This window comes from Meles meles, chromosome 1 (assembly GCF_922984935.1).
Source record: "Meles meles chromosome 1, mMelMel3.1 paternal haplotype, whole genome shotgun sequence".
Classification (NCBI taxonomy): domain Eukaryota; kingdom Metazoa; phylum Chordata; class Mammalia; order Carnivora; family Mustelidae; genus Meles; species Meles meles.
Window position 1 is genome coordinate 142,515,799 of NC_060066.1, and position 72,089 is coordinate 142,587,887.

A 72,089-nucleotide genomic window follows, 5' to 3' on the forward strand; every position below is an offset into this window, starting at 1 on the left:
CACTGATAATGTTTTCTGGTCTTAAAAAGTGATGAAACCAAACATAAGTTAGAAAAGTATCCAAGAGGAACAAAGGAAAATGTGGAAAACATCTGTGGTCTCAAATGATATGTTTTCATTTGATTTCATTGAAAATGTTTGCAGATCTACAATATTTGAAATGTATGGCTCTCTCTTGGATAATTTAACTTTCAATATAGGCAAGTTCCTCAGTAAAACACTATAGGGGTATCAGTGGGTGACAAGTTAACACAAACTGACTGTTTTTGAGAACACACTTTCAGCATTTTCATTATTTGACACTATTGGGTCTCGTCTACGTTTTTTTGGCACTGTAAGGTCTCTTGCATGTTTTTTCCTCTCTTTCTGCATATTTGGCCTCTGCCTCTGCATTCAGTGTGCAGATCAGTCCTTTCACAGAGCCCTGGACCCCAACTGGCAACCCCCAGTTCTGAGCTGAAAAAATGTTATCGTATATCCCAATGTTTGGCTCTCCATTGTGAGGCTTCAGCCATACCCTGCGTGTTTGGCAGAGGGACCAGCGACCAGGATAGGCTTTCTAACCACCCTCAGACATGTGGTTAGAAAGCTACGGAGGTTGGCTGCCCTCATGAACACTTTAAATTGGTCTTTTAAGAGCCCATCCTAGATGTACCACTCTGTGTGCTTTCCGCATTCTACTTTTCTAAGCACTGTTTAGGTAAATGGAGGTTCTTCCGCTGGCAAAGAAATTCTGACCCCATCCTTTGCCCTGTTGCCTGAGTACACCGGCACAGGCAAGAGAGGCTCAGAGCACAGATTATCAGCTTTCGGGAAATCCAAGGGGGGCCAAGATGACAGCCTCTGACACAGGCAGGCATGGCAGAAGGGCATTAATTATCCATAACTACAAGCATTTCCATGCGCACACTTTCCACCTGCTGGGTCTAACTCTGCGACAGTCTGACTTTACCCACTGTGGGAATCTTTAAACGGTACCATCCTTATGAACATTCCTTGAGCATCTGCAATGTGAGAACATTATGGGAGGTTCTGGGAATCAAAAAGAGAAAAGACAGGTCTCCCAACCCTCTAGAGACTCAGAGTCTAGGTGAGAGAGAATTGAACAAAAAAGCCGAGATACAAGGGGCTCTGTGTTTCTGCCAGGCAAATGATGGAAATAAGACTGACCACAAGACTTTAGGGAAGGGAAGTACTTCAGTCCAGAGTGTGGCTTTGCACAAATCTGAGTGTCTTGGAAAAGGCCACTAAGTTCTTGTGGACTAGGACTTTGGTACAAAGCAATGGACTCTGATGGAGTTAGATATCCATAAGCTAGAAATAATAAGTTTTTAAATGAGAGATTGCCAGCAAATTAAAGTTGTACCCATTTTGCATGGAAGTAAGAAACCAGAATATAGAGGTGGTCAGCCCTGTCTCAGGGTGTGTTAGGGATTGCTGCTAGGGAGCCATGTAGATGATGCTGCTGAGGCCCTTGTTTGCACAGGAAAGCCTTCATAGATAAGAAAATACACTGAAGCTGCAGGCTCCTGCTTTGAACAGAGCCGATGTGAGATGTGCAAAGAATGTTACAAGCCCCCTACTTTGACACAGATAAGAGAAACAGAGAGAAGATAGAGCCCTGGGTCGGAAGGCTGAAGGGCTCAGGAAAAGGCTATGCTCACACATTTCAACCAGCAAAGGCTTCTAGCAACCAGGATAGGGCAGAGTCCGGGAAAGGAAGCATGCCAGGAGGAACTGCAGGGGGAAGGATACATACTGGCATAGGAAAAGACAAGCATCTGGAGATCCTGCCAACCTTCTAGAAGAAGCATTTTTGCCCAGAGACCTCATAGCCACACCGAGGATGAACTTTCCAAAGCACCTTCTATTTCTCCGGCCATTTCCACCCTGGCTGCCACCTAATAAACTCATAAGCCCGCAGCGTCTGGTTGACCCATGGGTTCTTAATACAATTTGAGTGCATTGAAACTGCATTTCTAATTCCTCAGATATTGACCCAGGATTGACACCACTCCTTCAGATTGTATAAAAGGATTCAGTGTCCCCAGAATCACACACATTTCCAGGTGAACCCAAGGGCCTGGGGCATGTTGGTTATTTGTGTCGGTTAGGGAGAGATGATGCATTCTGAGAGACATAGATTTGAAAGCATCAAGTTTGTCTCATTCTAGCCCAAAGCATGATAGTGGGAACATTAGTAAATTTTTAACTGGTCACTAAAAGTGCCTTTCATATCACAATTTGCACCTATAGCTGAACAAAAAGAAAAGGCAGGCATAGGAATTATAAAAGTAAGCAGTCATTCATTTTGAATACAAAACGGGAATGCACATTTTTCTGGGTGTTTCAAGGAATTTTGTTAAAAAGCATATTTTTGCTGATAGATTGCTATTAAGGACACCTCAGCCTGTCAGCCCTAACAATATTGTGAAGAAGGAAAATGGAGTTCAAAAATGTAGAACTTCCAATGTGTTTTCAATTGAAGATCATGGCACTTTCGTCCCGAAATTTGGGGAAGATAACTTTTAATTACGGTAATAAGAACCACATGGGCAATGATTGATGTGAACCTGATGTATCCTATTCCTTTATGAATCTTTTTAATTAGAGGCAAAAATATTTTATCTGCCAGGAAGGAGATGAGATGGGCCTGATGCTCTGTTGCACTTGGGGGCTGGAGAACTTCATTGCTCACCATGCGTCCCTGTTAACCTGGGGCCAGAAGGTGATGGACCCAAAGCTGGGAACACTTGTTTCCAGCTGGGAATGGCTTTGCTTATATCTCTTGTTGCAAATCATCTGCATGAGCAACCTTTTTTTTTTTTCCTTCTTTCTGTTGGATTGGTTTTTGCTGGCATTGTTAAACTAGGGAGTTAGGGAGAGAATTTAAATTGTTGCCACACCAGTGGTGGGAGTTCACATCTGCCATGGAAGGAAGGAGGAAGAACTGAAATGGCAGATGTCAGGGAAGCTGGAAAGGGAGCCCAGAGTATGCTAGAATCATGGCGGAAAGTGTACTTAGGTCACAGAAATAAAAATAATGAGGTCAGCAGAACTGGGATCGCTGGCTAACGACAGAATTGACAAAACAACAACAACAAAAAAGGAGGAGGTGGAAAGAATAAAAATATACAAAGTAAGTAAGCAACAGTTATGAAGGATGATAAAATACTCCCCTTGAATGGTAAAGGTTGATAGAAGTCGGCTCTTTGGGCTCTGTGATAAGAATCATAGAGTCATTCAACAAATTTTATTGAGGTCTTACTATGCAGCATACTGTGCCGGGCTGGGGATGTTATTATTGGAAAGATGACCTGGAAGAGTCACAATGTCAAGAATGATACAGGCACATCTGTGGATATAGAGATACAATATAGGAATTGTTGACTTGCCAGGTAGTGAAGAAGTCAGGGTAGATCTTGACAGAGTAAGTAGCCCATGAGCTTACTGCTGAAGAAGAGCAATTTTCTGGATGTATATAGAAAAAAAAAAAGTTATTTTGGTAGAAAGACTAGCTGCTCAAAGCTATGGAGCTATGAAACAGCATTTTCTGTTCAGAAAACCATATGTAGTTTGTTGTGGGTCTGGATTGGGTGAATGGTGCATAGGGAGGCTTGAGAGGCAGGAAGCCAAATCAAAAAGGGACTTTATTGTGTATGTGATGGGAATCCAGCAAGGGAGCTTAAGTAAGGAGTTGCTGGAGTGTGGGTTAAGAGCATGAGCTGTGGAGTCAGAAAGACTCTGCATGATAGATTCAGTCTTCACGGGGAGCCCAGATTGTGGCTGCATGGATGACACGGGCCTGTGTCTGAATCATCATAACTCCACTCACCACTCACTCCAAGCCTCCAAGTTTTTGTCCATAAGGAGGGAATCATACCTTCCAAGAGTTTCAGTGAGGAGACAATGGAAGTGTCTGGCACGTAGTAGGTGCTCAATAAATGTTACTTTTATTTGCTTGTGTAACTCCTGGTTCAACCGAAATTGACTATTGAGACTTTAAAAATCCATGTTCTTTTTCTCATAAGGCAGGGTGCTAGCCCCATCTAGCAAGAGTTTTAAAGGAAACGTAGAAATTCAATTCCATATTTTCTAATGAACTTAACTGGTTCCCAAACAGCTAAATCTTTTATAGCCCACTTAGTACATGTACTACAGTCAAAATAGGTTAGTACAATAAATACTTTAAAGGAAAATGAAGGCTTTGGGAGAGGAGGGAATTGTTAGGAGCTGCACTAAGAGAAGGGTCTTTATAAAAGACTTCAGATGATGGGGGGCCGAGGTGGCACAGTCGGTTGAGCACCAACCTGTGATTTCAGCTTAGGTCATGATCTCCTGGGTCGTGGATCCAGCCCTGTGTGGGGCTCCACTCTCAGCAGGGAGTCCGCTTACAGTTTCTCTCCCTCTGCCCCTCCCCCAACTTGCATACCCTCTCTCACTCTCTCTCTCTCTCAAATAAATACATAGATCTTAAAAAAAAAAAAAAAAGACTTCAGGTGATGACAACCTCTATTCAAATAGGCAAGCACCTACTTCTCCCCTTTCAAATCTTGAAATCTGAAACATCTAGAAAAGCTTTTCCTTATACAGGAGATGTATGTGGTAGAAGGTGAAGGTGAGTAAAAGATGCAGGGCACAGTGGGTTTGCCGAGACTGCAGGAAAGTCCAGGCCGACCAGAGGAATGCTGAGAAGGGAGTGGAAATGCTCCTGGGCTGTGTGGAAGACTTCCAGGGTACAGGGACCAGCCTCCTACCTGGGGCCCCTTGGTGAGTGGAGGGAAGAGTCAGAGCGAGGGGCTGGAGGATGGTTCTGTGTACACTGTTTCCTGATACTCTTTTCTCCTGTCCTTCCATCGCCTAGTGCTGTTATGTGTTCCTTGGTTTATGATCCACTTCATGTTCTTGGACTTTGATCAGATGGGACACAGAGCTAAAACAGATAAATTTTGGCTTTTTTGGTTCAAAAAATTAAAGAGCTTTTAAGGCAATCCTCCTGAAAATGATCCGCCTTTGGGTCTTTTTGTATTTGGCATGCTGTTCTGTGCATGTGTCCGGGAGAGGACCCACCAAGGGTGTGTTCCAGTCTCTTCAAATACATTATCGCCCACCACAAATGTCAAAATTTCTTGGCTCTCTTCATGTATATAATGACCTGTAGGAGTCAAACTGTGGAGCTCTGCAAGAGAAAGGAAATACAGCAAGAAAAAACCAGCACAGCCCGTTCCATAGGGAAAAGGACCTATTATTAAATAATCTTTTCCCAGATAACACATGATTGATTTCTTCTTAGTCCACTCTTGTCTTTAGTGGGATTTGTTGTTGACACACCTCCAAGAGCTGGCAAGTCTCCTTTCTCCCTCCCTCCCTTCCTCCCTCCCTTCCTTCCTTCAACAAACAGGTATTGGTTTGCTTAAATTAAGAAGCAAACAGTGAGGGTCCAGTGCCGGGTGCCACCTCCCAGGGGTGTCAGCAATGCCATTTGCAGGAGGTGCTTATATAAAACATACAAAAGTATAAAGTCAGTAACACTCATGATAGCAACTACAGGCTCACTCGTGTTTTAGGGGGCTTGGTGTACTCTCATACTACTCCCTTAACAACATCCTTCCCATACCCGTCTTGTGCTTCTTTCTGTCCACACATCCAACAAGCATCACTTGCTGGTTCTTGGGGTGAGGGAGGGGTGTTAACCTGGCCATTAGAGTAGTAAAGATTCTGCAGTCAAAACGTGAATTTAACCCAGCATTTCATGTTAAATTGCATAAGCTTCAGTTCTGTAGCGTCAGTGATAGGAATCGCTGATTAGATATCCTGATAATATTCTGATTCTTCATGCTTAAGTAAGAAAGGCTGGTGGAAGAGAAGCTTGGGGGTTTCTGAGGGGTTTTTGACACCTGAACCACCCCTTGTCAGGTGCCATCTATTCATTCTAGGTTAGACCAGCCCTAGCTTGCTACCCAGGATAGCTGAGCCAGTGACAGGCACACTTATCAGCTGCTTTCCTCTTCATCTCGCTCCTTTACTTCTGCATTTCCTCCACAGACTTTCTACCCTGCCCGGATCTTCATCAGATACTGAACAGTTTCTTATTTGCCTGAGATTTAAGCTTTAACTCTAGACCATTTAGGTTCTTTTGACTTGTAGCCAGCATAGAACCGCTCCAAGACTAACTTCATCTCTTAAAGATTACTGACTTGATGGAAATTTGGAAGCCTAAAGGGAACCATGGAAAATGTTTTGACTTGTATTTTTCCAACTATTTTAGTTCTGCCAACTGAAGATCAGTGGGAAGGAAGATAAAAGCAAATCTCTGGTTAATTTAATCTCATCCAACCCATCAATCCCGGGATCTTGTTAATTAATAAGCCATGTTATTCAACAAACTTATTGAGCACTTTCTATAGGTTAAGTAATACGCTGGGAGTTAAGGCTACAAAAATTGATAAGATATTGTCCCTGGTAGATCAATAGATCTTGGTTGAGAATTTTAAATCCGTACTTCTAACAACCAGGGGATTCTGACAGAGGTGCTCTGAGAACCAAATTTTAAGAAACTCTCATTAGCAAATGATTCAAATTTCTAAAACGTAGATTTATTTTCAAAATAGATGAAAGAAGAGAATGTTAAACGTCCTTTAATTCTGATGTCTAGTCCTGCCTACAAAGGGATCTTGAGCCCAGTTCGCGAAGGTTTTGGTAAACAAAGACCATATGTTGACAACATCTCATTATTACTAATGACCCCAAATGAATCATCTGCTAGTGAGAATTGCCCAGCTTAGCTCTCCTGGAATCAGAGATTTCTTCCTGTGTATGTTACCCATAAATATCCTATTGGTTTTGAAAATTTTTTAAAATGGTGATCTGTTGGGGACAGAGAGAGGGGGGATACTCTCATTTGCCTTAAGTACTTCAAAATTGGTGAAGGCAACAGATTTGAGCAGTTTATAGAACTCTTCGCTCATGAGAAGAAGCAGCTTTCTCTATTCAGTCTTGGAATTGGTCTCTAATGTTCTTTCCTCTTGCCTGTAATTAGAGTGTTGATTGAAGTCCTAACAAAGTACTTAAAACGGTACAGGACACTCTGGACTTGCTGAGGGAAAAATAGAAAACATTGCTCTTCGAAATGAGTGTCTCTTGGGCTGAACATGGAGAACCCCAGGATAGTACTGTGAAAGTGTCCTCAGCCAAACACAGTCTACAGTTTCAGGTCTTGGAATAGCTATAGGTCAGGGGATCAGTCCAGCCCCATAACCTGCTCAGATACAAATACAATGGTAGTGGTGTATTCATGGGATATTGTAAAGTATTACTGTAGAACTCTATAATCACATAAGTATGTATGATTAAACAAGAGAGCTTTGACATTTGAGAACCCAACAGTTAAGATTATAGCTTTTTATGAGTGGAAGACCCAAAGGTTGAGGCATCTGATGTCCAGGGCTGATACTCAGCTGGTACCCACTGGTTTATCTCTATCTCTTCATGGCTGACATCTTTTATGATTGTCAGGTGCCCATTTTGATTGCTTGATGGGCCTTGAACCTTTCCGGGCTTTACAAATTTTTGGTATCATTCCTGTGATTTGTGATTTTCTGAAGATATATTCTTGAGTCCCACTTATTCTGAGTGAATGGGCCCAGCTGGATCACACTCATCAGGTCTGAAGGAGTTACTTACATTTTTCAACTAGACTTCACAAAACAAAATGCTTTATTGATGTCCACAAAAATAACGTTTTCAACATTTTGAGATATATTTATTAGGAATGTGAAAAATCTACTAAATTGTAGTTCAAATCAGGCAAATACAAGCTGTTTACATATTTTGAAACCTGAGCACACCATTATTTTCATCATATTTCCCACCAGACTTTGGTTTAGAAAGAGACTCTGTTGACCCTCCCTTTATTGAATAACTGTAATTTCAACAACTAGCTTGGCTAGCACTGGAGATACCATGAAAAAGATAGACATGGTCCCTGGTACCAAAACTTACATGTTTCTCTCACCCCCACACAATGTCACATGACTACCACTGCTGGTACCTGACTTCTTTCGGGACTCATGTTTGCCAAACTCCTCATGATTGTTCTCACCCTCTCCAAAACACTTTAATCTATTCATGTGCTTCTCCAAATTTATCAAGCAATTACTATATTATAGGCATCATGTAAAACACTTTATATGTATCATTTAATCTACCCAGTAACAGTGCGAAACAGGTACTGTCACCAAACCGATTTTGCAGATTAGTGAATTTAGTTCCACAGAACTTAGGGAACTTCTTCAAGGTTGCAAGATCAATAATGATAAAGGTTTGTTTCAAATTCAGGCAGTCTTACTCTACAACTGGTAAAGATGTAATTATTACCAAAACTGAGTCAATGTTGAATAAGTAAATTTTCAATTTTAAGGAACTGAACTTAGTGTATACTATGCAGTTTCTCTTGTTTGACTGCAGGGAACCAGGGCTACAGTGGCTGACTTTTCAGGTAGGTAGGCCTGACTCTCCTGGTTAAAGGGATCTTAGAGCCCGCAGAGGAGAGCAAAGAAAAAGTTCCTCAGTATCCCTAACTGAGGGTCATTCCACTTGAGGCAAATGATAGAGCTCTCTTCTCTGGAGAGACAGAACCAATACAATATATATTTGAATATATATATATATATATATATATATATAGAGAGAGAGAGAGAGAGAGAGAGATTATAGGAATTGGTTTACACAATTATAGAGGTTGAGAAATCCTATCATCTACCATCTGCAAGCTGGAGACTGGGAAAACCCTGTGATGTTCAATTTCAAAGGCTTGACAATCCGGGGCCAATGGTGTAAGTCCTGCCCTGAGTCAGAAAACCCAAGAGGAGGTTGATGTTGGAGGACAGGATAAGATGGGTGTCTCAGCTTAAGCAGAGAGAACAATTTGCCCTTCCTCTACCTTTTTGTTTTTATTTATTCATTCATTCAGGCCCTGAAAGGATTGGATGATGCCTACCCAGATTGGTGAGTGTGATCCTCTTTATTTAATCTACTGATTGAAATGCTAATCTCTTCCAGAGACAACCTCACAGACACACCCAGAAATAATGATATACTAGGTATCTGGGCATCTCTTCACCCAGTCAAGTTAATAGATAAAATTAACCATCACAGGATGCTTGTCACTTCCTGATCCAACCTGTTTCACTCACAGAATTGGCTTTGTGGACTGTTTTTATTCCTGAGGCACTGAAATACTCCTTTTGGTAACTTTCACCAGCTGGGGCTACTCCTCTCTCCTAGAGTGATCCAGAATAAGTCTACTCTATTTTGTTTGGCCTTCTTTCATGTTTCTAGCTCTGAATTTTCTCTTTCATAGTCAATTTTTCAAAGATGTTGAGGATGCCTATGGCAAAATTTGTCCCACAGATATGATTTACTTTGCTTGCACAATATTGGCCTTCACAGAAGTGCTTTTCCTTTTAATTAAAGTATAGCTAATACTTAAAGTTGGGAAGTTGAGGGGCACTTGGGTGGCTCAGTCAGTTGAGTGTCCGCTCTTAATTTCGGCTCAGGTCATGATCTCAGTGTGCTGGGATCAAGCCCCTCGCTGGGCTCTGTGCTCAGCATGGAATCTGCTTGTCCCTCTGCTCCTACCACCCCCATCTCTAAAATAAATAACTAAAAATATAAAATAAAACAAAAGTTGGGAAGTTGAATACCCATCTTCTCTTGATGATACTCTCTAAAGTCCTTTTCCCATGTTCCTACGTAAGAACAGTCCTCCAAGTGGATCCAGTATTGCTCCATTACATGGGGAGTGTCCTCTGCTCTGGGCCCTCTCCATGATTCATCATCCTGATTTCAGTTTTATTTGCTTGAGACAAAAAATATTTTGGGGGCCCATTTCTCTCTCAAAGGATGGATGGAAAAAAAATTACTGAGAAGTCTGCATTTTCAGAAAAGTAGAAGCAGGAATAATTCTGTAAGGAGGTGAAATTATTCTTTTTACTTGGCTTGCTTTGATCACATTTATTATTTGCTTGCCTCTTAGAAGGCCTCTGAGTTCACGACCTGGGCTTTAATTTCTTTTTTTTTTTTTTTACCTTCTTATAACATGTTTGCCAAACCTCTTACCATTGTTCTCACCCTCTTGAAAAATACTTTAGTCTGTTCCTGGACTTCTGCAGAGGTGTTTCAGCTAGCTCAGAAGGCATGTGTCTTTGCCCTAAAATGCTAGTTTGTGACTTAAAACTTCAGCTTGTATTTCCCTTCCTTCCCCAACCAGAATCTTTGGTCCACTTCCTACCTATTAAATGTCAAGGCAAAGAAAGTGGCATACATCCAGGTACATTTTCTTTGAGGTTTATATAAAAGTGATATGGAGACAAATCTTTGAGATGTGACCTGGTGAGGCCAGGTCAGGGTCAGGTCTTAAAAGACAAAATGCAGAATCTCCCTGTTGGCTTTCTCAACCAAAGTGTCAGGATGTCATGAACCAAATTGGAATCTCAATTGAGCGTCTTCAGGCATTGTATTTTTAGAAAAAAAAAAAAAAAGTGGTCTTTAATAACTATAACTGGGCAAGAGCTCATCTTTATAGCCCATTATATTGATAGAAAGAGCAACTAATGACCCCTCATTAAAATCTAAAGCCTCCAATTATTTTATTATTGTTATTTAATATCTATTGAGTTCTAGCTTTAATTTTACCCAGTTGGTCCTAAGGAAGTAAATGTCTTAGTTGGTGTGGAATTTAATTTAGGCTTCTTTTTGGACTAATATCAAGAATATCTTTCCAACTTTAGTAGTTCCTTACCCCTCCCAACACACACATACATGTACCCAAATGCACACACACACAAAGGTACACACACCTACCACACACACACACAAATTTTTACCTTTCCTTGCTACACTTTATTTTCTCTATTATTTCTGGAACAGAAAGAATGGAGGGAACTTGTTGGAGGAAGCAAAAGGAAACATGACCTTATTCTAATCAGCTATTGAAATAGGATTCTTTTAGCTCCTTTTATACTTACTACAGATTAAAAAAAAATTTTGAACTGTAACTATAAGATTTTGTTCCAAAATAAATCAAATTTTATCCCCTTGTTCCCTAAACTTTAACTCCAGTTGGTTGGTGACTGAATAACATGTTTCTGGGAGAAGAAACTAAGACGGAGTTTTCAGGCTTTCCAACTGAACAACTGACCCGAGTGCCCATAGCTCACTATCACTTTCTGGTGAATAAGAAAGGTCTGTCTCAGTCTGTGACTTTAGTTTCAGAAGCAGCAGCTAAATTTCTATCTCTGTAAGTTAAAATACTTCCATGGCTATTTATGACATAATAATAGTGGGCCTCTGCAGCAAGGCATCCCTGAAACCTTGAATTGTGTGCCCACTTTGGCATAGAACATTCAGACTCCCCAGGTCATTCATTCCATTTTTTACACAAATTTGTGGCGTGTGTACTCTGTGTACTAGGCATTTGCTAGATAGAAAGAATGAAAACCATGCTACCTTTCCTCATAAAGCTTCAGGACCAGTATCTCTGGGATGCTTATATTAGAGATTATGTTCAAAATATTTAGCAACAGTAGAGGCCATGCCTCTACCAACATATGATCATACCAACTGTTGGTATGATCAGACACCAACAATACTGGTACATATAGGCTGAATTACCAGCCCTCATCCTGCTTTCCAAGTGGGGAACTGTGGAAAACAAAACAAAACAATACATAAAAAACCTCTAATTGTTTTCTTGAAAAGATACCCAAAATCTTGCAATAATAAAGAAAAATGCAACTTATACTATGTGCAGTGTTTTTCTCTCCTTTCCTCCTCTACACAGCTACTATGGGCTATCTTCTCTTCCTGACAAATACTGGTCATCTGTCTAGAAGGGCCATCCTAAGCTATCACCAGTAGATTTTACAGAATTCCTTTGGAATATTACACTTACTGTCCAATTAAGCAAATAAGCTGAAAATCTGTCAATAGATTTTTTTTTCAATACCAAAGGCAATATTACAATTGGAAGAAACACTCCCCCAGCACAGATACATGGAATCTTCTAAGTATTTGTTTATTCTTTGCTCACTCCCTCCCTCCCCTCCACTATATTTTCTCTCCTCTCCTCATAAAAATGTGGATCAAGATACTGAGAAGGAATTCTAGGAGAACACTCAAGTGTGGGAGATGGAAAATTGTAGTTCTCCCCTTCATTGTCGATGATCCCTTTGAAAATTATCAATAAGCTGATAATGGGTAAAATACAGTTAAATGTGAGGAGAAGGTCCTCAGTATCTTCTTTAGATCCGCATCTCTAGAATAGTGTTCTCCTTTTTTGAAATGTTATTTTCTATAAGTGACAATGAATAGAAGTAGCCTGGAATTACTACAACACAAGATATTATTTAAAAAGTTATTTTAATAAAGTAGCCAATAATTAATTATTATAGCAGGAACACATAAAACTTCCAAAAGCACCTTAATTGTTGAAATGACTCATACAACTTAAAAATAATATTGTACCATATTTAAGATCTTAACAGGCTAGAATAACAAGAAGAAACACACAATGAGCCAAAGTGCGAAGTGTTTTAAGGGTTACTAAATACTGCGTTTTTCACAACGCTTTTTTTAAAACAACTTTAGTGAGACAAATTTTACATATCATATAATTCACCTATTTCAAGTGTTAAATTAACACTGTGTTCAGTTAACCCCAAGTTGTATAATTGTCTCCCTAAATCAGCTTTAGGATGTCTTCATCACCCCAGTGAGATCTGTCATGCGCATTTACTATTAATCCCCAATTCCCAACCCACACCCCAAGCAACCGTAATGTACTTTCTATCCCTGTCCATTTGTCTTTCCTGGACATTTGCTATAAATGGAATCATGTAGTATGTGGCTTCCAGTGTTGGCTTCTTTCACTTAGCATAATCCTTTTGAGGTTTGTCCCTGTCAGAGCATGTTTCTGTTATTGTTCTTTTTTATGACCAAGTGGTAGTCCAAGGTACAAATGTTCGCCATTTTTTTGTGTATCCATCCATCAGCTGATGAAGATTTAGATTGTTTCCAGTTTTTGAAAATTTTGAGGAATGTTGCTGTTAAGATTTTGAGTAACACCAAAGTCTGGATGGATGTATATTTTCATTTCTCTTAGATACTTAAGGGGATACCAGGGCCCTATGACACCGTGAGTTACAGTGGGGGTGAGGAAGAACAAAATCTTTGAATTAAGGCAAATCTCTGTTTTAACTGTGACTCTTGCATGACACTGTATCTCTGTGAGTCTTACATTTTTTTTTCATCTGTATGAAAGAAATCCAGTATCTATCACATTGGGTTATCATGAGATGAAAAAGATAAAATAGAAATTAAATTCCCAGTCTAGATCCAGGCACATGGAAGTTATTCAGTATTTGGTAATGACTATTAATGAAACATTACAAATTAGAATTTAAAGTGGTAATTCTCTTAAAATTATCAAAGCACAAAGTTACCGTGTTCCAGACCAGGTTAAAACATTTTCTCCTGTTGGACATGGCAGAAACTGAACTTGTTTAAGCCTTTGGTTTCCCAATCTGTATAATTTATCTTTCAGGGTTTCTAGAAGTATTTGGTGAGATCATATGGGTGAAAGAAATTAACAGAAATCTGGTCCACTCTAGATGCTTAGTAAATGGTAGCCATGGAAATTATTTGGAAGTTTTCTTCTACATATTTCTGTTTTTGCAACTTGATTCTTCAAATGTATAAGGCTTTCCAGAAACCCAGGCAGAAATATGGCCATTTATATAGCCCCAAAAACTGAATTTCAGAACAAAAAAGAACATCATAATTAAAATGACAGCTAATACTTATTGAGCGTTCATTCATTCATATGTGAAACACTAAAGTGAGAGTTTTATGTAGCCATTACGTGGAATATTCCCAATAACACCATTAGTAGGAACCTATATTGGTAGATTCCTTTTTATAGGTAAAGAAACTTTGATTTGTTGAGATGGAATAAATGAGGCGAAACCAGGACCGTGCTGTCTGCCTCCAAGACCGTAATCTTGTCCATTCAGCTCTAATGCCCTGTGCTCTACCATAAGGAATGAGCTCAACCCACCTGACTCCCAGCCTGCTTGGACTCTGTGGAGTATAATTTCTAAAATCAGATTAAATCTGACTCTTGCCCCTCTTCCTTACCTATCTTATTCACTTTAATAGAGTTGGTAAGAAATTTGACCTCAGTTAGTTTTCTGGGGGTCCTTCTGTATTGTTCTTGAATTGTTTATGAATCCTGGAGCTATGCCATCGAAGAATTTAAGAAATTGTGGAAGAATATTTGATCCTCTTGTTTTCAGTCCACCACAGTCACTGCTGAGACTCACAATGTTCATGCCAGTCCTTAATCTTTGCTAGTCTGTACTAGCAAACCCATTGTTCATGACACCCACCTTTTTCTCACACTCTGCCCCTGGAGATTTCTGCATGACTCCCAAGGCCTCTCTACTTAACCTTCCGGTCCCATCTTCAATCTTCAGATCTTGAGCGTATCGGGATCTCTGTGATTGAGTTACTCCTCTTCTCAAACAGACTCTCAGAGAGTGGAAATTTGCAAAGCACAGACCTCCCCTGAGGAAAGGGGGGCTAAAGCCACCAAAATCTAAAGCTTTCGTCGCCCTCTTTGAAAAAGCATTGGAAAAAAAAAATCCCAATAATTCACAGTAAACCCATAAGGCACAATTCATTTTCAGTGCGGTTATTCTGCCACATTAACTTTTCAATAACTCGTTGTGCTACAGGTATGTTGGGTATTCAAAAAAGAAGATGAGAGAGTGACACTGCTGATAACTCACAAACCCTGAAGGGGCCCCAGCTGTCACGAAATCTTTGATTCCTGATATACAAAACAAGGACACTGTCCCAGGAAGATTTTGTCTGAAGCATAGCCAGGCCCTGGAGTTCCTGTTGGAATAGTCACTGGCACAGACACAAGTGTAAATAGTGCTGTTTAAAAAAAAAACAAAAACAAAAAAAAAACCCTCTCTCCCCTTCTTTTCCCATTTTCCTATCCCTAGGTGTATCTCTTTAGTTTTTTCCAATTATATTCAGCAACACAATTAAAAAGTGGCAAAATAGGTGCCAAAGTTGCTCATTACATAAGAGTACAGAACAGCCATGTAGAGTGGTGAAAAACTCACTTGTCCCACTTAGGGGATAATGGAAAGTCCTGCACCTCCGTCCCACATTCCCCTTTACAGGGCATCGTCACCCACCCCTGTGTTTTCAGGAGATGACAGCAAGGTCACTGGGCTCAGTGTGGAAGACTAGTGTGTTGCCCTCACTAAGGGACTGAGTAAATGGCAGGTGGCAAGCAGTACATTGTCCTGAGGAAGGAACTCCATGGTTTCAAGCCAACCCTCTCAACCTTTTTTGAGACCATATCTGATCCTGATAACTTGCATTGCTCTTTAAATTGTAAATGGGATTGGGCCAATCCTACAGAGAGATCTGCTCAGTGTCGTTTTCATCCCATATGTGTCTCTTTATCTGAAAGAGTTTTAAAATAGGTGTTCTAACAGCATTTTAGGAAGTGTAGGGCTATACAGGTGATATCTTTCCTGAAAGGTTATCTCCCCTCAACATAAGAAAGTTGGTTAACATTGGAGGAGGAGCATTTAATAGATTTGTTTAGTTCTCATGAAAGGTCAGGAAATACTGCCTTCCTTCCTTGGTCTTCTTTCGCCTTCCTTTTCTCTTCCTTTTCCCCCTTCTTTTTTCAAATCCCCCCTTTTTTTTTAAATTAAAAAATGTTGTAATTAAATACTATATACAGAAGGATATTTGTAATATTTGGGTAATGTTTAAAAACTAAAAATAAAACAAAAGTCCATGTAATCTACCACATAACTGAGTGAATAGAACACATTTTGGAAGTTCCTGTGTACTCCTGTTTCCCTAGAGTTAATCACTGTCCTACATTTTATGCTCTGTGTTTCCCTATTCCTCTTCATGGCTTTGTCACACATGTTATTTAAATCCAATGATTCATTCTACGTGTTAACATTTGCTTTTCTCACTTAACAAGTTTCTTTCTTTCTTTTTTTTTAGTGTTCAATGATTCATTAGTAGAGTATAACACCCAGCACTCAATCCAACATGCACCCTCCTTAGTACCCATCACCCAGCTACACCTCAACCCTCCACATCCTTCCCTTCAGTAACCCTCAATTTGTTTCCCAGAGTCCACAGTCTCTCATTGTTTGTCTCCCTCTCCGATTTCTTTCTCTTCAGTTTTCCCTCCCTTCCCCTATGGTCCTCCATGCTATTCCTTATGTTTCACATATGAGTGAAACCATATGATAATTGCCTTTCTCTGCTTGACTTACTTCACTTGGCATAGTCTCCTCCAGTTCTATCCAAGTCAATGCAAATGATAGGTATTCATCTTTTTGATGTCTGAGTAATATTCCATTGTATTTGTGAACCACATCTTAATCCATTCATATGTTGAAGGACATCTTGGATCGTTCCACAGTTTGGCTATTGTGGACATAGCTGCTGTGAACATTGGGGTGCATGAAGCCTATCCCATGTTTATATCTACATAAATAGATGGTTATAGATACCAATATAAAAACATAACACTAGGGGCGTCTGAGTGGCTCAGTGGGTTAAAGCCTCTGCCTTCAGCTCGAGTCATGATCCCAGGGTCCTGGGATCGAGACCCACATCAGGCTCTCTGCTCTTCCTCCTCTCTCTCTCTGCCTGCCTCTCTGCCTACTTGTGATCTCTATCTGTCAAATAAATAAATAAATAATCTTAAAAACAAGAAGTAGCACTAGATGCATAGTTTATATTTCAGAATATATAGTATTCCACTGGGTAAGTATATTATAATTTTTTAATCCATTTGTCAAGAGGTATTATGAGTTTGTCTAATGTTCTTTTGTGTGTTGTATTTTCTATTGCAAACAAATGACTATGATTATTTTGGTACATGTATCCTAATTTATATTTGCAAAAGTTTAGAGTGCAGCAGTTTTTAAACCTTCTGGTCTCAAGACTCCTTTTCACTCTTGAAAATTGTTGAGGACTCCTGAAAGCTTCTGTTTATGTACTGGAGGCACATACACCTTGATATCAAAGCTACAGAGCTTTACAAAGCTACAGTAATCAAAAGAGTTTGGTATTGTCCTACCAAAACAGACACATAGATCAGTGCAATAAATAGAGAGCCCAGAAGTAAACCTACCCATATATGGATAATTAACTATGACAAAGGAAGCAAGAATATACAGTTGGTAAAGGACAGTCCTTTTAATAAATGGTGCTGGAAAAACTGGACAGCTATATTCAAAAGAATGAAACTGAACATTTTGTTACCTTAAAAAGTCACTCAAGATTAATTAAAGACTTGAATGCAAGACCAAAAACCATAATACTTGTAGAAGTAAATATAGGTGATAAGCTCCTTGACATTGGTCTTAGCAATATCTTTTTGAATCTGACTCCAAAAACAATGGCAACAAAAGCAAAAATAAATGGGACTCCACCAAACTAAAAGGCATCTGCCCAGCTAAGGAAACCATCAACAAAATAAGAAGACAACCTGTCAAATGGGAGAATATGTTTGCAAATCATATATCTGAGAAGAGGTTAGTGTCTAAAATATAGGAAGAACTCATATACCTCAAGAACAACAATAACAAAACAATCCAATTTTTAAAAATGGGTAGAGGATCTGAACACAATTTTTTCAAAGAAGTCATACAGAATGGTCAATGGGCTCATGAAAATAAGTTCAATATCACTAGTCATCAGAGAAATGGAAATCAAAACTGCAATGAGATATGATCTCACACTTGTCAGAATGGGTATGATCAAAAAGACAAAAATTTAACAAGTATTGGCAAAGATGTGGAGAGAAGGGAACCTTCATGTACTGTTGGTGGGAATATAAATTGGTGCAACCACTGTAGAAAACAGTATGGAGGATCCTCAAAAAATTAAAAATAGAAATATTGTATGGCCTAGTAATTCCACTACTGGGTATTTAGTCAAAGAAAATGAAAACACTAATTGGAAAAGATATGTATGTGCATCTTTTTGAAGTTCACTGTATCATTATTTACGTAGCCAAGGTATGGAAACAAATGATTGTCAGTGGATTGATGGATAGAGAAGATGTGGCATAAGTATGCAATGGAATACTACTTAGCTATAATAAAGAATGAAATCTTGCGATTTGCAACAGCATGAATGGGTCCTGAGGGTATTTTGCTAAGAGAAATAAGTCAGACAGAGAAAGACTAGTGTATGATTTCACTTGTATCTGGAATCTAAAAAATGAATAAACAAAACAGAACTCAAAGATACAGGGAACGGATTGGTGGTTGCCAGAAGCAAGGAGGTTAGGGGCTGGGCAAAATTGGTGAAAAAGATCAAAAGGTACAAAATTCCCGTAAAAAATAAGTCCTGTGGATGTGATATACAACATGAGAACTATGACTGATACTATTGTATTGCAAATTTAGAAGTTGCTAATCAAGTAAATCTTAAAAGCTCTCATTACAAGAAGAAAAATATAACTTTGTATGGTGACAGATGGTAAATAAATGTAGTGTGTTGATCATTTTGCAATGTATACAAATATCAAATCATTATGCTATATGCCTGAAACTAATATAATGTTGTATCTCAATTATACTTCAATAAAAAATCAAATAAAAATAACAATAACCCCCATTATAGGTTCATGCCAATAACACTTTAAAAAAATGACTATTTTTAAAAGGTGAAAATAAGTTAATGAAAAAATTACACTATTTTTAATTTCTGGCAATTGTTTAATGTCTCTTTTAAAGCAAAACAACCAAATTCACATATCTGTCTTCATTCAGTCTGTTGGGTTTGTAGTTTTGATTGAAGGATTTGAAAAACATTTGGTCTCACACAAATATGCAGTTGGAAATGAGGGGACCTTGCAAAAATGCTGAAAATTCTCTTAGATCACACTTTGAGAACCACTGCCCAGGAGTTGAATTGCTTTCCAAAATTATCTCAAATTATTTTTAAAAGTGGTTGTAACAATTTATACTCCTACCAGCAGCATATACAAGTTATTGTTTATGCCCTTGAAGACATTTAATACTGTCAGGCTTTTATATCATTTAAAATCTGTTTGATAGCAAATGATATCATATAATGGCTTTAATTTTCATTTATGTGATAACTAATGAATTGAACATCTTAGGGCTATGCATGTTTCTTCTTATAATGATAGTCAAATCTTTTGACTATTTTAATATAGTGTTATTTATCCTTTTATTGATTTGTTCTTTTTACATTCTGGATATCATTCCTTTGACCTCTAAATATTACAAATCCTTTCTCCCGTTTTGTGGCTTGCCTTTTTATTCTCTTTATGCTAACTTTTGATTAAAGTTTATAAATTTTAATGAAGGGAATTTTATCAACATTTAATTTTATAATCTGCCCTTTTGAGGATCTAGTTTAAAGAAGCCTTTCCTATCCCCAAATCATAAAAATGTTCTCCTAAAGCTTTTTGCTTTCCACATTTAAGCTGTTAGACCACCAAGAATTATGTATGTTGTGAGGTTGGATTGTTGCATATCTCTAACCATTAGTCCCATACTAATTTACTGAATTGCCCATGCTTTCCCAATGGACTTAATCACCAATTTTTTAGACACCAAATTTCATATATAGTAGGGTCTCTATCTTGGCTCTATTGAATCCACTGGCCAATTCGTCTATTTCTGACCAATACTATAGTATCTTTATCAATATAGTTCTACTTACTCTTTATATGTGGAAGTGCTGAGCGCTCCAAATTCTTTAGGAATGTCGGGCTGTTGTTGTCCTCTTAATTTCCATAAAAACTTCAGAATTACCATATTCACTATTATACTTAGTAAAAAATGCCTTGGAAATTTAGTTGGCATTACACTGAACCTATAGATAAAATTGGGGATTGACATTTTCATAAAATTGAGACTTCCTATCCTAGAATATAGTATACCTCTAAATTTTTCTTTGTCTTCATTAATATCCTTTGAATAAATATCAGTTGTTTCCCATAAAGTTCTTGTCTGACTTCTGTTAGATTTATTCCTGGATCCCTTACATTTTGTACTGTTATTATAAGTAATAGCCTTTTAATTTTTTATATTTTTAATTATTACTGGTATAGAGAAATGTAATTAACTTTTTTATGTGACAGTAGTAAGCCTTCTTATTAATCCTAATAATTTGTCAGTAGTTTTCTGGGAATATTCTTTGTAGATCTTTGTAGACAGCTATGCTCTCACACTTTTCTTTCTTCTTTCTGATTCTTATGTCATTTTTTTTCTTATTGTACTGATAAAGACTTCAGATATAACGATGAGTAGAAGTGTTGATGGCTGGCATCTTGTCAGGTATCTGATTTTAAAGAAAACATTTTAAAGTTTTACCATTAAGTATCATAATTGTAATAAGATTTTTTTTTTGCAGATACCCTTTATGAGATTAAGAAAAGACCTTTCATTTTTATACTAAGAACTTTTATTTTAAATTTTAATAATAAAATTTGACTATTATCAAATGCTTTTGCATCTTCAGAATATTTGTTTTTCTTCCCTTGAATCTGCTAGATATGAGGTATGCATCAATGGAATTTCTAATGTTGAGCCACACTTGTATTTCTGTAATAAACTTATGATAGATTTGATATATTTTCTTTGTTATACATGATGGGATTCTGTTTGTTAGTTTTGCTTGGGAATTTTTACATCTATGCTCATGTGACAGATGAGAGAGGATAGTGATTTGCTTCTGACACAGTTCTTGTATGGTGTTGGTTTTCAGTTTACACTAAAAAAATCTCATAAAATGACTTGGAGTATGTTCATTCCTCTGCTATTCTCTGTCAGATTTTATGTACAGAAATAACATGTTATTTGAATGTTCAATATAACTACTTTATAAAACCACTTAGGCTTTACATTTTCTTGGTAGGAAATTTTTAATCTGTTTTAATTTCTTAAATAGTTAAAGAATTATATATGTTTTCCCTTTTGTTTTTCTTTTCCTTGACTCAAATTTGGTTGTATTTTCCTAGGAGCATATCCCTCTCATAAATATTATCAAATTTATTGACAGAAAGTGGTTCACATTAATCTTTTATTCTTTTAAATCTATAGCTTTGGTTGTAATTGTCCCCTTAACTTTCAAATATTAAAACATTTTACAATTGTCTGATCAATCTTGTCTTAATTTTATGAATTTTATTAATCTTTGAACAACAAATCTTAGATTTTATTGAATCTCTCTACATTTGTTTTCTATTTCATTATTTTCTGCTTTTATCTATTCTTTCCTTTATTGCATTTTCTTAGGGTTTTTTCTGTGATTTTTTTCTAACTCAAAAACTTAGATATATAGCATATTAATTTTGAAACTTTGTTTTTCTTAACCCACTGATTCACCCAGGTGCCCTGAAACATTCTGTTTTTCTAATTGCTAGCATTTTTAAGGCTATAATTTTTCCTCTAATGACCACATTAGCTGCATTTCTCAAGGTTTTTTTTTTTTAGATTTTTTTTTAATTTTTATTTTATTTAACAGACAGAGATCACAAGTAGGCAGAGAGGCAGGCAGAGAGAGAGAGGAGGAAGCAGGCTCCCTGCTGAGCAGAGAGCCTGATGCGGGGCTCGATCCCAGGATCCTGGGATCATGACCTGAGCCGAAGGCAGAGGCTTTAACCCACTGAGCCACCCAGGCGCCCCTCAAGTTTTGATATCTATTACATTTAGTATTTTTATTATTTTTCTGTATTAAGTATTTCCTAATTTCTATTATGATTTATCCCTTGACTGATTATTTATTTAGAAGTATTTTTAATTTTGTTGAGCCTGGCTTTATGGTCTAGTGGATGGTCAATTTTCAAATTCAATTGTTAGATGTTGTTTTATACAAGTATTTTAGCTTGCTATATATGGTTTTCAAATTTATATTCTCATTCATTTTTGTTTGCTCAGTCTAGCAATCATTGAAATACTTATGTTAAAATATCCCCCAGTGAAAGCATTTTATTATTTTCTTTGTGTAGTTCTTTCCATTTTTGATTTATATACTCTTAGGCTGTGTTAATAGTAATAAACACACTTAGAACTTAATATCTTCCAAGTATATTAAATCTTTTAAAAGTACATAATAATCCTTTTAATATCTAGTGATGCTCTTGGTGTTGAAGTCTATTTTGATATTACTGCAATATGCTAATTATTTTTTGTATTTTTTTATCCTTGTTTCTTTTTTAAAAGATTTTATTTATTTGACAGAGAAACACAGCAAGAAGGAGCACAAGCAAGGGGAGTAGGAGAGGGAGATATAGGCTTTCTATGGAGCAGTGAGCTCAATGCAGGTCTCAATCCCAGGACCCTGAGATCATGAACTAAGCCAAAGGCAGACACTTAACATCTGAGCCACCCAGGTGCCCCATCCTTGTATTTTAAGTATTTTTTAGTCTTATTTATATTTAGATATTTTTCTTGAAAATAGCATATATGTGGATTTTTTTAAAAATCCTCCATCCAATATTTGTCTTTTATTCCCAATATTTGTCTTCTAACTGGAATCTTTCATTCATTTCAATATGGCTACCAGTTTATTCAAATTACTTTCTCTATTTTGTACTGTTTTGTCCAGTTTTATGTTTAATAGAATTTTATGTGGGGAAATGCCTTGAAACTTAGTTTCATGGGGCTTACCTCTAGAGAGGATATTTAATACCAGTTTGGAACATCCAAATCAGAATATCTTTTGACATAATTTTTTGATCTGAATTTTTTTCTTTTCTTTTTTTTTTTTTTTTTTGGTAAAATAGGTAGTATACATATATGGACTGAGTGAGGGCCGGCTTATGAATTAACAAGATAAAATTTTCCCTCTACCCAGATCTTAGTTTCTCTGTTGCTTCCCCTGTAAGACAAGTTTTCTTCTCCATTACCCAATTTCCTATGAGTGAAGACATTTGTGTTCTTGGCTTTATGTGATGTTGGCCTATCAGAATCCCCAAGTTAGATGGTCTCTATGGATTTGTCTCCTGTCTCAGATTCATCAAGGCTGAATTTCAGATTCCCAAAGAATAATAGTTGCTCCTCCCAGGTTATGGGTTCTATTTTGGGTTTCAAAGCTCTTACTACTCTGGATTCCCTTAGCTTTGGTCCCTGAGGATTTCCTCTACCTTCTTGCCTACTCAGTTAAACATTTAAAAAACTTAGCTCATGGATGCCTGGGTGGTCCAGTCCTTAAGCATCTGCTTTCGGCTTGGGTCATGATTCCACGGTCCTAGAATTGAGTGCAGCACCGGGCTCCTTGCTCAGTGGAGAGCCTGCTCTCCCCCTCCCTCTACCTCCTGCTTGTGCTCTCTATCTCAAATAAATAAATAAAAATCTTAAAAAAAAAAAACTTAGCTTATGTTTATATACGATTTTTTAGGTGGATAATTGTTTAAGATACCTAATCATTCATATTCTGAGGAAGTTCTTTCTCATTCTTAAGCATTTATATTATTTTTGAATATTGAAAAGATACAAAGTTCACCAAATCATAAATTTTTAGTGACATGACAGAACTACCCAAGGGGGTAGTATATGTGTGTGTCTTGGGGGGAGGGGTCCATAGATTTTGAGATTAAGAAGACTCTGTTGTACATTTATTAGCTTGCATATATACAGTGTTAGAAGTGAGGAACACGAGTCAACCTGAAAAATGAAGGTAGAAGCCAGATATTCACCCATGTAGTCATCCAGGCAGGAGATAGGCATTCTGCCTTTGCTGTAGGTCAGAAACGAGGCTGTGTCCCAAGGGTGCAGTTGGGGACAAAACACATTGGATTCTTGTCCTCACAGAGCTTACTGCCTGTAGGAAAAGTGGTCTGCAGGTGCATACAACAAGCTGAAGTGGTCTGAATGGAGAAAAACTGAAGTATGAGCAGGAGCTGGTGAGAGCAAATAGGAAAGCCAAAGACTACAGGAGGGGTGGCTGTTCAGGCAAAAGAAGGTTGAGAAAATAATCTAGGAAATATAAATCTTGCAGTGACATTCAATGTATAGACCTACATTCTTCAGGGGCAAATAAGACCTCTTAACGAGAGCATGATGTCTAGCTAAGGATGAGCATTTAGGGAAATGCCTTTACCAGGTCTGCAGAATTTTAAAATATTGGTAATGGGATTTTTGCATCTATTGTGTATCCAAATTACAGTCGATGAAGTATTGTGAAATAATAATAAAGGAGCTACAGCTAAAATCCCAGGTGTCATTTTTGTTTTAGGAGACAAGAAGTCTTGCATTGACCTTGAATCTTATGTAGGTGTTACACATCTCTGATCCTTGGTCACTTTTTGGATGTCAGAGATGTCCTTTTTTTCACATTTTATGCTGCCAGAACTGTAATCCAATAACAATTTTCCCGGTAAGTGCTTCTCACGTGCCACTAGGGAGCAATTGCTTTGCCGCACTGCACTTAGGAAGAGTTTAAACTAAAAAGACACAAATTTCACTTCCTTATCTACTGTGGTTGTGAATATGCTAAGAAAATAATATTTTAAATTATTGAATTTATACTCCTATGAGACATCAACATAATTGCACAAAGGGCACCTTTAATTTTTTAATGTACTTATTTATTAATAAAGAAGAACTTTCTATTCATACACCAAAAGATCGGTCCAGTGGAACAAAACAATAATGCAATGAAACCTCTAGTTCATTAAATTGGAATGCTGGGATTGAATTACTAATTTATGTTGTTTTTAATTTCATGTTATAAATTATACTATTTTAGAAATATGGGAGGAAACTGTTCCCTTGGAGTCTGCTTACCTCCAACTCCGGCTAGGAAAGTTTTATTTGTCCCCAGGGAAATGGGGAGTAGGGGGATTCACCGAAAAAAATGTGGTTTCACAGGAGTGTACCATGAAACATTCATAGACACAGCCCCGCAGTACAGGAGGCTTAATAAACATAGCCAATCACTGAAAAATAACATGACATTCTAAGGCTTTTGAAAGGCATTTTCAAAAGGAAAAAGGTTGATTTTGGCTTCAGAGGTGTCACAGATATGTTGGCACTGAGATCGAGCACATTCCGAGATGAAGATATGTCAATGGTTGATATGGGATCAGCACTTGGAAAGAAGATAAGAGAAGGAAGTAGAACTGGGGTAGAGGGAGAGGTTGGACTGTCATGCAGTCTCCCCGAAGACCTCAGCCAAGGCCCCCGGGAGCTCTGAATGAGGTGGACGGTCAGAGTTGGGTGAGGAAACCATCCTTTTGCCTCTGGGTATACTAGGCCTTGGATGCAGACTGACCGTGGGAGTGGGCATGACCTGGGGCAAGGTGGATCTCTGTATCAAGGCAGTTTCAGAGGAGGGCTGCTGAGGGCAGTCTGCTGGCAGGGCTGGCAGCACTCCCAGCATCGGAGAAATAAGTCCTTCGATCCTGGATTCCCTTAGCTTTGGTCCCTGAGGATTTCCTCTACCTTCTTGCCTACTCAGTTAAACATTTAAAAAACTTTAAATTCTTTAAAAGAATTTAAATAAAATCAGACAAATGTTTGTCCAAAAAGTCATGAAGGACAAATATCTGACTGGGGAGATTTTAGTTCATTAAACATTTTCTTCATTCATACAGCAACCATGCCTTTAGTACGTATTATGTGTAAACATTTTACCACGTGTTATGGAAGCAAATCAGTCGTAGGAGGAAGAGGATACTCTGAGCATCCAGCACAGGTCAAGCATTTTATAGAGATTTTTCATCCAATCCTTGCAAAAGCCATATGAGACCAGTATCGATTCCAATGATGAAACTGAGATTTTTATGAATGATATAAATTTGTTCAAGTCCACGTAGGAAGAAGACGGTGAGGCAGGGCAGCAGCCTGTTCTGCCCAAGCCCTAAGATCATGCCTTTCCTCCGTAGAGCACCATGCTGTCATGAGGGCGGAGGGCCAGCCAGGCCGCAGGCAAGTTAAGCTGCGCCATGTTCCATGCAGAGGTGACATGAGGAGAGACCCAGAGGAAGAAATGACTAATTCTACCTGGAAGACTGACGATTGGAGTGATGTGGCCAACTGAGTTGGGATCCCTCCCAGGTTGGAATAACAGAGACAGAAAAGTGACAAGTCAAAGAAGAACCGTGACAGTTAGAGACATAAGTTCAGTTAGAGATGTAATAGTGAGAGATGTAATGAATCCACACAGGATTCATTGTAATCTCTCGGAGACTAAACCACATCATGCTTGAAACTCCCCCTCTGTACTGAGTACAAGGCCCAAGACTACTAGGCATGATCTGATCCTTGCTTCCCTGTAGGCCCCAGTTCTTGACTTTCTTCAGCTTAACATCGACATCCAGCCAGGCTGAAGTACTCAGTAACCAGTTCACTCAGCCCTTGCTCTCTGTGTCTCTTCACTGGGTCTCTGTCAGGGTGCGTCTCGATTTCTATTTCTCTCTCACACTCTCTTATCCTCTCTCTGTGTTTATGTGTTTGTCCTCTGTCACTTGGACACCCTCTACCTCAGGACACTCTCCACCTCATTGCCTCTCACCTGGGTATTCCAGGTCTCTGCTCAAATGTCATGCTGGGAAACCCATTGTGGGGCGGTACCCTCTTCTGTGCCCCCACAGCACCCAGTGTCCATCAACCGGTGATGGTGCTCCTCACACTTCATTGAAATATCCTCTTTATAAGACTGTGCTCCTCACTGGACTCTTAGCAACTTAAGGAAAGGGGCCATTTCAAAGTTATACTCTTTTTTTTATTTGCCATAAGAACAGCACATAGTACATCTTCGATCATGTTACACAGAAGGAAGGACGGAAGGCAGGGAGGGCAGAAGGGAGGGAAGGAGGAGGAAGAAAGGAAGAGAGGAAGGAAGGAAAGAAGTCGGCTAACAGGTGGGCAAAGAGAGAACTGAGAATTATATCTGGCAATTCAAATATATAAAACATCTCTTATATAACCCTCTTATAAGAGGGTATTATAAGATTTATTAACAGCTTTTGAATGACAAAAAAAAAAGAAATTTAGAACATTCTAATTTCAGAATGCTTTCATGTGAATACCAGAATGTGTCCCTTAGACTAGAGCATGTTTGGCAGTAATTTTGAGAGAAAAAAACTAAAAAGTTTTAATATCTTAAGTTTTTTGTAATGTCTGTACTGTATGTTCCTGACTTTTGCTATCTTGGCACCTTTGGAGTTTCCCTAATAAAAACAAATTTTTTTCAGGGCCATCTTTGTTTGTTTTGCTTTTTTTTCCTTTGTCATTCAAATTCACCCTCTTCTGTACAGTTTCATAAACTTTCAATTATAAAACTATCATATGCTTATTATAGAAATTTCTGAAACTACAGAAATGGAGAAGAATAAAACTCACCCGAAAGAGCCTACGAAGAAATTTCAATTATACATTCCCCCCTTCTATTTCTTCTCCTTTTTCTTTATCACAAAATTGAGCTACACATTAAATTTTATTTTATTAAAGATTTATTTATTTGAGATAGAGAAAGTGAGTGGGTGGGCAGGGGAAGAGGGAGAAGGTATCTTTAAGCAAACTCTGCACTGAGTGTGGATCCCAATGTGGGGCTTGATCTCACGACCCCAAGGTCATGATCTGAGCAGAACTCAAGAGTCAGCACTCAATGAGCCACCCAAGTGCCCAACATTCAATTTTATATCCTGCTTTTTTTTCCTTCATAAAGCATATTATAAATTTCTCCCCAAGTCATTAAAAATTGCTCAGAAGAGCATTTTTATTGTTGTGAGATATTTAATTATACAAGCACATCTTAATCTACTTAATGATTCTTTTGCTTTGGGACATTTAGGTTCCATTTTTGTTGTTATAAAAATGTCACTAAAAAATAAATTAGTACTGAAACTTGACATAGCTTGGATGCACCTAGTATTTGGAGAGATGATTTTAGTCACACCAACCCTCGCCAATTTAGCTAGTTATTTGGGCTACTTTTAATTTTAAAAACCTCAATTTACTATCCTGAAACTAAATTCCACTAAAGGAAATTATAAGACTAATCTGGTATCCCTTAGAAGAAAAATCTATCCACATTTATTTATTGAGTCATCACACGTTATTAATCGCTGTTCCGTGGTTTAGGTCTAAAAATTGCAGAAGCTTTCAGAAACAGGCCATCTGAGAGCTTATGGTTTTCTGTGGCAACCAATCATGCACACAAATAGCACTGATGGAAGACTGTGGGCTCAAAGTGGTAAGAATTCAGACAATTAATATTATAGAATTTCTGGAGAGAGAGATTTTTCCTATTGGGGTCTCAGAGAAAGCCCTAAGATAATGACAACATTCCAGAGTAACTTGCTTGTTATTAGTTTATGGATGGATGAATGTATTTACAGATGTCAAAACATAAAATACAGTTATGGTTTTGTTCAAAATTCTTATTAGCCAATTTAAAGGCTGTAATCAAATAATAGGTAGTGATATTTGTACAAAAATACTGCTCAAAAATGCATTTTAATTCTAAAGATCGGCAGAAAAGTAATTGTAAAAGCAATTGTGACTCGAAGATAGTTACAATTAGGTATCTTGGTTTATAAGATACATAACGTTTTGCAGTATTAAAGTTTATCTCTCTACCTTGTTTAATTTCTGAAAAAATGGTAGATTTTTTAATGCACTTTTTAAAAGTTGTGGGATGATTCCAACTTCTCCATTAAGATATAAAGAAAATGCTTTTCTTCAAGAAGAAAAATCATACTCTCCTGTTACAGCAAATGTTTGTAGTTGACCTGCCCTCACTGAAGCCTCCTATAGGTAGTATACTTTGTAAGTACCCTATACACACCTTCAGCTCAGGTGAGGATCTCCTTTTTCTTACTAGTCTTAAGGCCCAACTCTTTATATGGTTATTGTGTTAGAAGGAAGTGTCCATTTCTGTACATCCCTCCTCCAAGCATGCTTTGGCTTTATTTTGGGAGGTCATGCTCCTAGAACACACTAATTTGCCTGTTTTATATCATGCCTAGCCATGCTACATGGTATGTGGGTTCTCTTCAGGATGATGGTGTAACACCGTGAATGCTGAGTATTTCTGAAGTTTCAAAGAGCATATCCCAAGTCAGAATGCCAGTGTGAACTCCATGTTTAAGGCACCTTTAAGGGATTACCTTTTCATGCCTTGTTAGCTAGAAGACTCTTAGAGATTGTCTCTCTAAAATGACACATATAAATGCAAAGAAGATGCCAATTATCAAATTCGAACCAGATTTTTAATTATTACAGTGTGTACTTTTCACTCTCCTTTTGGCTCTGTTATTTTCTGCTAACGGGAGGGAGAGAGTAGGATAGATTCTAATACGTTTTATACATATCTTTCTGGTATATATAATCTTTAAAGTTGTCTTTTCACTTAAAAACACATTTTTCCTAATACGATTCTGTTCAGGAAGAAAGACCTAGAAAGAAAGAAGGTAGACCTAGAAGAAAGCGGTACCGCTGTGTAAGAAACACAGCTGTCCATCTTGCCATGATTTGTTCAAAGACGAGCTCTGTTAATGGAAAACAAACGATTTATAACCCATGAGTTCACATATGAAAGGCATTGTACTCCAAGTAAGTAATTGGCTGTTGGTCTGGGGTAGCTAATGTGCTAAATCTGTGAGCGTTGTTCACAGAGCATTAATACTCGAGGTCATCATTAGGCAGATAGCCAGTCAGGTCATACACAGTCACTTCTGTCCCATGCTTGAGGAATATACTTAAAGTATTTTCTGTTCTTGACATCCATTTCTTTTCTATTGTCATACTTTGCACCAAAACTATCTTCTTATACTTTTCTAATTGGGTATTTCCCATAGCTGTGCATAAGTAGTTTAATTGCTCTCACCAGCTCCCCTCAGAACTCTGAATAGATTCATCCTCACCCACTTGTGGCATCCAAGAGATAGGGATGCATCTGTGAGATGTAGCTTACAGAGAATAACAGGCCATAAACAGAGCCTGGATGGGTGGGAGGGCAAGGAAGAAGAGAGAGCCATCTTTCCAAAGCAAAACTCTGGTTTTCTATACAAGGAAATAACCCTATGTTGGACTTTCAAAAGTAAAGTAGTTGCTCACAGATGAAAGAACTATAATAATTATTCCTCACTATAAGAATTTTCTCATAGATAAATCATATTTAACATTTATTAAAATCATGGAGAATTACATGAGATTTATAAAATACATGGTCATTATTTCAGTCATTTACATATACATGGCATGATACAGCCAAAATATTTGTAAGAAATACATATTTAAATCTGGGTAGTGAAGATATTTGGGGATCGTAAGGAGAGGAAAGTTCTAGTGTTTCCTGAGGTGAAAAGTTTGTTGTTTTTTTTACCCCAGGTTTGCTTTTAAGCTTGTAACTTGCCTTTGTTTACCCACTATTCACAGTAAAGTGGAAATAGATTTTCACGAAGAGGCTTTGAGGAATAGGTTAAATAAGATAACAGGTTGCTACACGATTCAAGAAGAACATGATATGCCCCCCAGCCTCTTAACATTTGATTTAAAGCAATCTGTTCCTTCTTGATTAATTGACTGCTTTAGACCAGGAGAAAACAATGTTGTTTATCCTGACGTGAGCACTCCTTTGCCTCACATGGAAAACTAATGGGTCAGCCACAGTCCCAAACACCAGAGAAGTTAACACAGATATACCTTTAGAGGAAATTGGACATGAAATGTTATGAAACATGCCACATTTCTCTTTCAAGACGCGGTGGCGGGTTCCACAAGACTTACGATTTGAAAATCTAAGGATATACTCAATTATAAAGATATAAAACACATTATTTTTGATAGAAGAACTCTGAAATCTGCAAGTCTCTTCACTGGCACACGTCCCCACGCTGTGCTGTACAGAACATGTGCAGTACTATTCTGAGTTTTCCGGAAGTGAAACAACTTTATGGAAATCATATGCAAAATGTTTCTCAAGTTTTTTTGCAGTTTACTTTTTTATGAGTCTGTTAAAAATTTAAGAGAAGCCTTGTTGACATTTTATATGCTTATTTTTCTTTCAAAGGAAAATGGAGGATTTTTAAATTTTCATATCTAAGATGATAAAAGGTGAAATAACATCATAATTCTTACCTTGTTCAATTTGATATTTGGTTGCTTTCTTTTCTTTTATGAATTTTATTCATCTTTTAACCAGTCTTGTATGTCTTACATATATATTAAAAAAAAAGGTTTCTTTCCCTCTTCGTGTTTTGAGGAATCTGCCTAGAGCTATAGTATCGAGGTCGAAAAACGATCGTAAGGTTCAAACTCTTAAAATACCACCTCTGAAAAAATGTTAATAAATACTGTAAATACTTTAAATATTATCTTTTCAGCATTTTAAGTATGCCAACAAGTGATTTTGGTGACTACTTCGTCCTCTGCGAAAACTAAGGAAAAGAACATATTGTCGTCCTGAATGTATTTGAATATCACAATCATATTGTTTCCCTCCGAATGTGCTTATGAAATGGAATATTTTTAGGGGAAGGATATGGCTCCAGCCATCTATTACTTTATATAATGTTTTATTCATCCAACTGACACTAAGATTTTTATAGTTCTCCAAATAGTATACCGATCCAAGCTCTTCTTTGGCCATCAGAGTCCCTTTGTGATCTCTTAAGAGAGAAACGTTATGACATTTGTAGATACAGCAATTCATTAGGTTTAACACAACTATTAGTTCTTTAATTAAATATTGACTTGACCCTCCAGGTTCTACTTCAGGTGAAAGTGAGCTTTATCAGCAAATGGTTGTGCCGATTCACACGTTTATTCAACCGGCTGTGTTGAGGGCTTCCCAGGTGCAAAGCAACACTTAGGCACTGTGTGTATGCGTGGAGGTGGGATGGGAGATGGACACAAAGACGAAAAGCATCCACGTTTTATTTGTTTTTATTATTATAACAAAGATAAGAATTAGAGCGCTATCGGAAAAAGCTGATGAGCTCTTTCTAAGTAGGCAAGCATACAGCAACTGTGGGAGGAGGCGATGGAATGGTGGCATTTTTCAAAACGGGCATTTGGTATTGCAGATTGATGCATGAAAAATAAAAACAAGGATAAACTATTGAGTCAACAAATTATTATTATAGCTGTTTTTATGGGGCGATCTTGCTCGGCTTTCGGATTAAGCCGCAAATTTCCGTCACTCATTAGCATTCCTTCTTTGAAATGACTTTAATATGGTTGTATATTAATTCGATTGCTACGAGTTTCCTGAAATAGAAGATTGACTTGACCTGTGGCTGGTGCTAGCAAGATCGCATCCTGTGTCACATCAGCAAATTAGCACTGAGTTTAACCCTTCCATAGTAAAGCCTAGTGCGGGCAAAACAACAGCATTGCTATTTTTCTAACTTCCAGCACTTCATTAACTGCGGTACCACATAGGGGTTATATAACTGTGAGCATAACTTTGTAAAGTTTATAAACATAACAGAGAACATTCTCACGGGTGTCCTAGGCCAGGCTGCATGCGTTGCTCCTTGAGGTCACCCAAAGTTCCCTCTCCAGACATAGCTCACCCTCTAGTTGCAAGAGGAGGCCGGCTGCCCACACTGGCTGTCCCAGCGCTAACCCCTCCAGTGATCCCACACAGCGGCCCTGTACTCCGGCCAGCATGTTGCCAGAGGAAGATTGATTGCCTCTTAGTAATGTTTCTCGTAAGTTTCACCAATTTGGGTCTTTTTCAGTCTCTGGGTTCTTAGCACTTGACCCCCCCCCCCCCCGCCCCCCGCAATGTGGCATTCCTTGAGGCTCTGGCCCGACCAGCCCACAGAGTTCCTGAGAAAACCGAATCTTTAGCATTCTGCAGTAAGAATCTAGGACTGAGAGGTCTGTGAGCACCAGCTAACGGTGGGCAACCCCAGCCACGCAGTGTGGGGCACTGTAAGGGCATCCCCACCTTCAGGGCTGGCTTCCAACATTTCTGTGAGGTCCGCCATGCCCAGACATTCGGGGCGGTGGTGATAAGCTCAAGCTGTTTGTTAAGCAGGGCTCTCCTCGTCCTTAGCCTCCCTCACTACGCAGACAGGCAAGTACAGGATTTTAAGTCCATAAGAAATAAAGGCCACTGGGGAATTCTCAGAGATCGTTGCTCCCGAGCCTTGGTGTTCAAATTCCAGATCCTAGACAACAGTCTTGGCCCCAACACTGTTTTGACAATGTTATGACATTGTCCTAAAATACCAAATATTACAGTTCAGTGGATGTGTGGGCATGTCTATACGTGTGTGTGCCGTGACAGACAGACAACCCCAGTCCTTGATAAGTGTGAGGCCAGTGGACAGGACCCACCATCCACCTTATGGGATAATTGTGTCACATTAACTGTTACTCTTTGGCATTATAGCTCAGGGTCGTTATTTGAATTGTGACTTAGGCTTTATGGAACTTTGCTGGATTTCCTCCTTATCCATTTTTTCTAACTTTTGGATCATTAGGAGTGGTTTTTTCCCCCCCTTCCATTTCTGTACCATGTTTTGAAACACATAAAATTATGTTTCCCTTTCAATTCTGTTTTCCCCTCTCAGCATGATTTTATAGACCATTTTTGAAACACAAACACTAATCATTCTCTCTTACCTCTCTGTCCAAATCTAACTGAGCTGTAGACAGACATGTTTGGAGGAAGGGAGATGGCTCATTCCTCTGCCAGCCTCCACCCTTCCTTCAAAATGGGGAACTTTCTTAATTAAGATCTCATCCTGCCTGAGATCCTTTGGGAAAATTCCTTCCAAGAAGAATAGGGGATCGTAGGAGGCAAAGAATTGGGTAGCAGTCAGAATGGAGTTTGAAACCTGAATCTGGCATTTAATTGCTAGGTGGCCCTGGGCAAGTTCCTTAATTTTTCATGCTTCAGTTTCCTCATCAATAAAATGCAGGTCATTAGAGTTACCTGACACAAGGATTTAGTGAGCGAAGGTACGTCTAATACCTAGCAGAGCTTGGCATGCAGTAAGTGCTTAATAAGTAAGAGGGTATAGAGGGCCATTCCTGACATAAAAGAGCTCCCCAGACTTTAACGCCCATATAAAAATATTTAACTACTACACATTGATGGTGCCGTGTTCATGTTTCACCCTTTTTTAAACAACATAAATACCTAACCTATCTCCTTACCACCTGTTCTTTCCTATGCCCATGCCTGCAGTTCAGAAATGGTTAGGATGTGATTGAAGAAATGACTTTTAGTCAAAACGCCTATTCTGCTGCTCCGTCTCCACCACTGCCATTGCCCCAAATTAGAATGGCATTAAAGAGAAACTTTCAATTGATTTTATCTTCACACTTACCCAGACTCACATGCAAGCTGAAGATATGTTCTCTCAATGCGGTGTAGACACACTGGGATACACTTTTTTTAATGAAAGAATAGTTGATTGTCATGGAAATTAAGGACAAGGCGATCAACTTTCCGGATTCTTCTTTAGTGAATTTCCAAGTGATAGTTACTCCTTCTGATGGTCAGTTCTATAACTGTTGTCCAAACAGTATTGAGCCATGAGCTTAGAACAAAATGAAAATTCCAATTATAATGCAATTTTTGAAGGCCTACGTAGACTGAAAACTCCACTCAGGGGCCAAAAAATCAGCATGAGTGCCTATAAAAGTAGGGTATAAAGCTGTGTCCCTAGCGTCTTTCTTCTCATAACTTTTCATAATAGGAACTTGAACCAAACCATGATGCTAAAGTAAGACCTGCTCAACATTGAAGCAAAGTGGTTTTTTGTTTTTTTATACCTATGCCACTTTATAAAATACCACAAGCAGTCACTTGGCAAACCAGGGAGAGTCATAGTTATAACACAGAATTTAAGTATACTCACTTATTCTTTTGCTCGACAAGCACTTTTGAATACCTACTCTCTGCAAAGCATTAAGACAGTCCTCATGTATCCTGGTGAAGGAAATAGATCACGGTTCTTGCCTTCAGGGAGCTAAAAGTTGAGGAGTCAGACAATAAACCATCAGCAAACAAGTAAACATAGGATGACCTAATATATACAGTGATAAATGCCACTGAGGAGAAAAGTTAGCATAATGTGGGGTACCTGGGCAACATATTTAGATCAGGTCTGCCAATAAGGCCTCTCGGAGGAGGGCCTGCCTCCATTTGGGATCACAAAATGAACTTGGGGAAAGTCAGGGGCACAGAGCTGTGGGTAGAGGAGAAGCCATAGGCTTTGAAGCAGAACAGACTGGTGCGTAAACAAACAGAAAGGAAGGAGATGTGGTACCTCGCAGATTTGCCTCCAAATCTTGGCTTTTCTCTGTATCATCTGAGCAAGTTATTTTGGGGGTAGTGAACATCACGGTTAGAAGTGTGAACTGTAACGTCAAGTTTATAAAGGTTCACTCGGCTTTACTACTTACCAGATGGATGTCCTTTCGTTACTTAACCTCTCTGTTCCTTAATTTTCTCCTTGGTAAAATGAGGATCCAAGTTTCTTGGATTGTTGTGAAGGTTACATAAGGTTAAATGTAAACCTGTAGAGTAAGGCTTACCACATAAGAAACATAACAAAATGTTAATTATTCCTATTCCAGTAAAAATAGTAATCATCATCATCATAAAACTTTCTGACTCCAAAGGGTTAAAATGAGTATAATTTTAAAATGAAGCCTATTCTATGAGGATTATATGAGATAGTAAAATTCTTAGCATATATTGCTTAGCATGTGTCACTCAAAACTCTGGTAGCTATTACTGCTGTTGTTTTTAAATTAATAGTAGTATTGGCTATAAGCTTCAACTAGTATCAAATCTATATGTTTTGTACATTGACTAAACCCAAAATATTCTTAGAGTATCAAAATATTCTTAGAACTGAGCTTTAGCCAACATTTCATTTGGTTCAAGTCCATATTCTATACATAAAAAAGCACATTTGTTATGCTCAAGTTTTCCTATCTGTCTCAAGGCCTTCCTCACTTGTCTCCTGTAAAGGCTGCCTTTACTACTCAAGGACCTAGATGCATAGCTAAACATGCTTGTTAGTATTTGTCATGTCGCTTTATTAACATCTTTCTTGTTGGCCTCAGAAGGGCACTGAGAGAACACAGAGCTCACTATGGCTTATCTCTGAACCTCCCACAATCTCCATCTTGCCAACGTGTGCTGCAAATAAGGAAGTAAAGGAGTCATTTGTTCAGGGTAACAAGCTGAAGGTTTTACCACCGGCAGTCACCCATTCTGGCCAGTTTTGTGGGATATTCAGTAAGGCGTAGAGGATGGATGATGGCCGGAAGGGAGGGAGGGAGGGATGGAAGGAGGAAGGAAGGCAGGAAGAAAAGAGGGAAGGAGGGAAAGAAGGAGGGAAGGAAGGAAGGAGAGAGGGAGGAAGGAATCAAGGGTGAAAAGCGTAGGGAGAGACACACTGTATTAGAACACAGCCATGCTCAAAGAGAGCTGTGGAAATTATAAAAGCGTAACCTCTAGTGTGCAAATGAAATAGAAACCAGTCCACAGACCAAATGACAATCATGTGGCGGGTGTAACAGAAATATAGTACTCTCACCACTTTAGTCTTTGTTCTATTTCTGTTTGATTTCATTTTCATAAGAATCTGTGAGCAACCTTAAGGCTTGGTCTCTGCAAAGCAAAAACAAATATAAATGAAACTGCAAAAGTCGCTGGTTCTAAGATACACTTATCAGTTATTTTTCCCATTAAACGACGCAAAGGGATACCTACAATTCCTTTCCCTAGAAAGGGAAGTGCATTCACTTTCTCATAAGTGTGATGAAAGGAGCTTTGGAACTGAAGTCAGAACACCCAACCAGCCTCTGAGAACCTAGTAACCGCGATACCTCGAGCCTCTGAGAACCTAGTAACTGCGATACCTCGAGCGAGTTGCTTAAACGTTCAAAATATTTCTTGCCTTATTTACAGAGTGAGAAAGTTGAATGATAGGATCCCCAAGTTTCCTTCTATCCACAAAGATTTAAGCCTTTCATTGTAATCAGTTCCATGAGTTTTCCCAATTCTTAGGCCCTGCTGTGTGATGAAATGCATTTCTACGTGCTGAAGAAAGGCTAACTCTTGTGAATTGAAGGATGCTGTTGATGCCAGTCTTTTTGTAATAAACATCATCATTTCATCAAACAGAAGTCAAACCCAAACCTCCACTTTTTAGTGACTGACTGCTGACGCTCCATGTATGCACGGATGCACCACCTGCAGACGTGACCCCCCCGCGGAGAGTATGATAATTTCGGGGTACAAGTCCCTTCAAGTGGGTCTAGGGTAGTGGTCATGAAAATGCCACCACCATCACCTTTCACTACGCCTGTCAAACAAATATAGTTTAGGGTCGAGTTTCCTTTTTTTTGGTTTATTTCTTACTACCCAACTGGACTTAGAATTACCTCTGTCATCGGAAGTGAAAAGCATGTCAAAAATAAAAACAAAATCACCTCTTAACACTAAAGCATTCAGCTTCCACGAGGATCCTTTTCACATTTTCCCCTTTAAGAATACACTTAGATCCCGCAAATGTTTGCCTTCTGTTTTTTAACCCTGTTGCTGCTGGGGGTGTGGGGTGGGGGGCAGGATTTAATTAGTGCACGGTTGAGTTCATTTAGTAAGAAATGCAGAGAGGCGGCAACAGCTGAACAATATTCTTTATCAATGCGGTGGGGAAGACGAGGCTGTCTGCGGAGCATTCTTTTCCTACTTTGGAGCTCTAAAAGTAGCCAGCTAATTAGATTCCATGGTTACTGCTATTGTGATATCTGCTTATTTGAAGTGCAAAGATAATCATCAATTGTACACTCTTGACTACACTATTAATGGCTTTAATACCCGCATTGTGTTTACATTTTGCATTGCAACGAACACTTAGTTATTGTGGTTTTTAACATGGAGTAATTCAGTGAACACCGTCTCCATGTAATGCCCTCGCCACCTCATTCCACAGTATTAAGTGTTGTTTTTCTAGTGAGGTCTTGAAATGTGGGGCATTATGTATGAGTTATGCTAATTTGTTAGGGCAATGAATACATTAATTTCATTAGTAAATGGCCTCAAAGCAATAATTACCAGTGTAGGTGTGTCAGAAGTGATCATGTTCAGTTTTGCCAGTTAATTATTAAGATTTTTGTTCTGAGGGGCCCAGATTTGACATCCAGCTTCAATTTAGCCATAAATAAAACCCTGAAGTATGTAGGGATGAAGAAATGAAGCCAAGAACTCATGTTGCATGTACATACTTTCACTTTTTGTCCAATTGTGACTGCCAGTAAGATGCCAAAATAATTAGTGTCAGTGATATAAAATTTCAGTATACCCCTCAAAAGCACGTTTTATTAAAAATAGCAATTATGTCTCCTTGATACTCTTTTTTGCCGCCCATAACTGGATTTTACATTATCCACAAAACAGCATGTGACTTGCTAAGATGAATTCCACTTAGAACTGTTGTCTGCAATTCCTCTTTAAAGCTAAAATCTCTTTTTAAAAAAATAAATGGAATTTTCCTCTAATGGATTAATTGGCTCCCTGAGCCTGCCATATTATTATACTACTTAAACCATTTGCTGCTAAGCAATAATAATAGAACCTATACTCTATATTAATTTCCACAAAAATTTGACATTCTTTTGATAATCATACACCTGTTGGAACCATTTAATGCATCTCCATTTGCTAAAATGATGTGTAGAGGTCGTGTAAAACTGAGCAATCACTTGGGCTGTTTATGGAATCTTGGAATGCTAAACCGTTCTCAGTGTCCTGGTGTTCTGCTCTAATGGGAAAATAATAGACTCTACAATTTGTGGAAGAAAGGAATACAGTGGAGTTTGAGAAGCTGGTGACACACATGTGTAAAGGAAGGACATGAGAGCCATAACAGGAAAGGGACAAGGTAAACGTGGGATAGGCAGATTAAAGAAGAAGCCATTACAGGCATTATTTAAAAAAAAAAAAAATGCAGGCAAGGTGCTTGCAGAAAGTGTACTGCTCTCAGTGTTTAATAAGTCCAAAAAAGCCTGAGTCATTTCTGCCAGTGATTGTCGATGAATCAACGAGCAGCAGTAATCTTAAACATAATAATGGCAATGATGAGAGTGGAGTTGGCCAGCTAAGAAATGGGTTATCTTTTAGATTCTTCTCCTCTCTTAGGGAAATCACTGGTGCTTCTGTTGGCCAGTCTGATTTTCCACTCAGTGACAACGCTACTGCACCGTCTAGCTTCTACCTGCCTTTAGCTTCGGCTGTATAATAACGTTTTGATTTTTTTCATGTTTCTAGTCTTCAGCCCCAGTCTTGAAGTCTGAACCTGGGCTTCCATGGGCAACCAACCATCCTGACCTCAGGATTTAGAAAAGACAGATCTTGTTTTACTTGGAAGCCAGATTTCATTTACCTGGGTGGACAGCCAATGTTGGATACTCTTAGTTTTTGCAGATCACAGCAGTTTGGGCAGTGCTCATACACCCTGTCAATTTCATGGTGGTGGTCCTCAATGTTAAGGATTCATTAAAAAAAGATCTCTCCCTTCCACTTTAAGTTAATGAACAAGTTCAAATTCTAGAAGTGATTCTGGTTTAGACTAGCAGAGTCTAGAATTTATTTAAGGTTATTTGATTAACATGAATTTATCTTGAGCAGGATTGTTGGTTATGATCTTGACTTTTTAAACTATTGCCTACATTTGAAAGATGTTTATAGACATGAATTGCTGTTTTTGTGAAAAGTACAGAAGAAAAGGTCAAGGAGCCCTTTTCTAATTGAAGACATTAAGTTAAGACATAAAGCTTTACTTGCACATTTAAAGGGAGAGTTTAGAGGCATTAAATTTGAGTTACAGGGTAGAGATTAAGAACTGAGGTCTCTGTATTACACAGTTCCAGAGTTGCCCCTTAGCCAACACCAGGAATTGTGCAGTGCACAACCTGCACAACCATACACAGCAGTCCCATTAAGGACTCAGGTTGTGGAGTGAGAAGGATTGGGGTATGTCTAAGCATTGCCATTTAATCCCTGCATTACAATGAACCAATCATATAATCTCCATGAGCCACAGACTTCTCATGTATAAGTGGCAGTAATAAAATATTACCTGTGTCATAGAGGTATCATGAAGGTTTAAGGAACTAATGCATATCTGTAAGCCTACCACATGGCAAGAACCCAGCTAATAATAGTTATTATTATTACCAGTAGTAGTGGTTTCTTTTTATTAAGTGGTGAAGCCAGAGCTCCATGAAAATAGGAGGCCTCCACAGGAAGGCATGCTGTCTCTGCCCCAGCTCCCAGTGACAGCTCAGAAACTAAACACTTTGCTTTAACTCAGCCTCAGATTCTCAGGCTTCTGGGCCTTTTCACCACAACGCCCTGCTACAATGATTGGAAGTATTTTGCCAGATCCCTCCATGTCCTGTTGTTTGCCAGTATCCTTTTTCTTTCCTCCCCTTGTATTTTTCTTGGCTTCCGCCTTTCTTCACAGTGTCTCCACCATCCTCCACTACCCTCTCTGCTTCCTCAGCTACAGTCGCATCTGTGGGTCAATCAGAGCCCAGAGTGCTCCACTTTGTCTCCATGTCCTGACCAGCACACAGGGAACACTTAAACCTGACGGCCACTGAGAACCCTGCACAGTGAAGACAGAGCCAACTGATTTTAAGGAGAAATAGCCGGAAGAAATTAAACTCCAAATATTATTCCCTGGAACCTCTTTCTTCCAGCCTGTCACAAGGTACTTACCACTGTTACTACAATTTTGAGTGCTACTAGGCACTAGCAATTGTGCTTAGCCTTTACATAATTTTATTATTTAATAATCACTAACTTATAGGTATAAATATTATTGCCCCTTTAGGAAGGCTAAAACCTATACTTGGAGAGAGTTAGAGTTACTTGCCCAAGCTCACAGAGCTGGTAAGTATTGAAATATTTATTTAAGCCCAGATAAGACACCAAAGCCCATTCTCTTGACCGCTACCTTCTACGTCTCTTCTGCTACATTTTATAGATTCTCACTGTTTGTTTCACTGTTTGTCTCACTGATGTTTCTCAAACACATCATTCAAACCAAAGTCTTAAAGCATTGCACAGGAAAAAAAAAAAAAGAGTTCTACCACTATGTATAACCTGATTTTACCTTTCTTCTCAGAATATTGACCTGAGTCCGCTTTTTTTGTTTTGGAGTGGTCATATAATTAGTGTAAAAAACACCACAAACCTACAAGCTAATGACAAAGAGATGATAGAGTTACCCATACGGTCTAGAGGCATGCTTATCCATTACACGTTTGCAGTCCTCAGAGGGTTATCTTCTAATCCAGGCAGGCCCTGTTTTTGGATATTGAAGGACCATGATGATTCCAGCAGGTAGATCCCGGATGTACCAAAAGCTCCGTTCAGTTAATATAGTTGTACCAAAGACCATAGCAAATGCCATTCCACAGCCACATCCTTTTGGGGAGTGTGGTGCTTGTCTATACGTGGGCTCTGGGCATCTGGGAAATAACAGAATTAATATCAGAGAAGCTAAAACCAAGGATTATCTCAAATAGCATTACATTTCATACAGATACATTTATTATTTTTTGATGTATTTTCAAAAACCTACAGACGTTGATGTGACTAATAATACAGATTTTAAAGCACATTGTGGAGGATCATGAGACTCTTGTAACAAAATTGAATGGGTTTTCCCAAAAGCAAAGTTGGAGGACCACTGGTTATCATATTGCAGCCTCAGGAATGTTTAAATTTAAGCAGGACAGAAATACAGGGAGCAAAGCGTATCCTGTATCTGTTTAATTAGAGAATTTGTACATCAACACCTCACAGCCCTGAGACAAATGGTAGCTGCTTACGGCTTCCCGTAGGGAGAACAGGCCCAAGTCTGCGGGAAAATGAGAAAAAAAGAAAGGGGAGGAAGTGGTCTCCATCATCCATCCTGTTTCTGCTGATGTCACTGCTCTTTTCTTTACACCGCCTTTAATTTATAAGAGAAAAGGTAAAATACCTCCAGAGCAAGGCCGAGTCACGTGAACAGGCAAATGCAACCAAAGTCTTCGTCTTCGTGTTTTACCTACACATGCACCCTTAGCAGCACCTTGCAGTCTGTGGCACGCTGGACAAATACTCTTCGACGATTCCAGCTGGAGAGAGCCAGAGGGAGCGACTAAGGGGCCCGTGAAGTCCTCTTGTCTATCAGACGCTGGGAACAGAGATTGGTTTTCCACAAGAGATACCCCTAAGGTCCAGCCCAGAGAAAACATACTATCGCGGATGAATTAACCTCCCAGCATCTTCCTTTCCTGGCACGTCCCAGGTCACTGCCTTGTCCCATCATATTTGAAAACCTTCCAAACCCTGGAAGCGTTCGACAAGGCTGGACAGCCAGGGCTGGCCTTAGACCATCTCCCCGGGGGCCAGGAGGAGAGCCCTATTCCCCTGCCCAGAGGCCACATCTCTTTGCAGAGATCTCTATGCTGTCGGGAAGCTGGCTCACAGAGAGATCTCTACCTGGTGGGTGATCTGCCCCCTGGGAAGGCAGTACCGTCGTCCCTCTGGCTTACTACACCCTGAAGTTAAGTAGTGTTTTGCTAGTAGAGTTAGAATATGAATCTAGAACTTGTTAAACAGTTTGTCTCTCTGCTTATTCCCTTGGATTTAGGTGAAATCTGAACTTCTGAATTTTAAATTAATATTTATGGCACAATTTAATACACATTTAGTAATGTAAAGAATCTGATTGAAAGATGTGGTTTGCACATAAGCCCCACCAGAAACTCATTTACTAACAGAATCCAACCCTAAGTAAAATAAACAACTTTGCTTTCTACTGACATTTTATAACTACCTTAAGGGAAAGGTGGAGAGGGGAATTGGGTTTCCATGTGGATTTAATTCAAGAACTTCCCGAGAAAGTGCTTGAAGGCAATACGGTAGTGAGCCAACTTTTTTCTGTTAAATCACAAAAAAATAGATTGTACCAAATAGAGGGGATCAACCACAGCTGCAAAGAGGAAATTTAGAATTATCATCATACCAGTATCAGAAGGTCCTTTATGTTTATAGCTTCATAAAAGTTCAGTTAGAGTATTTGCTGCCAACTAATAAAAAAGTAATGAAAAATTTTGCAGAATTTTTGGTGTAGACAGCAGTTACCTAATCCCCAAATCCTGATGAATTCATATATTCAAAATATTTAAAAGGCAAAATACACCCAAGAATTTATTTGTGATCTCTTTAAAGGCATAGGTCTTAGCCTCATTAATAGATAAGAAACAACTATATTGTTTGGCTGTACCTCAGTATGTGCTTGAAAATAAATTCTGATTCCTTTATTGCCCAAACTTTTGAGAAACCATAATTAAGCAATGACACTCCAGGGTGAATGTTATTAGGTAAAAATGAAGGCCTTGTCCCTTTAATGCCCCTTGATGTGTGTTATTACCCAGGAACCCCTGGCTTCCGTGTCTTTTTGTGATTATAAAGGAGGTCTCTTTCACATTTATTTTTTTTTTTAATGAATTCCAACAAGAGGGCTTTTGTATTTATTGTACTAACACATCCATCCATTTGGGGGAAAATAGTTCCTATTGGAAGGACGAAAGGAAGCAAACGCGAAATATTTTTTCTGCTATTTTTGGTGCTGAGTTTTTTTCCCCTAGTGTATTTTTAATATGAAAGTGCAGACACCTTCTGTGTGTTTCATAAGTTTCTCCGTGTCTCCTTTCCTGTTCACATCACTCTCTGAGCCCTGCGCCATCAGCTGGCCTGCTCTGTCTAGTAAGCCTTAGCCTCCAACAGATTGCCCTTAACCTTTACTTTTCATTAGAGAGCACAAAGCGGGAGGCGGTGGGGGAGGAGGAGAATTAAAATTGGAGGTGTTTCAAGCGTCTGTACTACATTATGCCACTATATGAAAAAGTCGTATAGTTTAAAATCAAAAGTGAAGTATGGTGCTTGTGATCTGGCATTAAAATTCATTGCTGGGTAGAGCTCATAAAAATCTGTATATAAATGTTGCTGTTATTATTTATGAATAATAATTGTATGATAATGCTTCCCCTTTAGTTAATTATTTGTGTGGAGACTTAAGTACACTTAGCTATTATTATTATTTATAAAATCTGGATGTTTATTGAGTGCCATGTGCCAGTCACTGTCTTAACATACTTTACATACATTATCTCAGTTAATCTTCACAATAACTAATGTATACGCATAGACGTTACATATATTATATGCATGGGCATGCGCGGGTACACACACACGCACAAGTTACATTTGGTAACTATCCTAAGTTACCGCTAGTGAGTAATGAGAAAAGATTCCTGCCCAGGTCAGGCCGATCAACTAGTTCTTAACTAGTTCGTTCTATAAATCATTGCCATTCGGAGACCCATGTTAAATAAGTAAATAAAGAGTAGCCTTTTACAGCTGAAGAAATCAGGACTGAAAGAATACAATTAACTTATAAATGTCACATAGTTATCCAGCAGTGGACCAAGGAGAGGGAAGCAGACATTTCTGAATATGGCTCACTGCCTTGACCGCAAAACCACGTAGTCTGAACTCTTTTGATGACCCTTTCTTTGGGAGTGGTTATTAACATTGGAAAGCTTGAACGACCATGATGGAAGTCCAGATTAGCACCAACTGCATTTTTTTTTTTTTATTAACAAAAATATAAGCTTATCCATGAGAGCTACTGCCTGGGAGGTATGAAAGAAATACCCAGACAGAGGATCAAAATAAAACAAACTCAATTTAAAAACACTCCTTTTGCCATAAATTCGGTGTGCTGGAGGTCAAATCAGACCCCTGTGTGCAAATGAAGTAAAGTATCTCTCGCTTAACACAGATGTTTTACTCTCTGCTGACAACCACATTTTTGGTAACAGGATTCTATTATATATAAAATGGAAACGCTACCAGCTTGGAGTTTTTGCAAATTTTCAGCTTTTGTACATTCTTTTTCTAGTGAGCATGTGAATCAAGCAGGAAGAGAAAAACCCGTGCGCGTGCACACACAGGCACACGCGCGTACACACACACACTCCAAAACACACAAAACATAAAAAGCCCCCGGGAGTACCTCTCCGGGCACCCCACCCGCCATTTGTATCCCGTCCTGCTGAGATCGATTTCAGAAGGGCCAACCACCAAAGTACCCTTCGACTGGCCCATTGTTCTGATTTTGCAGGCGTATCATTTTTCACTCAGCGCAGTTGCCAAGCACCAGCAAGACACTCCGTTGAAAACCCCACGCCTCGCAATCTGCCACTGCGCCCTGCACACCCCTTAGTCCCAGCCTTTCCATCACCTCGCGTGGAACTGCCTGGAGCTGTTTGTTGAACTGCTTCATGTTACTCTTTGACTTAGAGAGAGACAAATGTTCCATATTATCTTTAATTTCCATAAAATTGTTTTAATCTTTGCTTTATAATAAATGTATAACGGTGCCCTCGGGGGATCTCTGTTTTGTATTATAGGTGTCTCCATTGGAGTTAAGTGCGAGATAGAACTGCTCAGCGTTTGCCTTTCACCCAAAGGACTCGAAAGATACTTTGAGACAAAAGATTCCTCTGGGAATCATCCATAAGCATAAAACGGAAAATTTCCTTTCCCCCAGTATGCCTCCATTCCACCTCCCCATTCCAGAGACGTGATTATTAGCAAAAGCAGATCAGGAACAGAAGCAGCAGGAGCTGAAAGATACTTGCCCTTCTGACCAGCTTGGCTTTGGGTGTGATATTTATGTGTGCCTGTGCATATTACAACTATAAATATATAATACATAAACATCGCCATGAAATATAATTAATTAGCTTAAACTAAAAGCCTTTGCCCACTGTGTCAGTTTTAAACTTTTTAGCTCCAATGATTTTTTTTTTTAATATATCAGCTTGACGATAAAGAAGGGAATGGGGAAGTTCCCATGAATACATTTTTTGACATTTTGTTTATTATCATGTTATCTAGGCTAGTGGTAAATGATGGACTTGTCAACAAGAATCTCTTGGTGAAGTAAATAAAGAATCTTAATGGGCAAGGACAATAGAACTAACGGCAAATTGCTCACAAAGAGATCTAATTTATTGGTTTCGTTTTCACTGAGATTCTGTTCTGGATTCTGGCTTTGCCAGAAGAAACAGCTGAATGATGACATGAACCCATACGCAGAGAGAGGGCTCTATCTGGTAGAAGGCAGGAAAACTCAGAGAGAGTCTCTGCGAGGCCTCACCCCACCTTCTTCTAAAAGTTAGCTGCCTTTTTACTGCCGTGGTATCTCCACAAAGCTAAAGCCTGGAAGGTCGTCTCCAGTTTTATTTTCTGGTCTCTCTTAATAAGCCCATGCTGCATTCATGAAGGAAAAATATTGAATGTGACCACACCAGTTATAATATTACGGCTATTTGGGTTTAAGCATAATAAAGATACCAACAAGGGCTCCTCAGTTATTAATATTTTTTTCAGGTTAAAAGGCAGCAATAAATCATAAAGAGCCTTTCCAAGCAGTAGCACTTTTATAGAAAATTGCTTGCTATTTAAACACAATATTTGCTCTTCATCTCAGGAAAATATGTGGATGCTTGTGAACAAGGAGCTTTTTTACCTACTCTCTGCCTTCTATAATTAGCCCCAATTTATTTGAAAAAAAAATTTTTTTTTAATTTTCTTGCCTGGATCACAGCAAAATATAGGGCTCAAGTTTGCTTTGGCCAAATGAACAATTCCTTCATTAGCAGCCTGTTTTTCCACGGAGTGTAGGGGACTGAATTTAAATATTTGCCCTTCTGTGTCCATTCTTCTGAGAGGGCTGGAGATCTCTATGTAGCTCTCTTCTGGCCATGGATAAAATAAGATAAACAGAGAGGGAGTTTTGATCCAATAGCTATGGGTAGGAATTTCTCCCCACCCCTAGTCAATGTAGAATCTCCTTCACTTACACACTTAGGAGAATACCTCTCCCATGAACCTTGAAACCAGAGGTCTGCTCAGGATGGGGCCATTTATCTCCTAAAGTTGGCTTTGGGTTGGAGTCGGGAGGAGAAGGTCACCCAGATATTAACCTATCTTTCTTCACTCCTGGATCGGGCTTGCTGGTTAGCAGGAAACAATGGATATTTTGGACTCTTGCATGGTAGCTCATTTGACCTTCTCTACTTCATCATAATCTCCTAGAGAAGCCAGCAAATTTGACAGACTACCCCTCGGTGATCACATGGCTTTTGATGGTTTATCGTTTATTCATTTATCCTGGAAAGAAACTGTAATCATGAATATCTGTTTAAATATTTTCTTTGGCCAAAAATAACCATGTCAGTGGCAAATGAGATCAGGACCATGGGTGAAAAACAAATGAACCCATCTTCTTCCAGGCCAACTGCAGTGCCAATTTCATATTCTGAGTTAAATATGGGTTGTTTCTCTCTCTCTCTCTCTCTCTTTCTCTCTCTTGAAAATAAGTTCCTAAAAAGACTTCCTGGCATTCCAAGTAATGATTGTAAATCTACCAAGTTAATTTATGAACCAATAAAGTCCTGTCAAGTCTCCTTCCCATCTTCTGGAAAACAGGTCTGCAGAGATGAAAAAAAAGACCAGCTAGTTACTAAGGAAATATATTCTTGTTTCTCATATATTCCTCTTCAGCCTTGCTTCGGAGCCGGCTTCTGTGCACTGTGGAATATGGAAATCCCTACAAACATAGAAAGTATTGGGGGTGATAATGGTCTACATTGTTAGATAGAAAGGCTTTAAGGAAATTAACAATAAATGCATCATTATTATATCCAAACTGCCATCAGATTAAATTCAAAACTCTAAATGAAAAGCAGAGGCATTCGGTTCCTCAGACACAGAACATCAAATCAAGGCTGTTACCAGAAGACAGTATTTAAGATGTCCCCCCCTCCCTCTTCTCCTCAGTAAACACCTTGTAAATTTGTCTGAAATTTTCAAATTTTGCATTAATTGAGACTCCTTTGCCTGTTCATTTGAGTTTTGGTGTGAAAATATATCAAATCTTAACACACAAAAAGCTGCTCTCTCAAGCCACATTTCATAACATGATTTCATCAGATGGTCTTAATTTTCTGCATGACATTATCTTTCAAGCTGACATAAGACTGGGCTGTGATATTTGCATACTCAAGACAGAACCGTGCAGCTTAACTATGTTTCTGCTTGTGTGGGAATTTGGGGCATTTTTACTTTGAAGAATCAAACAAATAAACCTTCCAAAAATAAAAATAAAAATATTTTCTCTACTCTTTGAATGACTTTGTTCTTGCCTTTTAACTAAAGAAACACTGAGCTATTTTAAACAATAACTGTAGTATCCGAATCCGTTGTCCTAGGATTCCTGAGGTATAAGTATCTCTTGAAGGCCTCTGAAGTCCAGACCAATTAGTCAAGGAGACTTGGCTATTTTACTTGGCTAGTATTCAAATCATTGTAAATGTGCAAAAAGAGAGAGGTGTTTTCACTGACAGAAAGATTGTATACTTTAAATCTTGCAATCTAGGCAAAACCCATCACTAACCTTGGAGTTGGAGTTGGAAGACAAAACACTTGGTTCCCCTACTTGCCAGCTCTGACTAGACAAGTCACATAACATTGTGTCAAGGTCTCTTAACATGTACATTCACTCTTTATTAATATATATTTCTTGAGTGCCCACAACATGCTGGGTATTGTTTTGTTTTGGGTACTATGAATTGGAAAATGTCCTTTAATTAGTCTAAAAATGCAGCAGATTAGAATTAGAAGGGAATCTTAGTTCAATCTTCTGTACAGAGGAGAAAATAAGCCCAGGGTGGGTCAGTGACTCATTCAGGCTGTTACATGGTGAGAAGGGGTGGGGAAGAGCCAGAGCTCAGTCCCATCCTTCTCTGAACCCTCATCGCCCATGTCTCTCTTACAAGGTTCATATCCAGAGAAGATGACTGTGGAGATGTTAATATTAGCAGAAAAAGAAAGTCATCCTCTCCCTCACTTCCTGAAGTTCAATAAATGAAAACTGTCCTTTTGTTTGTTGAGATGTTTGATTGGTTCCTTTCTGGTTTTCATGAAAAAGGAGACAGTGTACAGGCTAATTTCTGATACAGGTCCCATCAGAGTCTGGGCGTAGTAGATACACAGTAAGAAGTCTAGCTCCTGCACATTGAATTGTCAATGCTCTTATCAAGGTCACCAATGACCTCCATATTTCTATGTCCATGGATCCATTTTTCAATGGTTCCCATTAACATCTGATACAGCTGATGACTCCTTCCTTGACACTCTTCAAGGTGCTCCTTGGATACCACATGGATCAGTTTCTCACCAGCTGGCCATGCCTTTTCCATCTCCTTTTCTGATTCTCCTCTTTCTGACTCTGATCCCAGAGTACCACAGGTTCCCCACTCAGAGTGCCCCCTTTTTGCTCCCCGCACTTGCTCTCCCGGTGAGCTTGTCCAGTCCACCCCACAGCTTTGAATACCATCTGCATGCTGCCAGTGTCTGGCCTCTATTTTCAGATCTAATGTCTATATTTTCAAACTACCTCCTCATTACCTCCACTTAGATGCTCGATATATCTTTGTATCAGTTAAGAATATGTTCTGCTATGAGTGACAGAAAACTTGATTGCCAGAACAGGCTTATATATTTCCTTTGGTCCAGGACAGATGTTATTGCTCTAATGATGACATCGAGAACCCACTCTCCTATCTCCCAGCTCTACCATCTTTACAGTACACGTTTGGTTCTTATTATTGCCAGTGGCTGCTGCAACTCAAGTCCCCTTCCTCTGTTCCAGGAAAAAGGTAGAGAGGCCCAAAGTACAGATGAAAAAAGCCTCCTCATAAGACTAGGCACGGTTTATATTGTTTCAGGAAGTTAGGCCAAGCAAATCTTACCTGTGCCCCAGCATGGAGCTCATGACCTTGAGATCATGACCTGAGCCAAAATCAAGAGTCAGATGCTTATCTGACGGAGCCACCCAGTTGCCCCAGCCGTCCCTGTGATTTTCATATGCAGACTAAAGACTTGTCATCATCATTGACTTCTCTCTTCCTCTCAAAGGACACATTCAGCAGCAGAGCCTTTTACAATTACCTTCGAAATATATCCAGACTCTAACCATGGCTCACCAATTCTTCCATCCCCCACTCAGTCCAAGCCTCCATCATCTCCCGCTTGCATTATTACAGAACCCTCCTAACTGCTTTCCCTGTATCCTTACCTTCACTCTGCAGGTCACTCTCTACTCAGAGACCAAGTGAGTCTTTTAAAATCCAAGTTAGTTCATGTCACTTCTCGCTCAGAACCCTCTCATGACTTCCGCCTCACTCAATATAAAATTCCAACTCTTCAAGAACAACCTACAATGACCTCCTTGTTCTTGCCCCAGCTGCCTTTGGATCTGCCACACCCTCACTGGCCTCCTTGTGGTTCCTCCAGCACACCAATGCACTCTCCCTTCCCACCCTGGGGCTTTTGCAGTGTTCCCTTTGCCTGAAACACCTAACTCCTACCTTTCTGCCCATCTTACTACCCTACTTCTGTAGGTGTCTCTGGTCAGATGTCAATAATCACAGAAGCTTTTCTTGAACTCCTTATATACAGTAGTAACATCACCCAACTCCATTCCTTTCTGTCTCTTTATATTGCTTTAACTTGGGGGGTCGAGATACACACACACACACACACACACACACACACACACACACACATATATATCTCGAAAGACTGATCGATAGATACATAGATATATGCACATGCACATGTGTGTGTATGAGACTAACTTCCTATTCTCTCAACTAGAACATACCTCCAAGATACTGGGGACTTTGTTTCATTAACGGCTTGCATATAATACTCATTCAGTAGGCACATAGCAAGTTAATGCTTATAGGGTGTCAAAACAATGCGAGGTACACTGTATGCATGATCTGATTTAATCTTCACCATCTTATGACGTAGGTACCATAGTATCCTCATTTTATAGTCAATAAAACAGACATTCAGAGAAGCTTGCAACTTACCCGAGATCTCACAGTTTGTAAGTGCCAGAACCAGGACTTGACTCCATGTGTACTTGACTCCAAAGCCCAAGCTTTCAACCCCACCCTTCATCGCCTTTCAATAAATATTGAAAGAATGATTGATATATTTACAGAAAAACAGAAGCTTAACTGAATTTTCGTTGTTCCCTGGAGCTTTTCACCGTTTAATTCCATTTGCATCGGATGTTCAGTTGTAGTCTTTTGCGTCCTCTCTTCTCTAATTTTTAGGAGCATTTCACAATCCTCGAGAATCCTCTGAAAGGAGCCCCTTGGAATGAGTTTCCCTCCAACCCCCCATGGAGCACTGATCTTATAATAGTTTTCGTATTTTTCTCTGCAACTTTAAAAGAGGGAATAAAATACTATTAGCACTACCTTGTCTGATGGGCTAGTGTAGAGGGATTGGAGACATACCTGTAGGATTGTCTGTTTCCTTCAGATTCTCATTTTGTAACTTAGCTAGTTGCCTGACATTTCTTATGAGAAACTGGGATGGAATTCTAGGCAAGGTTGGAGAATCTACTTCTCAGGATGGTTTAAGAACGGGATTGATAGATTACTCAAATTAGCATGTGCTCCAAACTTCAGAGGAATTAGGTTAGATTTATTCAACAGATGTTTTTATTAAATAGAAAGTCTTAATTCTACTGGCCTTAGAGACATATATTCTGTGAACAGTACCTTACTGACAAAATTTGTGAGGAAATTTGGCATGTGTGAACTTAAATCTGTCTGCAGTGTGGAGTAGGAAAGTGGAATCCAAACTTCCATGTTGGTTTGTGTACATACACGCACATGTGTGTAGCTTGTATTGTAAGTGGTGGTTTCTCTGGCTCTGCCAAACAAGGCTGCTTCTGGCCGAACCTTCAATTCTTTTTTTTTTTTTTTTTTAAGATTTTATTTATTTATTTGACAGAGAGAGATCACAAGTAGGCAGAGAGGTAGGCAGAGAGAGAGGAGGAAGCAGGCTCCCTGCTGAGCAGAGAGCCTGATGCGGGGCTCGATCCCAGGACCCTGAGATCATGACCTGAGCCAAAGGCAGAGGTTTAACCCACTGAGCCACCCAGGCGCCCCCGAACCTTCAATTCTTCAAGGCTTTGTGGATCTGATCTCTATCAGAGATAAGTTGCTCCCTATCAGAAAACCAGACTAATGTATGCAATCTGTTCTGCCACCTTAACATCTGAATTAATTTTTAACTCAAGACTTTGAAGGGGAAATAAAGAGTTAAGAGTTGAGAAAGACCTTGAGCTGTAGATTTTTTGAATCTGCAACTTAAATAGGTAAATACATAGAGCCGACCCCATAGAAGGGTAAGTCAAGAGCACCTAGGTGCTTCTGACATTATCCATCCTGTCTCAGGCTACCTGGTGTTCAGCTGATGGAAGTGGTTTTCCTGCACAACTCCTCCTATTGTGCCTCTGATCTCTGATACTAACCTGCTAATTCCTCCATCTTTCACACCTGAAAGGGCTGAGAGGTTACTATGAGCCAGAGCCATCGTCTAAGTAGCTTACATGAAGATTAACTAAATGTAAACCCTCTGTCATTGGGGGTATTGTTACCTTCTGGCATATAGTAAGCACTCAGAAAATATTGAGGAAATGGAAGCACAGAGAGATTAGGTAGCTGCCCGAGCTCGCTCATCTAGGAAGTGGCGGAGCCTCCTAAAACCCAGGCGGTCCCACTCCGGAGCCTGGGTTTGTCACCGCTGTGTACTACCATGCCTGCAAATGACAGAGCATCCTGCAGATGACCCAGAGGCCCGTGCCTAGGTCCCTGAAATACACAGTGTCTGCCTTGACTACACAGAGTTCATTACCTGCTGTGATTACTGACATGCCATTCAGGAAGAGGTTCTGGACAGGAGTCCAGGGACCTGGTTTCAAAAAACAGCTCTGCCCCAACCTAGTGGCATGACACCAGACAAGTTACGCTCTTAGCTCTTGAGTTTCTTCAGTGGTAATATGAGGGGGATGGACACTAGATGATGGTAAAGTCCTTTCAGCTGTAACATTTTATGAGTCTGCTTCCTCTATTATCTGTTCCTATTTCGATCACTTTTTAGAAGTTATAGCAATTGGCTTTTGAACCAATCTCTGCACCAGAAAAGCTGTAGATGGTACTTTGCAGTGATATTGAAGTGACTGCCTGTGTCACTGTCCCTGACTACTTCCAGGGACTCAGTGTTTAGAGTGGGAGACAGACATAAACAAACAATGCTCTAGTGATGTGAGAGGACCAGCACAGCTTTTCTGTTTGAAGATGACTTTTATGAGAGGAGAACACTTACAGGGAATCCACATTAAATGGGAACCAAATTTTCATAAGCAATCATGAAAAAGAATTTTACTGTGATTTCATATCAAATAGAATCTAGTGTATATGAAAATAAGTGTACTCTTTTATCTAAAATAACACCATCTCAATTATATTTCCAACCAGCTTTAATTCTTAAAATGAACAGAGAATAGATCAAGTGAAGACTTTTGTTTTTCAGAGATATTTGATGATAGCCTGATTGAACAACATTTATTTCAAATTTGACCTACTATGAAAGCATAAACATTTTTGTAATATTCAGGAAACTTCAGTTTTCCTTGATGCCTCTATTAATTCTTAAATACTAAAATCATTCTCACTTGAAGTTCCATTTACTCTTCTTATCCATTTATCTGTTAACTGTTTTATTTCTATAAGATTCTCCTTTGTTACTGATTTTGGTCATTGTCATTGCTTATCAGAATCACTGTCCTCAACTTAATTTTTTAAGATTTTGTTTCACTCCATAAGGTACTTGTTTTGTTTTCCTCTTGTGGTATAACATTTAATGATCAATGAAATGATGACCAATAGAACATTTAACTTTTTTGGAAGGGAGAGATCTGGGCCATCTTTGGTAGGCATGTTGATGTGAGCATTAATTGCAAATGCTCACTCAGTTAAAGGATATTTTCATATTATGTCAATTTTTGCTTCCCTATAATCACACAAATATAAGTACTCAGAGAAGATTACTTTTATATTAAGAATCACCCTTTTATGGAACTACAAGAAAACTAAATCTCAGATGTTGCTACAAAGTAAACTTCAGAGAGCTTCTTTGTCATTCACCACCAACATAAAAATGTTTCAGCCATTTTGATTACACACTTGAGGAAACATTATTTATTTGAAATATAATTAAGGATAATGATCACTTTCTTTCTTTTTAAGGGGTAGATATTCCTTATCTTCTTAACAATGATGTGAGTGCCAGGTGTTTGCCCACTGTTCCTTCCCTACCTTTCTCCTGCTTCCATCTGTGTCACTGGGAACTACATTTCCCAGAATCCCTTGCCCACTAGTCATGGGGTAGTTTCAGCCAATGGGAGGGACTAGAAGGAACCTGAGGGTAGGATGAAGAGACTAGGGGAGAAGTTGGGGTCTTTCTCCCTCTGATACCTTCTAAGGGGACATCTCTGGCAGTCTTGTATTTCCTCCATTGTTCTAGCTCCTATTTGACAGAACTCCCTCGCCAATTCCAGCTTCTGCTACGGAGCCCCTTCAGTGGTTCTAGTGCCAGCTGTTTCTCGCCAGCGTTTAGGTCTTAGTAACACCAATTTTTTTTGTTTCCTCCACCCCTCAGGAGGGGCATGGCTTCCCACTAATCTCTGGGTTGCCTGGCTATTTCCTCTTTGGCTTCTCAGCTCTTCCACCATCTACATTACAAATTATCTCTTTTCAAAATATCTACAGTGGTTTCAATTTTCTTGACTTAGTCCCTGACAAATATGATACATAAGCAATTAGATACTAGTGAACTAATGTATAATATAGTCTAAGTCCTGGCACAAAAGCACTTCATGAAACTCTCCTATTCAAGTGGGTTGTGCGAAAAGCTTTGAATTGTTTGTGTAGCTGCTTAAACATGCAAGTGTCATTTAAGAAGTTTCAGTGAAATGGGAATTATCTCTGGGATGGATTGTATAAGATCCAAATGTATGTATGTATGTATTTTCTAAATATTTTATTTATTTATTTATTTATTTGAGAGAATGAGAGAGAGAGAGAGAGAATGAGAAGGGGGAAGGTCAGAGGGAGAAGCAGACTCCCTGCCGAGAAGGGAGCCCTATGCAGGACTCTATCCCAGGACTTCAGGATCATGACCTGAGCCAAAGACAGTCGCTTGACCAGCTGAGCCAGCCAGGAGCCCCTCCAAATGTATTTATTAAGGTCTCACTTGCTGATTTTCCCAGGAAATGTGTTACCACTTCTTCCTTTGCATCATCTTTCAAATCCTCTATTACAACCCCTAGTTCATTACACTGAAGCAGCAGCCTCAGCTGTGGCCTTATTGACATTTGGGGCAGAATAATTTCTTGTTGAGGTGGGAGAGGGGACATTGTCTTGTGCATTGCAGGATGATTAGCATGCATCTCTGACTTCTACCAACAAGATGCCACTGGACCCACCACCCCCACTTTGTTGTGATTACCAGAACTATCCCCAGCCATTACCAGGTGTCCCATTGAGGGGCCAAACCACTCCTAGTTCAGAACCATTGTACTGTAGTTATCTGTTCACAGATAGATTTCGGATCTGGATTGTAAATTGCTTTATGAAGAAATAGTAATTTGAACATATTTTTGCATTGAATATAATAATCAAAATTTAGTTTTAGTTGGTTAGTCAATGCATGCATAAACTAATAATTTAGGGCATTAATAGTCATATGGAATAATTATATCATATCACGTTTTTCTCACAGAAGTTATAAGGGAGATAAAATATACATTTACACATATACTTAAAGTAAAAATTGGGAAAGTTCAGGGCGATTTTCATTAATGTTTGAATTAAGTCAGTTTTAGGAGGAAGGGTGTAATATTAAACACTACAATGTGTGTTTTATACTAGGTAATAGTATAAATAAATAGCATAGTATAGTATCAATAAATAGTATAAATAAAAAAAATAAAACACATAATGAATGTTTTATACTGTATTCAAGATGGTCCTCAAAAAACTCTCCTAGCATGAGCTCTATAAAAACCTCTGTGGTACATAAAAATGAGGAAACAAGGGTTAAGTGACCTTCCCAAGCCTACACCGTGACAGTGCCATGACCAGGACTTGGGGAAGTCTTCACTTCCCATTCTCACCTCCTACAGCACTCTTTTCAAAATTCAAGCTGCCTGGGGTCACGTCCTCCTGAAGTTCTCCTCTCCGCAGGCTCACAGGACAGCATGTCCTCTAGATCCCCATCGTTTTCCCCACCTTTTCTGGCATCATCTTTGCTTTCGTGTCCACCTGGGTCCACACACAACATGTGTCTACTCTTCAGTGTCCTGGCTCAGCCTGCTTCTCTTCTAGACTCCGCATGTTTCTTCTAGCTCTTCTTACCACGGCCACCACTACGTTCACAGCTCAGGGGCACATGGCCTCTGTGGCCCAACGCCTGGTTTCAAATCCTGGTTTCCCTACCACTCGGTTTGCCGCCTTAGGGAATTACGTAACATCTTTATGCTTCAGATTCCTCATCTGTCAAGTGATGATGGAAAACGGACCTGCCTCACAAAGGGACTCCAAGGGCTGCAACGTGGCCTGAGTCATGTACAATGCTTACACAAGTGGCTGGCACCTTGTAAGAGCTCACTAAATATTAATACTTACTAACAAATGAAATAAAACAAAGCATGGATTCCTCATATCCCTAGGTTGTCTCTGTCCTGGGCTCCAAACCCAAAGCAGGAGGGAAGGTGGGGAAGGGAAGAGGGCACCTGTAAAAATGCTAATGGAGAAAGGCATCAAGAGACAGATAATAAAATGACAAAGAAAAACTTCCAGAAAGCTTCTTCACTGACTCACCTAGAGACATTGTGTCTCCCCACCCCCCACCCCTACCCACATGCTTCTAGCCCCAGAGTAATGCTACTGCATGCCTACCACCTTGCATTGTAATTCATATTTAGATGGGCCTCTCCCTCCTAGACTGGGAGACCTTTCATGGAGTAAATGGGTCATATTCATCCCCTTACTCTCAGCACCTAACAAAGTTCCTGATGGGCCATTAGCACTTAATAAATCTCTGTTGAATGAAGGAACGACCTGGTGAATGAGCAGGGATAGCTTTGAGAAAGGCATCTCCCAGATAAAGCAAGCGGTGGGCTACAGGGCTGGGATCAGTGCCTGTGATTGTCAGAGTTCTGAGCAGTGACTAAGAGGACTGCTCCACCGCCAGATCTTTTCTCTTTTAGAAACTCTCATGCACTATCTATTGCTTTAGAGCTTTAGCAGAACTCAAGCCTGGGTCATGGCCTCTTGGTCTCCAGTTCTTTTAGAAACCTTTATTTAAAAAAAAATTTTTTTTTCAGTACTTCTGTGACACACCAGCTTTCTTTTTCTGCTCCTGATGTTTCCTAGTATTTCGCCACTAGACTGTGATGTCTTGCCTCTTTGTGGCATGAAAGCCTTGCGACAGCATCACCTAAGTGTAATCATGCCCAGAGGCGGAAGGGGAGAGCCAGGCGCCCTCAGAGAGTTCCTTTTAGCATTAAAAGTGCCCGATGTGGACCCTGACAACAGTATTCCTGCATTTGCCGTACTTCTGTTGACCAGAATCTGGTAGTTAAGATCATTTCCAAACAAGGATTATGGAGAGAAAAGGGGAGCCAAACAACGTATTGGTGGATGCTGTACAAAGTGACAGGGAATTGGAGGGGGAAAAAAAAGTCTACTTTTGTTTCCTGACTGGATGAGAAACAACCAGGAGAGAAGGGGCCCAGCAAAGATACCCCAGTCAATTTTCTCCACAAATAAACAATTCTGCTGTTAATAAAAAGAGGTTTCTTTTTATGATTGCCAGCTAAAGTGCACATTCTCTGCAGTAAAGCAACTTTTAAAGCAAGTTTAAGGGGTTAGAAGGGTCTAGAAGATTTTATAACTAGCTGCCTTCTGCTTTTATGCCCTGCTAACATCACCATCCTCTAGATCCTTTCCTGTCCTCAACCTAAGGGAAGAGCAGATTTCCACTGGTCCAGATTCGTGCTGAGTGATGACTTTTTTGGCATCCAAATCAGAGTCAGCTCAGTCTACCAGTTCAATTTCAGGTTCACAGATCCGGGGGTGATGTTTTGGCTACTGACTTAAATGTGTTAATTTTTTAACACTCACCAGGTCGCCTTTTGAAGTTAACACCCTTTTAGGGAAAGTAAGGGAAATTCACACCTCTTCAAAGGCAACTGTTTTCAGAAGACTTACAAGAGTGTAGTGTATGTTGATCTATATGGAAGCTCATCGCTTGGGAAAAGCATAAAAGTTTGCTCTGGAGTGTTCTTTTGAAGACTACGTATATAGAGCATGAATTTATTCATTTGTTTTAAAAAAAAATACTGAAGATGTGGCCTAAAACGTCCCAATGCTGGAAATTCCCTAAGGGACCCTTGGTCTCATGTTGTCTCCCCACCAGATTCCTGCAGGCACACTCCTCTCCAGCTCCTCCATTTTATTTATTTTTAAAAATCGCTAGCCCTAGCCCAGAGCCTCCTCTTAAGACTACACTCAATAAATGTTTGTTGATTGCCACTCCAAAGTCCTGAGAAATTTAGGAAATTTGCTTCCCATCCTTGCCTTCATGCTTGTTTTGGTTAGTAAGTCAAAAGGTATCGTACAGGCCAACAGCACGTGAAAAGAGGCTCACCATCCCCAGTCATGAGGGAAATGCAAATGGAACCTGCCGTGAGATACCACCTCACACCCATCAGGTTGGCTACTAGCAAAGAAGAAGAAAAAGAAAAATGGAAGATAACAACTGTTGCAAGGGTGCGGAGAAATTGGAACCCTGGTGCGCTGATGGTGGAAATAGAAAATGGTGCTATTTCAATGGAAAACAGTATGACAGTTCCTCAAAAAATTAGAAATAGAACGAGCAGATGATCCAGCAACTCTGCTTCCAGGTATATATCCAAAACAAGTGAAAACAAGAGCTCAAGCAGATATTTGTACACCCAAGTTATTCACAATAACCAAAAGGTGGACGCAGCTTAAGTGTCTATCAACAGACGAATGGATAAACCAAATATGGTACATATGTACAATGGGATATTATTTAGCTTTAAAAAAGGAGGAAAACACTGACTCATACTACAACATGGATGACCCTTGAGGACATTATGCTAAGCGAAATAAGACATTCACAAAAAAGACAATGTTGTATAATTCCACTTATCCATAGTACTTCCAGAGGTCCAACTCACAGAGACAGACAGTAGAATGGTGGTTGCCAGAGACTAGGAGGGGGAGGTAAATGGGGAATTGTTTAGTGGCTGTAGAGTTTCAGTTTTGCACAAGGAGGAAGGAGTTCTGAGGGTTGGTCCACAACAATGTGAATGTTCTTAACACTACCTAACTGTGCACTTAAAAATGGTTAAGAGGGTAAATTTTATATTATGTGTACCTTACCACAATTTAGAAAAGAACGCCGTCCAAAAAATGAATGAAGCAGCTGTGTAGGTGAAATGCAGAAGGGTGTCCTAATTCCCTCTGGATCTTAAACGTGAATGATGTAGGTCACAAATAAAATATCACCCTCATTTTTATGAGCTGCAATATTGGAATTGTATCAATTTCAGAGCCCATTAACTTTTGATAACCAGGGTGGTTGGTGATCTACAGTAGATTCTTTGTGTATATATGTGTGCAGGTGTCTGAGCACACCCAGGGCCCACCCCACCATGTGGGCATTAACTATGGTGATGTTGAAAGGAAGGCGAGACACATGGTAAATACAAAAGGGGGAAATAACGCTTGTTGCTTTAGAGTGAAGAGCTGGCAATTGATGTGATCTAAATGCATCATGGCAAATATTTAGTAGTAAAAGGTTCATTTTATCAGTAACACTTATCTCTAAATTGAGGCCTGAAAACAAAAACAAAACAGCAACAAAAAACTCAGCTCTGTTTCTAGTATTGCTCCCCTCATTGTGCTTTTCTCGGTTTATTCTCAATTAGACATGTCAGTACAGTTCTGTAACCCTGGCCTAGAAAACATCATGGTAAATAATATAGCTGGGAATTTGGAGAGTATATGCTATTAGGGAAGAACTTTTTTTCCCTTTCCCTTCCTTTTTTTTTTTTTTTCTCTCTTAAGGAAAACAAAAATCCCTAAACACTGCGATGAAATGTTTTATATCTGTACTGTCTGCAGTAGGAAGATGTGGAATTAAGGAGGGCTATAAAATAGAAAAACTCTAGACCTGCATATGATTATCCATATTAAATTGAAGTAAATTTACTTTATATTGCTCACTGTGAGTTTTCTCTTGCAAAACAAGATTCCACCCCTGCCTTGGTCTTTACAGTTTTCACGAATCTAAATGCCTGGGAAGATTTGGGAACTCAAGGCAAGTTTTGGCTGCTTCTAGGCTTTCAAAATGTTAAATTAAACTTTATGAAAGGTAATTAACTCAAAATAATCAAACTGGATTGGCATTGGCATTGTCTGGCAGCCGAAGAAAAGAGGTAGAAATTCAAAATATCTGGATCCTTTGGATAAAATACTTTTGGATCCAAAAGTTGCAAAGAACATGTTTTCATGAAAAAACAGTGACTTAGTTCTTGAATGGAAAAAAGAAATGCACACATGAATATGTTCTTCCCTCCCATCGACTGGAACCAAGATTAGACATGAACTCCGTATACTCCAAGAGTTTCCAATGTTTTGCTGGAACCCCTATCAGCCATCTAGCCTTTTTTCTCTCCAAACACATACCTGACCAACAGCCGAGTAGTCACTGTCTTATGTCTCCTTTTCTTGGCTATTACTATCATCCTAGTTTATAATTTAATTATTTTTCTGTTCAAATTAGTGCATTCTAACTCTAGGATTTCTCCAACCAATATATATGTTTTATTGGTGCAAAATTAAACTTCATTCAGTCCTCTGGTTTTCACCATGCTCTCCTCTGGGTCATAATGTCTCAGTGATCTACGGACCCACTACATTTAGTCCAGCTCCTTGTTTTGCTTTGAAGTCTTCTGCAATCTGGACCTACCCAGTTTTTTCAGGCTCGTCTCCTACTATCTCCTGTGAACATTCACTTCCAGCCATACTTGGCTTTTTGTAGATTTCAGAATCCTTTCTCCTGTGTTTCTGCTATTTCTTCCACCTAGAATCCAAGCACCAGTTTGTTGCCTCTTGGAATCTTATCATTTCTTCAGAACACAAAGTTAAATGCTATTCTTTCCATGAAGACTTCCCTTATCATTTTGAATGAAAGTGATGCCTCCTTCCTCTCAATTCCTGTATCATGCTTCTCCCTCCCCTGCATGTGACTGATACTTAAGATATTTTGTATCTTCATTTTTTGCATATTAGCCATTAGGTCCTACATTTTTTTTTTTTTTTTTTCAGGAGATGGGCTTCATCCGTGCTGACATTTTCATAGAACCTAGTGCTTTGGGTTATATATAACAAATATTTGTTGATAGGATATGTTTGGTTTATTCCATTTCCGTAGTTTATCGGTTAAATTTGTTGACTTGGTTTAATTAATCAAATTATCAGTAGAGAAGAAATATCATGGACTTTTAGACCAGTACAACCAATTCAGGAAGCGTTTAGTGGAACACTCTCTTTGCTCCAGGCAAAGTGGGAAGATGAAGAGGCTCTGACAAACAAGCCCCAGGCCATCAGGGGAACAGAGTGAGGAAGCTGGTGCATAGGGAAAGGCTGTCAGCAAGCAGTCTTCACTCTGTCAGGCTCCCTGCAACCCCCTCCCCCCCACCCCCAACACATACACACACTGAGAGACTTACAGGGAAGAGGAGAGTAAATACAGCTTTGACGACTCTTCTGAACCTGACAGTACTCCACTAGATACAGAACACAAAACTTCTTCCTGGTCCCTATTTTCTTGGCCATTTTTTCTCTTCTTAGTCAAGTCTGATGTTAATCAAGCACTTTCCTTTCTGCTGATCTGCTTTTTCTCTCTAGCAACTGCTAGATTTGACTTTTTGACTTTGATGCTCTTAAACTTAACTGTCATATATTCAGGTGTAGGGTTTTTTCCCCTGCTATCTTTCTTGTTTGGCAATATGTGAGTCTTTTTAATCAGAAGTGTTTCATTTCTATTACTGGTAAATTCTTGGGTATTTTATGAAATATTTTTTCTCTCATTTACTCATATCTCTCCTTCTGGGTCTTCTGTTATTCATATCTGGCTATCTCCTCTTCTGTCCTCTGGATCTTTTAAGTTTTCTTTTATGCCTCCTCTTTGTCTGCTGAGAGAACCTCTTGACCTGATTCTCCAACTCACGAATTTATTTTTGAGATGTGTCTGCTATCTTACATATTTCTGAAGTTCTTTGGTCTACCATATTTTCCTTAGATATCAGGTTGATTTCTTTTTATCATTTGTAACTATTTCACGTTATCAATATGCAAACTTATCTATTTCAGGATGTTTATTATGATTATTTTAAATTTGTGGCTCGTATTGTCTTTGGCCCATTAATTCCACTTCATGTGTAAAAAATATACAGCTTTGGCTATTTATTTTTCTTGGTTTGTGTTCCTCAAATAGTTCAATTTTTTTAAGACGGAGAATAATGGCTATAACCATGACCTTCCACTCTCCAATCCAGCTGATCTCTGTATCATCTTGATGTCACCCTATCTTTCTGGTTGCCACTGGTCTAGAATGGTACTAATATTTTTCTCCTCATGGTGGTTTTGAAATGGGTAACAAGTACATCTAAGAATCTCACCCCAACCTATTACTTCACTGTTACACAAATATTTGTCCACTCTGGGATGCTCATCTTTACCTTCTCCACACACAGACACCCTGATCCAAACATTGTCTTTATCCCCAGGGGTTTCAGACAGTTTTATTTTCTCAGATACATTGATCTCGATCTTCCTTTTGTGGCACCTCCACAGTATCATTCAGGGTAACCCAACAGGTATGTTCATTAACCTATGTTTGTTATTTTTATACAATTTCCCAATTAAAAAATCTTACCCATTTTTTTAATATCCTTTTGCCAAATGAGCTATTTTAGGAAGAAACATTTCTTTGCTTTTGGCATGATAGTCAAGGTTCAGTCTTGGCTAATGTGTTCTTGGCTGACAATATGAGGAACAGATCCAACTTTGAAGGGACATGCCTGAAGCTTAGGCTACTAAAAAGCCTTAGTCAGCTTTTAAGTCAAGATGAAGTCAAAGAAGTAGAACCAATGAGAGAGAGAGAGAGAGAGATGGATAAGGACAGACAGACATAGATACATATAATGAGTATATACATTGCAAGGTCTTTATATATCATATATATATATATATACACACACATACACAGGTATATACCCATATATATGTGTGTATACACACACACACACACACACACACATATATATATGTTAAATACACACACATGTACACCAGTAGGATAGAGGGAGAAAGAAAGAAATTTATTGTAGGGATTTCCTTCTTATACAACTAAGGGAGCAAGCAAAACAGTCTGTGTAATGCTGCTCTTCTTACATTTTATGCCAGAGATTGAAGTCCTAGGGGCAGAGAATTGAGAAGGGAGGTTGGATATAACATGTAGAAGAATAAGAACAAACCAGAACCCGTCAATGCAAGTTGGAAGCCACACGTCAGTTCTCTGCACAGGAACCCCTATCAGTTTTTAGTGCCCTACAACTTTAATGACAATCACATTTCACAGAAGTTAGTTCCCCTTTTTCCTGAGCTTAACACCTGTTCCAGGAGCTGAGGAAGCTGCAGGAGAACCCAGAGAAAGAGAGAGTAGTTGAAGGCCCTGCTGCTATCCCATACCAGTGAAGTAAACCAACTCATAAGAAGACAAAGGGCATGAGCTGCAAAATTGCCTGGCAACTCTGCCCTGACCTTTTGAGAATATAAAACAATGTGACCACTGTTTCACTTCCATCCTCCAACTGTGGCCCAGAATTGCCCATGACATGCACGAAGGGAATTCTGGGAAATGCAGTCCAGACTCGCTGAATTAGTATGGTTCCTGAATCTCTCATCATTGTTCACCTGTCAGCCTTATTAAATTAAATTTTAGAATGCCTTTCTTATGCCAAAGAAAATGGCTAAACTGTTATAGAAATTAATATATCCTCCCACATTTCCTCAGAATTTCTGCCTTACACTGATTTCTCGAGATTTCAAAAATCAATTTCAACTGACAAAAAAAGCTTGTAGTATAGCAACGAGGGCCCTGGTAGAAAACAGATTGGGACCTTCATATTAAGTAGACTTGAAGACAATTTACTAGCTAAAATTAGTGGGTGGGGTGTAAGGAAGCCATAGGTATCCCTATGTGTCCTGGGGCTAGTAACAGTGGTATTCTTGCCATACTCTTGCCCAAAGGGATGAGACAGGCCAGTCACTGGGATCCTGTTAGAGAGAGGCACATAGAAACACTACCTGGAAAAAAATCAAGGACCTTCCAAAGAGTGACACAGCCAATTCAAGTCATCCCTGCAAACTGATGAGCCAGAAGAGCAAATATTGTGACCTCTTGCTCCTTCCTTCTGTCCCCCCACAGGGGCTTCCCATTGACTAGACACAACTAAAGTCAAAAAGCAAAATGGCCCATCCTCACTCTCTCAAGGCAGAGGGTTGGGTGAAGACAGAAAATATCTGAGGAGCAAATAGACAATATTCGGCAAAACTGCCATCATCATTATCCACACAAAAATTAGAAAGACCTTAAAATTACTTAGGTCATTGATCATTTTAGAGGCAGAGAAGGGCATGTGACTTGTCAGAACTTAGGATCGCTTGACGTCAGGGACATCATGCTCATGTCATATCCCTCATGCCTAGCACAATGTCTGGCTCATAGCAGGCGCTCAATAAATGTTTGTTCACTGATCTGATTGAATTAAATTAGATTGTATAAGACAAAGCCACAATTTAAACACTAGTGTCCTGAAGGCCAATTATATACCACCACCTCCAGATATCATTTTAATTTCCAAACATTAGAAACACTTAAGATGCAATAATTTAACTTCTTTTGTTTATTCCCACCCCAACTATCAATAATACAAGTCAGAGAGCAGGAAGAGAGAAAATGGCCCGTGTGATTTACCAAACATGTGATTAGACTCCAGTCAGACCTGGATAGGCTGCAGCCCTCTGACTCCTGCTGGAATATTCTTGTATTGATCATCTTGCGTACTTTGTCGTGCCTTCAGAACTCACAAGAGCCAGACAAGAGTGGAAGCCTTCTTCCATTTGGAAAAAGACTCCATATTTCCAAAACTAGCTTTTCTTTTAAGCTATATGTCAATGATTTATCATAGCAGCAAATCAGATCATGATAAGATAAAGATTTTTAGAGGTCATTAAAGCGTTTGGAGGAAGTACCTACCAAGATGCTAGTCTTACATTGAGTGATAAGGCAACTTAGCAATTTATGTCAAAGTTTGCAAAATGTGTTTGTCTGATAAACAGTTTGCTCTGCAGGCATCAATCATACTTGGCCTCTGCGGTGTGTTGTATTTTTCATGAAGTGAACTTCAGTGACTTTGCCCATCTACAGGTTTCGGAGATTGTGACATGCAAAGGAGAGCGTCTCATCTCCCCCTGCACGGTCGCATCTCCAGCCTCATAACGTGGTCACCATAAAGCAGCTTGACAACGCAGGCAGTCTCGGCAGCCTGGGTAAGAAAGAAAAGTCCAAGGAAGCTGGTGTTGGGAGGGGACGATTCAAACAGCCCATAGGTCAGGGAAAATAGATATGCTAAGATGAACCGAAGGCATGCCCGGGGGTTCACACTTCCACACGCACCCTCTTTCCAAGTGGTTTACGGCCCCGACAGAGGGATAACATTCTGTAAGCCTGCAAATGTTCACAAATAAGAGGCGCTCTTAAGAGACATTCTTGACACGAGGTAGAGAGCCGACTCCCACTTTCCACTCTGGTCCTTGCCATGTGTCCTCACCTGGAAAATTGAGGACAATAGCTCCTGCAACATCCACCTTGTTGCGGGGAGCCCAGGAGCCCACTAGCTAAACTCAATCACTATGCGAATAGAGGCCATCACCATAAGTGGTGGCTCAGGAACGAGGACGCATTTGTTGTTCCTCCATAATTTAAAAAAAGAAAATAAAACACCCAAGACCGCAGGACAAGTTGGTTAACGTACCTTCGGCTTTCTCAAATCTTACCATTTTAGAAGCATTTGCAACTGCTTATAAATCACTTCTCAAAATTGCCCTGAGCTGCAATGATATTTCTGAGCGCCTGTTAAAAGCCTGTAAGTGCTTCTGTTCTCGAACAAAGTGAAATCAGGTTACGTTAATAGAAGTATTAATTAATTTGCTCTAATTTTATTCAGCAGAATTAGCATTATTGAAAAGTCTTTACCATTCTTGAGTACCCTAAAGTGCGTGAGGCTGTGGCGATGGGGCCCGGGCTGCAGTCCCTACCAGTGAGTGGGAGAGCATGGAAGATTAGGCTCTAATTTGGAAACCTGAGATGTACTGGGAAATGCTGTGGGGTGTGTTATAATGAAAATACCAATCCACATTAGCTATGGTTGCCATAAGCAAAAATCTTAATATCTTGGCCAAACCTACTTAAGGTTCATGTAATAAACCCGCATTCCTAATTTTATTAGTGATGTGCCAAGTTAAGCACTTTGCTGGCCTTTGGACAGATTTATAGCTTGACTGGGCTGAATTAGTGGTGACTGACAAGAGGACATTGTTTTATAGGATGCTATTTAGATAAAGACCTGCAGGGTGTTTCTGTAATGTTGTCACTTCAAGTCCAAACAGGAAAAAAGAAATGTGTATTAAGGAGGACTCTTCATTAGCTTTTATGAGTTTAATCTAGTGCAGTCAAATGCTTCCTTATAAGGCAAGACGTTTTAATGTACAGAGACAACCTTATCTCTGTTCCAGGTTGCAGAATGAAACAATCCTTTAGGTTTTATAGTGCAGCAAAAAAGAAAGTTCGATGAGTTAATATTTATTCCGTGCTTAGGACACTCCCTGGCACATAGCAAGGCACACTCTCCATCCGTTAAATGAGTTAAATAAATAAAATCAAAATCCCTGTTCTCATTCCACAGTGTATATGCGTGTGTTTATATTAAAAAAAAAAAATCACATTTAGCCACTCCTCCCCTCTTTACCAGCATTTTCTTGCTAGTAGGATTTTCTAAATCGTTAGTCATTTCTTCTCCCCGTGGTTTTTTTAAACTTCAGATCCCTCTTGTTACAAGGAGGTAGATCAGAACCTTCTATTTATTCACGGACATCAGTGCTAATATTCCTGCTGGGTTTCCACACCGAAAGCAGTATGCCTGTGAGTTATGGGAGAGAGTATTGGCTTCAAATGTTTTTGGTGAGGATGTGAAGTTTGGGGTCTCACTGTACCTCACGCTTAAGAGCTGAGTGATTTCATGAACACAGACCCTGGAGGAGGGGGCAGTCCCTGCGACTGGGGGAACCAGTGTTCTTTACAGACTAAAACCACTGGCCTATAAATGCTTTCCCTGTGACCTAAATAGGCCATTGGGGGTGCCTGAGGGACTCAGTTAGTTCAGCCACTGCCTTTGGCTCAGGTCATGATCCCAGAGTTCTGGGATCAAGCCCCGCATCAGGGAGTCTGCTTCTCCCTCAGTCTGCCGCTTCCCCTGCTTGTGCTCACTCTCTCTCTCTCTCTCTCTCACTTTTGTTCTATCCCAAACACATAAATGAAATCTTAAAAAAAAAAAAAATAGGCCTTTGGCCTCAAATTCATTAATCTAAATCCCGACCCCTCTCTCCTATGTCATATGTGTGTGTGTGTGTGTGTGTGTGTGTGTGTGTGTGTGTGTATAAAGAGAGTCCCACTTTGAATAGTCCCACTACAAAGACTTTACTTGAAACTCAAACCTGAGATGTGAGGTTCTCATATTTAGAAAATAGGCTCCTATTGCCTACACATCAGTAGCAGAGGTCATATTACGAGCAGATTTCAACATATTGAGAGGGAAGTCCTGAAATGCGACCTTGGTCATCCGTGAGCCTTCCTACAGACAGTTTGGGTCTGGGTAGGAATTTTCCAGGCATGCTATTGTTTCTTTCTCCAACATTTTCATACTTTATCTTAGGAGCTCAAAATATCCCAAAAAGCATTCATTATTTCTCCCGGCCCTTTTCTAGCTGTACATGATTATCTTAGTTTACCCAAACATAAACCCAGAGGCTAAACAGCTTGTGCAAGGCCACAAGGAAGTCAGTGGCCCCAGCCTCCCAACCTCTGATTTTCATAAGGGGCTCATTTCCATAAAACATGTCCCTCCCGGTGGGCTCTCAGCCTCTTGTAATGCAGGTGCTAGTATTACAAACTAGCATCACCGGTTCTAACTCCTACTGATTTTGGTCAAATGTCTGGTGGACAAGTGGAGGCAGTCGGTTGTGTATCTGGCCCCCCCGCACCGACCAGCAGCATGCTCTCTCTGGGGCTCACATTCCTCCTCTGGAAAATAAGGTAGATAATAGTTCATGTCTCATTGGGTTATTTTGCAGACCGCGTATGAAAATAAATGTAAAGTTCCTAGAACAGTGCTGGCCTGTTCGTACGGTCTAAGTGCTAGCTTAAGCATTACTATTACTATTATTAATCTCTTTTTTGGACTAAGGAAAAAAATTAAGTTAGAGGAAACCTTGCTCCTGCTCTATCTTATCTGTTGGGTTGCCTTCTAGGCATGCATGAGGGTGAGCTTAGTTTCGGGCAAACACCGGCGTTGGGGATAAAGTCCTGAAAATTGTCACAGTATCTGATAGGCAAAGTCTAGATCCCTGCCTCCATACTCAACATCTGCTCTAACACTCAGATGTGTGTGTGTGTGTGTGTGTGTGTGATACAGGTCTCTGTACATTCGTGTATGCATAAATGGGTATATGAATACATTTTTATGGTAGAATTTGGTGATAACAATGAATGTGAATATCAACCTGCACTAAAACACTGGCTCAGAGGTACTGGATTATAACCCCTAAAAGACTTCTTTTAGTTCACAACTTTTTTGTTTTGCATGTGATCAATATATTTGAATTCTGGTTTGAAAAGTAGTTTCTATCACCACACATCAATGTTTTGGCTTCTCTTCTCTCTTCCCTTCCCTCCCTTCCCTTTCCCTCCCTCCCAACCCTTCCCTTCACTTCCCTTCCTGTCTCTCTTTTCCCTTCCTTTCCCTTCTGTTCCCTTCCCAAGTCCTAGATGGCAGAAGAGCCTTCCACTCCCATTATCTGCCCCATTAACTGTGCTACTTGCTTTCTGGGGCCTGGATAAAGTCACATGGCTGAGATGCCACCTCTAATCCCATTTCCCATCTGTACACTGGATTTTTGTTAACCACTTTTTAAATAAAAATACAGCATGATTCTAATGTACTAAGGAGTTCCACGGATAACCATATAATTTCAAAACGATACTGATTTTGTTTATATGCAGCATAATCTTTTACAGTCCTTAGTCTTTATTTGAAGCATTGCAAAGTGGATTTTTATGAAAGGTATTATAAAGGACTCCTTGTTTCTTCATAACAGATCTGAACGTTAACTGATCAGAGTTCAGATAAATAGTCTTTACTCTCCATTAAAATATTAAAAAGCCTTTGGTAAGAAACTGGCATAAAGATCCTTCATTCTTGTTTAATGAACACTTGTTGGCAAGTATAACACTTTAATAGCTTTGCAGAATGAATTCTGTGTGAGCATCCTCCATTTCCCTGTCAGACACTTGTCCAGGTGCTGGAAATTTATTGGGGGAAGCATATTTTTACTCATTAGTTTTGTATTTGATTACAGAACAGTAAAATATGAGCCACCGAGTCCCCGAGGCATAGCTGTGTACATTGAGATTAATAATTGCATGTCGTCATGTTTTCCATTGGAATTTATATGGACAGATAGGATAGGTGCTCCTTAAGTAGGTTTAAAAGCAAAGCAAATTTGTATTTAATCTTTTTTGCAGCTATAGTTTCCCTAATGGAGAAAATGTTAGGCAATATCATATATTTTAAACATAGTTTTAATTTATTTTTTTCTCTTTTCTATTTTTTCCCTGCTCAGTTGAAGCATATCAGATTTTCATGCTAACCACTACTAAAAAAAAAAAAAAAAAATCAGTGCCTTTAAGAACAATATGATATAAAACCTGTCAACAGAGACCAGTTTTGCCCACATTCCAGCAAGCACAATGAGGAAGGATGATTATAGGTGTAGACAAGTTTCACTATTCAAACAAGGAGCTTAAATGCAAAACAAAAATTACAGGTTGATCTTCAAGATATATCTTTTTTCTTTTTTTTAATCTACAAAGTTGGGTTTTTTTTTAACGTGAAGATTGTAATTTTCCCCTTAAACAGGTATGTGTTTGGAGGCTGAGGTTGTAAATTATTTTCTGTTATGCTTACAAAAAAATTATCATTTAGGTGTTTTGTGTCATAATAATAATAAAAGAGGTGCATTAAATAAGTAATTTTGCTTAGACTGTACTATGGTTAAGCAATGCCAATCATATTGTGCTCTTTTCTGTAAAGATGCTCATAAATGCAGTTTCCAAAACGGAATCTAATGAGGTACTTAATGGTCAGAAAACTGGCACATTTGATAATTAATGTTCCTTACTGATTTTTTTGCTGATGCAGCATAGTGATCAACAGGGGCACAAGTTAACTAAACATACTCTTGAACCACTAGTTAAAATAAGAGCACACAAAGAACTTTGGTACCATTATTTACTATAGAATGAATGAACACTTGATGGCATCCTACTAGGGTCAGCTAGAAAACTCTAGACAGACAAAAAGGGTCTCTTCTAAGAAGCAGAAACCCCTTCTCACTTGGAGGAGTATGAGAGGGTTTCTGTGATTTGTCTGCTTATACTATACCCCACTAACAAAAACTAAAATACTTTGCTTCTAAGATTCATGGCTACCAAAAAAAAAAAAATAATACAATTTTATGAACATTTACTATGTACCAGGCACTTAATTATGTATTTTCTCCTTGGATCCCCATAATAGTTTTAAATACAAAAATAATTGTCCTCATTTTAAAGATTAAGTTACTGAGGCTTAGCAACCTTAAGACTTTCACATAGCTTATTAGTAAAAGAGGCCATTCATAGGAAAGGCAATGATGTACAAAGAGAAGACTGAAGTCACACTAAACACATGAAACCTGAGTCTGGATCCAGGAGCTACTGCTTAATTTGCAAGTATGTGAGACACTTAGACATTCTGGCTTCTGTTTTCTTACCTGTAAAATGGGATAATAACATTTCATAATGGTTAAGGACTGGAAATCATATCTGTAGTTCAGCTTGGGAGATGACTCAAAGACATTAAAGGATCACGAAATGGTAGTCATTTCCCCAAAATACACACACACACACACACACACACACACACACACACACCCCACACACACACACCCCACACTGCTTCTAAAGAATTCAGAAGTGAAATTAGAAGACAGATATCCTTACCTCCAAATCTTGGGACCTTTCCAATATACCATTCTGTCTTTTGTAAACATGAGTTAAAGGAATTCATTGTCTCTCAGCACACAAAGCAAGTTTAAATTATAATTGATGGATACCTGAGTCTTCAAATGTGGCATATGACTTGATGAGTATCTTTAATAAAAGTGCATTAAAGGGGTTCATCAACCTCATGACTCCAAACCTGGCTTTGTGACTTCTACAATGATTTGTAATAAGATCGGATGAAATTCTCTTGTTCAAAACTCATGCAGAAGTTGATTTCCCTTTATCCCCAGTTACTAGTTATAATCTGATTTGGGACATGTGGGCATGTGTACAATTCTGGACATTATATTAAGCAGTTGAATTGAGAACCTTTTTAAAGGAGAACAGTTTAGATTAAAATTAAAATGTAGAAATGATTGGGAAAAATCTGATCTGAAATTTTTCCTAGATATTAT